Source organism: Euphorbia lathyris, chromosome 1 (assembly GCF_963576675.1).
Source record: "Euphorbia lathyris chromosome 1, ddEupLath1.1, whole genome shotgun sequence".
NCBI lineage: Eukaryota > Viridiplantae > Streptophyta > Magnoliopsida > Malpighiales > Euphorbiaceae > Euphorbia > Euphorbia lathyris.
In genome coordinates, this window is record NC_088910.1 from 48,985,692 (window position 1) to 49,057,780 (window position 72,089).

General features: G+C 34.7%; 2 protein-coding genes across 3 annotated transcripts; one reads left to right on the forward strand and one right to left on the reverse strand.

Moving 5' to 3' along the window:
* The first annotated feature begins 25,483 nt into the window (after positions 1-25,483).
* Positions 25,484-27,604, forward strand: LOC136231918 (uncharacterized). The gene is made up of 2 exons (XM_066020946.1): positions 25,484-25,619; positions 26,028-27,604. The coding sequence occupies exon 2, from the start codon at positions 26,057-26,059 to the stop codon at positions 27,248-27,250; it is 1,194 nt and encodes a 397-aa protein (XP_065877018.1). The 5' UTR covers positions 25,484-25,619; positions 26,028-26,056; the 3' UTR covers positions 27,251-27,604.
* Positions 27,605-29,540: 1,936 nt separating this feature from the next.
* On the reverse strand, positions 29,541-34,204 carry LOC136231926 (tRNase Z TRZ1). 2 transcript variants are annotated; one of them, XR_010690191.1, is made up of 11 exons: positions 34,186-34,204; positions 33,936-34,055; positions 33,099-33,375; positions 32,464-32,626; positions 32,309-32,379; positions 32,099-32,194; positions 31,640-31,753; positions 30,705-30,773; positions 30,426-30,500; positions 29,913-30,074; positions 29,541-29,822 (listed from the first exon to the last, which is right to left on the reverse strand). XR_010690191.1 is itself a non-coding variant. In XM_066020958.1 (10 exons), exons 3-10 carry the CDS (start codon positions 33,309-33,311, stop codon positions 30,000-30,002), a joined length of 876 nt encoding a protein of 291 aa, XP_065877030.1. In that variant the 5' UTR covers positions 33,312-33,375; positions 33,936-34,055; positions 34,186-34,198; the 3' UTR covers positions 29,541-29,999. The 2 variants fall into 2 exon arrangements, 1 of the variants encoding a protein (XP_065877030.1); XM_066020958.1 differs by having other exon boundaries at positions 29,541-30,074; positions 34,186-34,198.
* Between the last annotated feature and the right edge of the window lie 37,885 nt (positions 34,205-72,089).

Genomic DNA, 72,089 nt, shown 5'->3' on the forward strand with positions numbered 1-72,089 from the left:
TCATTTAACGTTAAACACTCAGCATGCATTTATACTCAGTAAACAATAGATCATTCAGCATGTTAATTCACTCAGCATGAGTCTATATTAAGAGCTGGAATTTACTGAAGAGGATTAAACATACCAATGGCTTCTCTCAGTATGCTGAACTGTTCACGAGCCAGTGGCTTTGTGAAGATATCCGCAAGCTGCTCATCCGTTGGGACGTAGGTCAGCTTTATCTCACCCTTGAGTACATGGTCTCTAATGAAGTGATGTCTTATGCTGACATGCTTCATTCTGCTGTGTTGAATTCGGTTCTTTGATAGATCAATTGCACTTTTGTTGTCGCATTTGACCTGAATTGTCTTTGTTTGAACACCATAGTCTTCAAGCTATTGCTTAATCCATAGGACTTGAGCAACACAGTGACCAGCAGCAATGTACTCAGCTTCAATGGTAGACAAGGCTACTGACGCCTGCTTCTTGCTGAACCAGGATACAAGATAGCTTCTTAAGAAATGACATCCTCCAGAGGTGCTTTTCCGTTCTAGCTTGTCTCGACCATAGTCAGCGTCAGTGTATCCAACGAGTGTAAAGCCATGAGTGTTGGGATACCATAAACCTGCGTTCACTGAGCTTTGCAAATATCTAAGGATTCTTTTTACAGCTATGTAATGAGATTCCTTAGGGTTAGATTGATATCTAGCACAGTAGCATACTGAGAACTGAATGTCCGGTCTACTTGCTGTTAAGTAAAGTAGAGAGCCTATCATACCTCGATACAATTTGCTGACTACTGACTTACCATTCTCGTCAGCGCAGAGGACAGTGTTAGTGCCCATAGGAGTGGATATTGGCTTGCAATTTTCAAGATCATATTTCTTCAATATCTCCTTGGCATATTTAGCTTGACTGATGAAGATGCCATTTTTCCCTTGTTTGATTTGAAGTCCAAGGAAGAAGTTGAGTTCTCCCATCATCGACATTTCAAACTCAGTCTGCATTTGCTTGCTAAATTCCTTGCACATTGACTCATTAGTAGCACCGAAAATAATATCATCAACGTATATTTGAGCCAGCAGGGTATCTTTACCCTTTCTCTTAATGAATAAGGTTGTATCAGCTTTGCCCTTGACATAGTTTCTAGTCAGCAGGAAACTGGTCAGCCTCTTATACCAAGCATGTGGTGCTTGCTTGAGGTCGTACAAAGCCTTTTTGAGTTTATAAACGTGGTTTGGGAATTTAGGATCCTCAAACCCTAGAGGTTGATTAACATAAACTTCCTCATTTATAACTCCATTAAGGAATGCACTCTTAACATCCATTTGAAACAGTTTAAAGTTCATATAGCTTGCATAAGCGCATAAAATCCTAATAGCCTCTAGCCTTGCCACTGGGGCAAATTTCTCACCGTAGTCAATACCTTCTTGCTGACTGTAGCCCTGAGCTACAAGCCTTGCTTTGTTCCTGACTACATTTCCTTGCTCATCCAGCTTGTTGCGGAAGACCCATCTGTTGGTCCCTGGTAATTAGGAGCAGAGAAGTTGTGGTCAATACCACTGGTTTGTTGAGGTGTTCTAGGAGCAGAGAAGTTGTGGTCAATACCACTGGTTTCACAGAATTCATCAAACTGTTGGTTTTTGAATTCTCCACCATTGTCACTTCTAATGTGAGCTACTCTTAGGTCTTTGTCATTTTCAAGCTTTTTAATCAATGTGGTAAACATCTCGAAAGTTTCATCTTTGCTGCTCAGCAAGATGATCCAAGTGTACCGAGAGAAATCATCTACAATAACCAAGGAAAATTTCTTACCTCCCAAGCTGAGTGGCTGGATAGGTCCGAAAAGATCCAAGTGTAGTAATTCCAATGGTCTTTTGGTTGAGACAATATTTTTGCTATGAAATGACTTTTTAGTTTGTTTGCCTTGCTGACAAGCTTTACACAGTTGATCTTTTTCAAACTTTAATTTGGGCAATCCCTCAACTAATTGCTTTCTAGCTAATTTGGCAAGAAGGTCCATGCTGACATGCCCAAGTCTTCTATGCCATAGCCAGAAGTTGTCCTCTTTAGACACTAAGCATATGTTTTTAGAAAACTGTTTTTCTAAGTTTAACATGTATACATTTTCTACACGAGGGGCAGTTAAAATTAATTCATTTGTATTTCCCTCGAGTATTTGACACTTAGTATCATCAAATACAACCTTTCTGCCGCTCTTGCAAAGCTGAGCTACACTCAGCAGATTGTATTTGAGGCCTTTAACTAAGGAGACAGACTCAATAGTTGGGTTACCTCCGATAGTACTTGAGACGACTATCTTACCCTTCTTGTTGTCTCCAAAGCTTACACTTCCACCTCGTTTAAGCTCTAGTGTGATGAACTGAGTTTCATCACCTATCATATGCCTTGAGCATGTGCTGTCTATATACCATAGTTTTGACTTCTCCACGCATGTCAAACTGACCTGCAGTTTAAACTATTCATTTTTAGGTACCCAATTCCTTTTGGGTCCTTTCTTGTTAGTATAAACAGGACTCAGATTGAACCTCCGTGACAAACTTATGTAAGATTTGCATGTTAGTATGCAAGTTAGAGTTGTCCTGGAGAAGATATCGGAGGTCACTCAGCTTGACCTCTTCAATCTCATCACAGCGCCTGCTGAGTGCCTTAATCTTTTTGTTACACTTTTTGGTTAGTGTATATAAGTCACTCAGGGCATTTACCATTTCGTTTCTAAGTAAGAGTAAGGATGTTACCTCATTGCTGTGATCCTCCTGGTCAGTTTCATCAGAAAGGTCAGCTTGCTCAGATTGGGATCGGTCAGCTCCATCATCTGCCATAAAGCATATGTTGGCTGTTTCATTTTGCTCAGCTTCAGATGATGTTGATTAGGGGTGCACACAAAAATCCGAAAAAACAGAAAAACCGGAAAACCAAACCGAAAATAAGGTTAACCGAAACCGATGGACTAGTGTACGGTTTTTAATTTTAAAAATAATGGTTAATGGTTACGGTTACGGTTTCTTGATTCCAAAAACCGCGGTTAACCGAAACCGACCGAATCTCAATTAAATATTAAAAAAATATAAAAATAAATTTATTTCTATGGTTAAACAATTATTTAGTCCCTGTAGTTTTTCATAACTCATTAATCAATCCACTATTTTATTATAAGGTCTCAATTTTTTTTCACTTTTTATGGTTTAGTCCTTCTATCAAATACTAACATCAAATGAGATGAAAATATGTAAATAATTCTCAGTTAATTTGTTACTGTCTCTCTAATTTCAGTTTATGCGTTTTTTTTTTCTTTTATGTTTCAGGATGTAGAAACAAGGATAAAATTTTATTACTTGTTTTCCAAAACCTTATAGCGATAAGTTTTATTAGGGGCATTTTTTCTTTTTTTTTATCCATTTAATTGTTCTTTAACACATTTTTAGACGGGGATTTGATATAAGGACTAAACAATTTAACGGAATCAAAACTAAGTGATCATAATGCACGTACATCTCCCTCTCCGCAGTTAATCTCTTCAACTCGCCATTGACCCGATGTCTCCCTCACAATAAAAATTAGAATTCTTTTATTATTTTTATTTTTATTTACTAATGGTTAGAAACCGAAATAAAAGGTTAACCGACCGAAATAATTGGTTAACCAAATAGTGGTTAACCGAATTTAATGGACTAGTGTATGGTTAGTGTCTTTAAAAAACCGATTAAATGGTTAACCGACCGAATCAACCTTAATGGACTGGTTAACTGACCACGTGCACTCCTTATGTTGATTCGTCACTGTCACTCCATATGGCTACCATAGCCTTTTTGCTTCCCTTCTTCTCTTTCTTGAGATTGGGACAGCTTGACTTGATGTGCCCAGTTTGATGACACTCAAAACATGTGACAGACTTCGAGCTGTCCTTCTTGTACTTGTCACTTGACTCAGCTTTATACTTATCATTTCTTCTAAATGACCTTTTGCTGTTTCTATCATTTCTCCTGAACAGATTTTTCATCTTTCTGGTGAACATGGCCAATTCCTCATCATCACTTGACTCCGCTTCAGTTGAGTCAACTTTCATGACAAGTGACTTTTGTTTCTTGTCTTCTGATTTTTCTTTCTCTTTGGCTTCAAAGTTTTTCATAGAGATTTCATGGGTCAGCAGGGATCCGATCAACTCATCATATTTGTAGGTAGTCAAGTCTTGGGCTTCTTCTACAGCTGTTTTCTTTGCTTGCCAGCTCTTGGGCAGACTTCTCAGAATTTTCTTCAGCTGTTCTTCTTCAGTGAAGTTCTTTCCAAGCCTTTTTAGCTCATTTATAATGTTTGTGAACCTTGCGTTCATTTCTGAGATGTCTTCATTCTCCTTCATTTCAAACAGCTCGTAGAGTCTCATATGTTGATTGACTTTAGACTCCTTAACTTTGCTTGTGCCTTCATAGGTTACTTCAAGCTTCTTCCAAATCTCCTGTGCTGACTCGCAACCTGAAATCTTATTGTATTCTGCAGCATCTAACGCACAGTGAAGCATGTTTATAGCCGAAGCATTATTTTGTAATTTTTTGAGGTCATCCTCTGTCCACTCAGCCTCACTTTTAACAATTTTCTCATCGTTAACAGTTTTGTATGGCACATGTGGACCTTGAACAATTGCAAGCCATGCACTCATGTTTGTGGCTTGAATAAAGTTTTTCATCCTATTCTTCCAGAATGTATAATTTGACCCAAAGAATAGGGGAGGTCTAGTGATTGATAGTCCCTCAGGGAGTATCTGTGTTGTTTGGTTTCCTGGAAGGAACCAAGTGCTATTTTCACCCATTTTTAGGGATCAGCTCAAGATTGTTAAATCTTTGAGTAGTGAGCTTAGTCTCTGATACCACTTGTTGGTCCCTGGTAATTAGTTCCAAGGGGGGGTTAGGAACTAATATAACTTTTTCGCGTTTTAATTAAGCTGACTGGAAGTTATTTTGAGAGTTTATTAACTCAACTTTTTGGTCAGCTTGGTGAGATATGTTTGAAGACAGCTTTAGTCAGATGTTGACTAAAGTTGTTTTCTTGTGAGTTGAGAATTGACACTCTTGGAGGTCAGCTTCTTAGCTCAGCACTACTTATTTACTCAAGGTCAGCTTAGGCAATTTATATGTTGAGTAAATATAGCAAACAACACATACAATATAAAAGAGAGTTCAGAGATTACTCAGTATCACTTATCCTGGTTCGGCCTCTCTGCCTACGTCCAGTCCCCAGAGTCCTCCGGGCTTTTTGAATCCAATACTGAGCTCTTTAACGGTAGAGCACAAACCAATTACAAGGCATTTGAATATGCAAGAGTACCTTCATCTATTCGTCTACTCAACTCCTACTAAGTGCTACAACCCAGCACCTAGATTTCTCTACCACTGAATACTTACAACCAAGCACTCAGCTTAACACTCTCAATATTCCTATTAATCACAGACTTGTTCTTTTTATGCTAAAGAACACTTTAGATGATTATACAATAATCAATCTAGCATTTACACAGAGAATAGAAAAGTGGGTGTAAGATCTTTTTGTATCTGAGTGCTTTCAGAATTTTCTCTCTTTGTATTTTCTTTTTATGCTTCAGTGATGATCCAAGGTTCTTCATTGTCCTTTTATAGAAGGAAATTGCAGATTTGGATCCTTTGAATTGTTGTTACCGTTAACACCAAAACGGCTCTTTTGGGGAACAATTTCTGGTTAGTCTTCAAACTGCTCCGCCATTCCCTTTCACTATTTTCTTCAGGCGTCAGGTTTGTCTTCTTGCGTCTGGCTTGTCTTTTTGTGCCAGTTGTCTTTTACCAATAATCCAGCGTCCCATGACTCTTGGAATTAGTCTTTTAGGTGTCTTCGAGGTTCCAATTATTGGTGCAGAAGATTGGCAAACTTTGTCCTTTAGTGAACGGATCCTTCATGCTGTCCTGACTGATATTCAGCTTTCTTCGTAATCTTCGGATGTTCGACTTCTAAGCTGAGTGCATACTTGGTCAGCTCCGTTCTGTGTAACCGCTTCTGAAGAAATCTTCAACTTTAGTCAGCTTCGTTTTGCTTCTGAGTTTTACTCCACTCAGCTTCCATTCTGTCATGCTGAGTTGCTTTCCACTCAGCTTTGCTTATGCTGATTTTTGTCCTGTCTTTTACTTTGTATATATTTTTGCACTCAATATTGAACAAATTCATTAGTACAATTAAATCAAAGCATTTAAATTTAATTGCCTCTTAATCATGGATGATTTTGTCAAATCAAAATCTTGTGGAAAGGTGTTTCAACACCATCTTGTTCCAATGGTCTTCTGACTCCTTGGATGTGGCACTAGCTCCCATACATCGTTTCTTCTGAATTGGTCAAGTTCCTCTTGCATTGCGCTCATCCAGAATTCATCTTCCTCAGCATCAGCGAAGTTCTTAGGTTCTTGAACTGAGACGAAGGCCACGTTGCTGAGGTATCTCCTGAGTTGATTTCTTGTCATCAGGGTATTCTCAGCGGCATCAAGGATTGCACTCTTTGAGTGCCCTCTTGGAATCCTTATCTCCTTGGGTAGATTGATGTCTTGTGCTGTCTGTGTTTCAACAATCTCTGCAGGTGAAGACTGGTCAGTGAAAACAATATTTGGTTCACTTTTACCTTTGGTCAGCCCATGAAGGAATGACTCAGCGACTGTATCTTGATCAGCGGGTACTGAGTGTGGATCATCCTTAGTCAGCGGCAGATATCTTCCTGCAGGGTTAGTTTCGTCGAACTCAACATGTACTGACTCTTCTAAAACTTGAGTAGCCTAAAAAGATAGCTTCATCAGCTTTTGAGTCAAATTTAGCTAGGCTATCTTTGGTGTTTAAAATAAAACATTTACAGCCAAAGGCACGAAAGTATCCAATGTTGGGCTTTCGTCCTTTCCAAAGCTCGTAGGGGGTTTTCTTTAGTATAGGTCTAACAAGAGCCCTATTAAGAATATAACACGCTGTGTTAACAGCTTCTCCCCAAAAGTACTTTGGAAGCCTATGCTCACTCAGCATTGTCCTGGCTATTTCAACCAAGGTTCTGTTCTTCCTTTCAACAACCCCATTTTGTTGAGGCGTCCTAGGAGCAGAAAAATTATGGTCAATGCTGTTGGGGTTTTGTGTCCTATAGTCAATTGTTGCAGGATACAAACTTATTGTAAATGAATTGTTCTTTATATCGTTTGTTTTAATGAGATATATATTTTATAACTATATAAAGGCAATCCCTTTTAAGCACTAAATAAAGTCTAATAAAAGGAAATCCGTAAGTTTGTTTAAAGTGATTATAAAGTTACAAGCATGAAGTGAGACAAAACTTTATAATAAACTAATAAACTTAAAACCACCCCAAGTCAAGTGATATGTTTAGGATTGATATATCACTGTTGAGACTTGTATGTAACAATGTCTTCTGTCCGACAGAAAGCTGATCTCACAAGCTTTATATATACAGATATCTGGACAGTTACATAGATCCGATGAAATGTTGTTCATTAGGATTGGGGATCCGATTTGAGATAACAGGATGGGTAGATTCATCCTTGTCAACTGTTCATCTCATTGGTATTAATAGGTATAACTAATCCTCAGACTCAAAGGAATGTTAATTGGTCATCCTGAATTACTGAATGTGAGACTTTGATCCTGTGGTCCCACGATCCTTAACAGAGATGACTCTGGGGTGTGAACTTCAAAGGTTGGGTGTCACAGGAAGTAATTTCAGGGTAGTTATACATTGGATTGAGCATTTATCACTCCCGATTAATGGGAGATACATCCAAGAATCGCTTGTGGAAGACTTGACTCTAAACCCTTGCAAGGTGATAGCTTAAGAGTAGAAATACAGATTTCACTTAACCTATCTTTTTGAGCTGACTCGGCCAATAATAAGTAAAACGAACGTCTCGCTATATGTGACTTGACATTACCCATAGTCATAAGATTCAGTTCAAGGATGTAGTTGATAAAGGATCGTATTATACCGTAACTAATACGGAAGGGTTAACGACAGAATCAACCTGTCTTCTTAACGGACTCTGGGGGAATGATTACAGACTTGCCAATAACATACTCTGTACATCATTCCGTTATGCAAGGGATTAAATATAATTCTTGAAGAAATTAATTTAATAGGTTGCATACGGCCAGAAGTAGTAAGGACCTAATGGATCACACATAAGACTTGGAACCAAAAGAGAGATGGATATGATTAATAGATGGAAGCCCAATTGAGCCCAGTAAGGCCCAAATACAAGGAGGGGGCCGAAATTTGTATGTATTAGTAAGGGATTGATTTTATTCCATTAATCCTAATTTGATTAGGATTATGAATTAAATTAATTAAGAGATAATTTAATTAGGAGTTTTAATTAGATTAATATTCTCCTATTATTATCCAATTAGGTTATTTATTATTATCCTAAATATATTAGATATATAGTGAGATAATAATTAGGAATCCTTTTCCGAATTGGATTCCTATTAAGTAACCTATTCCTATCTAACTAGGGTTTAGATACAAGCTAATATATATACCCCTCCCTATAGTGAATTTCGACCAAGCCCTAAGCCTCCCCACTTGTGATTTTCGAAATTGCTTAGAGAGAGAGAGAAAAGAATTCTATTCCCCAAGTTCGTGGACAAGAATTCATACGGCATTCCATCGATTGATTAATCTTATTCATCCCTCTTTCTCCTTGATCTTGTGTTGGTTAATTAGAGGCAATCTATTTTGGTTGCATCTCATAAGGGTTGATTTTATCTTAACCTCACCGTATTAAACTTTGTGGTTGGAATCTCGGAGAAGAATTGTGGGCGCTTCTTTAACAACGGTAGATTGTTCATCGAAAGGTATTTCTTCTTATCCCTCTTTATATGAAATAACGATTAACGGATTCTATGGTTAAAAGGAAATAGGCTAAAATTTTTATATTTCCGCTGCTTTACCTTAGCCCTAATTTCCCACAAATGCCACTGGCTTCACAGAATTCAACAAACTGTTGGTTTTTGAATTCTCCACCATTATCACTTCGGATGTGAGCCAATTTTAGGTCTTTGTCATTTTCAAGTTTTCTAACCAAATTTGAAAATGTCTCAAAGGTCTCATCCTTGCTACTCAGCAAGATGACCCAAGTGTACCGAGAGAAGTCATCTACAATGACCAAGGAAAATCTTCTTCCACCCAGACTCAGCGGCTGGACTAGACCGAAGAGATCCAAGTGTAGTAATTGTAATGGACGCTTAGTTGAGACAATGTTTTTGCTATGAAAAGATTGTTTGGTTTGTTTTCCAGCTTGGCAAGCGTGGCATAATTGATCTTTTTCAAATCTAAGTTCAGGAAGTCCCTCAACCAATTGCTTTCTTGCTAATTTGGTCAGGAGGTCCATGCTTACATGACCAAGTCTCCTGTGCCATAGCCAGGAATTTTCTTCCTTTGAAACTAAGCATACAGTTTTTGAAAACTTTTTCTCTAAGTCTAGCATAAAGACATTATCAATCCGAGGGGCAGTTAAAATTAACTCATTTGTTTTTCCCTCGTATATTTTACATCCAGTAGCATCAAATATAACTTTTCTCCCATTGTCACATAGCTGAGCTACGCTGAGTAAGTTATATTTGAGTCCGCTGACTAGGGAGACTAACTCAATAGTAGGATTACATCCGATGGTTCCTGACCCTACTATCTTACCCTTTTTGTTGTCTCCAAAACTTACGCTTCCTCCTCGTTTACGCTCAAACGTGATGAACTGAGTTTCATCACCAGTCATGTGCCTCGAGCATGCGCTGTCAATATACCACATCTTTGACTTCTCAGCACACCTCAAGCTTACCTACATTGTAACTAGTTACTTTTAGGTACCCAATTTTTTTTGGGTCCTTGCTTGTTAGGTTCAACAGGTAAAGCATCATATTTTATTTTATGGCGACATACTTGGATAGTATGGCCATTCTTTCCACAGAAGTCACAGCTGACTTTCCGTTTAGGATTTTTTACTGACTGGTCAGCACCCCAGTGCTGAGCGTGCCAGCACACCTTTGTGGTGTGTCCTTTCTTCCCACAGAAGTCACACTGGACATTCCGCTGGGGATTCCATCTCTGCTGACCAGTACTTCGGTACTGAGCATTCAGAGGAATATTTCTTTTTGTTTTGAACCTTTAGTTGGTTCTGGATATTTGTGACGTCCTTTCTCAGTTTCTTTGAATCTGATTGGACTTCAGAGACAGACTTATGTATGATCTCCATGTTATCATGCAAAGTTGAGTTGTCCTGAAGAAGGAATCTGAGGTCACTTAGCTTGACCTCTTCAACCTCGTCACAACGCCTGCTGAGTGCTCTAATTTTCTTATTACACTTTTTGACAAGTGTATAGAGGTCACTCAGGGCATTATCCATTTCGTTTTTGAGCTGGGGAAGTGATATTACCTCATTTGATTGCTCCTCATCATCAGATGTAATGGAGGGGTCAGCATGCTCAGAGATGCACGGCTCAACAAGTTCATCAGCCATGAAGCATATCTTTGCTGACTCGTTGGCCTCAGCTTCTGTTGATGAAGACTCATCACTGTCGCTCCATGTTGCCACCATTGCCTTTTTGCCGTTCTCCTTTTCTTTCCTCAGCGTGGGGCAGCTTGACTTGATATGGCCAGTTTGATGACATTCAAAGCATGTAATGGGCTTTGAGTTGTCCTTCTTGTATTTGCTGTCGCTGGACTCAGCTTTATACTTATCAAACTTTCTGTAAGGCTTCTTAGAATATTTGTCATTCTTTCTGAACAACCTTTTCATCTTCCTTGTGAATATAGCCATCTCTTCATCATCTGTTGAGCTCCCATCAGTGGAGTCAGCTTTCATGACAAGAGACTTCTGCTTCTTGTCTTCAGACTTTTCCTTCACCTCGAAGTTTTTCATTGATATCTCATGGGTCAGCAGCGAGCCGATGAGCTCATCATATTTGTAGGTGGTTAAGTCCTGAGCTTCCTCAACATCGGTCTTCTTTGCTTCCAGTCTTTAGGAAGACTCCTGAGAATCTTCTTGACTTGTTCTTCCTCAGTGAAGATCTTCCCAAGTCTCTTGAGCTCATTTATGATGTTTGTAAACCTTGCATTCATGTCAGATATTCCCTCATCATTGTTCATTTCGAACAGCTCGTACAGTCTCATCTGCTGGTTCACCTTGGACTCCTTTACTTTATTGGTTCCTTCGTAGGTGACCTCCAACTTCTTCCAGATCTCTTGCGCCGACTCATAACCTGAAATTTTATTATATTCTGCAGCATCGAGCGCACAGTGAAGCATGTTTATAGCCGAAGCATGATTTTGTAGCTTCTTGAGATCATCCTCTGTCCATTTGGCCTCAGCTTTAACAACTGTTTGGCCAGCCACAACTTCGACAGGTACAAATGGACCTTGGACTATGGATAGCCAGGCACTCATATTTGTAGCCTGAATGAAATTTTTCATCCTATTCTTCCAGAAGGTATAGTTAGACCCGAAGAATAGGGGAGGCCGAGTAATGGACAGCCCCTCAGGTAAGATCTGAGTTGTTTGGTTTCCTGGGAGAAACCGAGTGCTGTTTTCGCCCATAGTGGGGATCAACTCAAGGTGGTTAAACCTTTTACAGTGAGCTTTTAAGCTCTGATACCACTTGTTGGTCCCTTATAAAGTTACAAGTATAGTTCCAAGGGGGGGGGGTTAGGAACTATTTAAAAAATTTTCTTTAGGGTAGACTTCTTTTTCGTGAGAAAAAGATTTTAACAGCGGCGCTGAGTGAATAGCAAGATACTGGCTTAGTCAACTGGTGACTAGGTCAGTTTCTTTACTTGAGTCAGGAGATAGCACTTAGAGTCTATTCCTGAGCTCAGATATTCAATGCGCACAACTCAGCTTGACCTCTTTACTTGGTCAGTTTTTGTTTAAGCAAGCAATAAATATATAAAGGAGTTTAAGGTTAGAAATATGTTACTCAGCAGATTTATCCAGGTTCGGCCTCTAAGCCTACGTCCTGTCCCCGAAACACGTTCCGAGCTTTCGAATTCTCTACTGAGCTCTTTAACGGTAGAGCATCAAACCTTTTACAATCTTAGAAACTGAGTATAACAAGAGTACCTTCCTCTATACCTCTACTCAATCCTAATCTCTCGCTGAGTACTATAACCGAGTACTTAGCCTCTCCTTTCTAATCTCTAGAAATGATAAGTGTTTGTCCTAAACAACGATTGCTAAGACACCTTAGATGATTGAATAATCACTCTAGAGTTTTACACAAAAGATATGAAATTTAGTGTAAGATTGCTTTGCTTTTTCTTGCAGAACTTTTCGTAGAATTTTGGTCAGCGTAATGGCTTGATCAAGTTCTGTTTTTAATGAAGCAACTGAAGGGCTCTATTTATAGAGACGTCTGAGGCATCGGTCATTTCGAATTTCGAAATAACCGTTGGAGGGAAACGGCTTCCTGTCGTTGTCACCCTGTCTTGCTCAGAGCTCTCGGCCAATCAGATTTGAGTATCTTCTGTCCTCGGTCAGCTTTTGGTCAGCTCAGCATAATGTCTCTCCATTTATGGTAAGGTCAACTAGACAGCATTCTGTGTCTTCTGAACTTTACCCAAAGTGGAAACACTTTGTCTGGAAGTTGTTCTTGCTCAGCTGCTGTCTTGTACTCTTTGTCGAATCAACTCAGCAGCTTTTGTCCCGAAGTTGTTCCACAAAGGTCTTCTAGATCCTTCTTCCGCTGAGCTGCGTTTTGTACATAACGACAGCGTTTTGACATACGCGGGCCGAGTTGCCTTAAACTGTTTGACTTGGGCTTTTGACTTCCGTATTGGGCTTTGGGCCTTTTAATCTTTGTGTCTTATAAACAATTTAACTCAACATTGAACAAACACATTAGTAGAATAAATCAAAGCATTTAAACTTAGTGTGTTTAGAATATTTTTTAATTACACTTAAACAATTTTGTCAAATCAAAATTATGTGGAAAGGTGTTTCAACACTAACCTTTCCATCCACGCCTGTCTTCTTTTTGAAGATCCATCTGCACCCAATGGGTATTATCCCTTCGGGTGGATTAACCAAAGTCCACACTTGGTTAGTATACATGGAATCCATTCAGAATCCATGGCCTCAAGCCATGCTTTAGAATCTGGACTAGTAAGAGCCTCTTCGTAGTTTTCGGGTTCGTCGGCTAACACGGGAACCTCATTATCATCTCCCACTAGAAAACCATATCTAACTGGGAGTTCACGAACTCTTTGTGATCTACGAATAGGTGGCATTAGAGTCTCATCTAATGGGACTCCTTCGGGTACCTCAACCGCCTCTGTTGTTTCAGTCGGTGTTTCTTCTCCTTGAACTTCGTCAAGTTCAATCATGCTTCCCTTTTGCGTTTCTTCGAGAAACTCTTTCTCTAAGAAGGTTGCGTGTTTGGATACTATCACTTTCTGATCATCTGGATGATAGAAGTAATATCCCACAGTTTCCTTAGGGTATCCAATGAAGAAACATTTATCAGATTTCGAATCTAGTTTGTCGGACGCAATGCGTTTGACAAATGCTGAACAACCCCATACTCTCATGAATGAGAACACGGGTTTCCTACCAACGAACAATTCATAAGGTGTGGAACTAGCGGATTTAGTTGGTACTCGATTTAGGATGAAGAGGGCAGTTTTTAAGGCATAGCCCCAGAACGTCTTTGGAAGTAAGGCCATGCTCATCATGGATCGTACCATATCTAGTAGGGTACGGTTTCTCCTCTCGGATACACCATTGTGTTGTGGTGTATAGGGAGGTGTCCATTGTGAGCATATCCCACATTCAGTTAGATAATTCAGAAAATCATCTGAAAGATATTCGCCACCTCGATCAGATCGAAGCGTCTTTATTTTCTTTCCTAATTGATTTTATACTTCATTCTTGAAGCATTTGAATTTCTCAAAAGCTTCTAATTTGTGCTTCATCAAGTAGATGTAACCATATCGGGTATGGTCATCTATGAAGCTTATGAAGAATCTGAATCATCCTCTTGCTTGGACTGACATAGGACCGCATACATCTGAATGAATGAGTCCTAGAGTGTCTGATACACGCTCACCTTTATTGCTAAAGGGTGTCTTTGTCATTTTATCTTTTAAACATGATTCGCATGTTTCCAATGATTCGGGATCGATTGGATCTATAAGCCCATCTGAATGTAGCTTTAGCATGCGTCTCTTGTTTATATGGCCTAAACGACAATGCCACAAGTAAGTTGAATTATCTAGCTTATGTCTTTTGGTATCAATTGCGAAAACAGAAATTTTGTCATCTAACACATAAATCCCATTTTGTGATATTCCTGAAAAATAGAAGATCGAATCTCTATAAAAAATCGCAACGTTTGTCTTTTATTGAAATATGAAAACCGTCGTCAACGAGACGGCTAATAGAAATAATATTTCTAGATATTCCTGGAATATCCTTAGGCTGCATCCGGTATCAAATACCAAAAGATTCAGACTGTGAAATTTCAATATAAAACATACCAGATGTTGAAGTCCCAACTTCTCCCCCTTTTGAGGAAGGCTAGGTACACCAACAGTTTCTTTTCCAATGCCCGTCTTTACCACAGAAGTGGCACTCTCCTTTGGGCTTCTTCATTTCCTTTCCCTTAGCTTTGTTGGGCACGGCTTTCTTACCTTTCTTGGGATATTTAGGATTGAGATAATTCCCTTTCCTCTTCTTTGATCCCTCAATGACAAGAGCCGGTATGGCTTTGTCTTTCCTCATATTGGGCTCAACTGACTTGAGCATGTTTGCAAGCTCTTCAAGAGAGGTTTGCAAGTCATTCATCTGATAGTTCATAATGAACTGTGAATAACTCTTTGGGAGGGATTGAAGAATTAAGTCTATGCTTAATTCGTTATCCATCGCAAATCCAATACTAGAAAGTTTGGTAATGTAACCAATCATCTTGACACAATGTGTCATGATAGATTTTCCCTCTTGCATCCTGCAACAATATAGCAACTTGGATATCTCGTAGCGTTCGCACCTGGTTTGTTTCCCAAACAATTCCTTTAGGTGCATGATGATGGAATAGGCATCCATTTCCTCATGTTGCCTTTGTAATTCCGGTGTCATCGATGCAAGTATGATGCATCCGGCATGATCATCATCATCCTTGTGCTTCTGGTAAGCACCAATTTCCTCAATGGGAGCATCATCAGCAGGGATAGGGGGTATCGTTGTATCAAGTACATACCCTATCTTATCGAACTTCAAAACAATTTTGAGGTTATGAAACCAGTCGGTGAAGTTTGAACCATTCAATTTGTTATCGGTAAGAATGTTTTGCAGATTGGTTTTAGTCATGATTTTAAGAGTGTGTTTAATTAAACCTGAGAGTGAGAAAGAGTAAACGTATGTCATTCATTTGCTTAAAGTATATCAATCTAAAATTATAGGCCTTTTAGTTTATTTTAGATTGCTCCCACTATTTTGCCAAATTAATAGCCCTCCATATTAATTCGAAGAATTTCACAAATCCTTTAGTGAGCTAGGATCCTAACTCCTGAGATTTCGCCTTGAATTTGCTCAACAAGCTAGTCTCATTCGTTAGGTAGATTCATGTAATCAATCACATCTTTAATGTGATTCCTAGGTTATTGGGTTACTAACCACATTAGTAACTAATATGCTATTCACATTAATCCCAACCATCTTGCCCATTAGTTTATGACAACATGAGTTTGCTCATCCAATTATCATAATCTAATTTAAGTATTACCCCATATTCATGAAAAGTAATTTTCGATAATTCAGGTGTCACCGAAAGGACCCCGAGCTTGAGTTTGCTCAACAACCCAAAGGCCCTCAGCACTGCCGGCTGAATTATAATATTAGGGAGGGGCAACCGATTTTAATAACTTGTTTATTTACTTAACTTTTTAATGAGGGATTTTATTTTAGGTCTCATAATCTAACTTAGTCTTGATTTGCTTTAGCATACATCAGACACATACATTCACATACATTGACGTTATGGACATATCATCTAAATTATTCCGTCGAGCCAGAGACGGAATAAAAGGGCAAACCTAAGGAAATACTAACTATTACATATTTCTCTTTAGGTCCTCCGTCTTCTCCATGGCGCCTTGAAATTACATATTAATTTCTATACTACTAAAGAAAACTTCAATTGAATTGAAGGGAATCAAATGAGAGGAGAAATTACAATAGATAATAGAAAGGCAGGACTCGCAGGCCCTATTTCAAAAATACCAAAAGACTAAAAGAGGATCCAAATATGTCCATAACTCCAAACATGCATAGACTCAATTAAATAAATTTAATTGGTTGATTACATAATTATCTTATGTAATATTTATGTTAATCACATTAACTTATCAAATTAACTTTCATCCAATTTTACTTCTAATAGTTTCGTATCTTTTATATTAATTTTTAGATTAATATAACTATACAAAACTTTAATTATGCACGTTCCAATTATTTTGATTTTAATTCATTTAACATTTTGATTTACAAATTGGTAAAACAAACTTTTAAACAAATTTTCATTCGATAATCAAAACAGAAAACTATCAATTTCTGAAACATATATATATTTAAATATAAAAACGATTTTAAACAATTTAAAATCAAGTGGGTCTCGGACCGGGCCCGAGAGTGGGCTGCTGCCGATTGGCAGCAGCCCTAGCGTGGCTGAACCGCCGCTGCCTTGCGGCAGCGGCGGCCAGGCGCCGCGAGGAGCGACTCCGGGCTGGTGTCGCATTTTTTTATATATATTAATAATTTTAAATATATATATATATATATATATATATATATATATATATCAGTTCTAAAACGGTTTTAAAACGATTTTCAGAAAATAGGAAAAACTACTATAGATTTCCGTTTTATCTTTAGAATTAATAAAACTGATTTTATCAATCTAACTATAAAACTAATAGATTTCTTTATAATGATTATCAAACAAAATAATCAGGAACATACGCATAATCTATTTTAATTAACAATTAATTAAAACTTATTTATCTTTAGAATTAACTAATCAAAATAATTTGTTAATTAATCCTAACTATAAATATTTATTCAATCCTATTGAAAAACTTCTAAATTTTCATATATGAAATAACGGATTTAACGATGGCTCTGATACCACTGTTGGGAATTAGGCTAAGGTATAGCAGCGTAAATATACCTTAGCCTAATTCCCAACACTTGACACTGTTGTTCCATTGGTTTGTTAACGTATTTGAGAAATTGCAATATTTTTGGAGAAATTCCATCATATATATTGAAAAAAAATGAAAGACATGTGGACTCTTTAAATATACAATAGTGATGTTCGTATTCTTTTCATTTTTCAGGTCTAAGTTTTTGCTTTATAGTAAAAAAGGTTCTATTTTTTCTCAAATGATTTTTTATTACCTTTTTGTTTTGTTTGGTAACAACAATGCAGCTGATTGTTTGGTTTGTATTATTTCACAAATGAAAATTTTTAAAACCTTTTGGGTTGGTAGCAGCAATAATTTGTTAAAAATTTATGCTGTCAAACCAACAATTAAAAATGAAATTTGGCAATTTGAGCTTTAGTAATATTGTACAGGAAGTTCTGAATTTTATTTGCTGATAGTGGTTTAAGTTGGTGTTTTAAGTTTAAAATTATATTTAGAAATAGCTATATTGTAAATGAAGTTCTGAAATTTGTTTACTAATGTTTGAGCTGGAGATTTAAAAGAATAAAAATATTAGGAGTAGTTATATAGCTGAAGTATTTAGGATTAGTTATGTTATATGTGGAGTTATATTTAGGATTATGTTAAATTGTTGCTTCATTTCAGGACATATTTCCTTGTGCTTTTCTATCACACATTACTTTTGTTGTTTATTTTGAAGCATGGTTTTAACTTGCAACACTGGAATTGAGTTTTAATGCGTTATAATTTTTTTTTTAAAAAGATTATACTAAATTTTAATATTTTTTTAAGCAAATACTTTGTATATTATATAACTTTGTAGATATTTATACAATAGTAAAAAAAACTAAATTAAAAATCCGTGCAAAGCACGGGTCTTAAACTAGTTATTTATATATGCCTTACAAATCCATATATTCAATTTTCAACAATGTAAATGTCAGAGACATGAAGACAATAATAAAACAAATGAGTGTTATTGATTTCAAAAATGGCATCAGCAACCTATTCATATAATAACATACCAAGCAATTTGTTCATGTAATGACCTTTTATAATAAAAGTAGCATGTCAAAAACCAAAAGGAAGTAGTTACTTTAGTTTGCTACACACTTATCAAGTGCTCTCACGTTTGTGCGACCTTTTTCTACGAAGCCTAATCTTCTTGGCCATTTTCATCCTCATTTTCTTCTCCATTCTCTCCTGAAGCTTCGACTCTAATGGTAATTTGTCTACATGCACAACCTCCTCCTTGCTTTCAGCAAGGGCTCACTTTTCTCTACTTGAAAAGTCCCATCAATGTCTGAAGAGGCATTCACAATAACTGTTTTGCTGCAGAGAGTTACATTCTGAAATCGAACTCCATTGAATTGAAGATCAATGGGTTTTAATTCCAACCTAGAAACTAAAAAAAAGATAACATAAATTCAAATAAGGACTCAATACAGAATTCGGAAAATAAGATAAGGAAATAAAGAAAGATATACAAAAGAATAAGGGTTCTAACTTTTAAGTTCTGAGAACAAAAACAAAAAAAGGCCATAGAAACAGTACGAAAAGGTAGAAACTATAGCCGTAGCAAGTTATTTGTATAGGGTTGATAGACTTTTTGAGCCACAAAAACTTCCATTTTAATTTTTTAGTTTTTATTTATGTTTCCATAAAATGATTGATCAAGAAACTCCAGAAGGAAAATGAAAAAACATATTGAACAAAATAACAATTACAAGCAAATATTCACATTCCCACCAAATCGAATAACACTTCATTAAAAGAAAGCAATATCTCGAAATGAAACAGAATTAAAGAAGAAAAGTAAAGGAAAGAGCAATGGCTTACTAGACTAAGTCAGCAAACCTGCCCTCATAAGAATGTGCCGCATAGGATCTGAAGGCTGAGCACCCACATGTAGCCCATGCCTGCAGGCCATGGAAGAAAGGAAAGATTACCAAACGAAGTTGATTTCTTGCTTTTCTAGTTCTTAATCTTAGCAACACCAAGCAAACAATAACAACAATTCAAATTCCATTTTAGCTGCTGCTCAATAATCTAGAAAAAATCAAATGAAAAGTTGCTAACTTGCTACTCAAAAATAAAGGAAGAAAAATCCCACTTCTGGTATCAGTTTATGTATCTTTGATTGATTGATTGGTTCCAGGCCCGTCTTAGACATTTTGGGGGCCCTGTGCAAAACGTAATAATTTACTCTATAACCGTTTTTTAACGTTAATAAATTAATAAAAGAATCCTTAGAAAATAAAACTCTTCATCTTCTTCTCTAAATTTAACTCTTTAAGTAAAAAAGGTATATATGGTTACTAACTTGGGCAATTGGACTGGGCTACTAACTTATATATAATAAGTAAAAAAAAAAAAATTGGGCCCTCTCTAAATTAGGGGGCCCTGTGCTGTAGACCTGCTTGCACAGACCCATCTACGGGCCTGATTGGTTCCAAGCTGGGAAGCCTTAAAACTCAAGTACTAGTTACTAATGAAAGAAATTGATAAAACGACTAGAAAGTCTTCAAAAAATAGCAATCTTATTATCGAAAAAGCTGCTTGAAACCGTTGTTGAGCTTTATTAGTTTTCCCAGTCTCATTCTAAATATTGAAGAATAGGCCACAAAGTAGGGGAACTTCAGCAAAATTGGAAAAGCTCCCATTAACAAGAAACGCATATTATGCATGTAATGGAATATAAGGTTTAATTTTTCCCCTAAGACTTGGAGAAGAGTATGTTAATCTCTATGGTTTAAAATGGGTCAATTTTTCCCTCCTAGTAGAAACACTAGCTCAACTTTCCTATTTTTGAAACAAAACAAAATTTGTCTGTAATTAATAAAAAGAATTCCAACGAAATCCCTAAAAAATGAGCAAAATTATGCTAGTATTTTTAGCTTGGAGTCAACATTGATTAAATGGCTCTTCCCAAAATGTTTCAATTTTTCACATCATCCCTGTATGTAACAAATCTACTAGAATCAATTTCACACTATGTTACCAAATAATTTATGGTTAATTCCCAGATAATTTCATCATCTGTGATGAATTTCAAACTCATCGCCATAGTCTCTATGATAATATTAAATCAAAAATATTACTAATTATATATACTATAATCTAAAACAGGAATTAGACAAACAGAGGGTAATAATTTAAGAAGTTAAAGTAGCACGTCCTGTATAGTCAGTCTCATGAGAAACATCTAAACCCTAAATCCAGATTATTGGGGAAAATATCAAATTGAGGAAAACCTCTAAACCCACCATTAAAAAATTAAACAAAAACACATTCAAATTTGAGAAATTAACTCACCTGAAGTGAAGAGCAATCTGACGCTTTGTTGGCGTAGGCAGCTTCTTCCGTCCAACAAACAACTCGTCGAAGCAAAAAAGGGAACCGATAGGGGTGAGGGAAAGAGAGAGGGTGAGAAAACGAGAGAGGGTGAAGTAAAAAGAGATGGGTATATCGATAGAAAGAGAGTGGGCATTTACGATGGTTGTAGAGAAGAAGACAGTAAAGAGAGAAGAAGAAGAGGGTCTACGTTTGAGGAAAGGGGGGAGAATAGAAATAATTTCAAAAAAAATGGGGGGAGAATTCCCGCTAATCAATTAATTCCCGGTTATATTACATGTAAAATAAAATACTAATTTCACCAATTTTTTTTTTAAAAATCACCAACAGAATTTCGTTGGTGTCTAAAAACTTCCGCTGGTCATCAACATCGAATTTAATTCTGCTGGTAAATTCCGTTAGCATTAAACGTTTTTCTAATAGTGTTATGTCTCATGTTTTTAAATGTTTTAATGTTTTAGGCGAGAAAGAGCAAGATATAGGAGAAATTACTGGTCTATAAACGAGGTTTGAAGTATCAAGTTGTTGGGTTCGTGTTTAGTCAGGATCGTTGTTTAATTGTGGATCTTACTTTTTGTTAGGTAAAATGTTAACATTTAAATGTAATAGAAATATGTAATTAGTTATAGATGTATTTTTAGAAGAATATGCTTGGAAATTATAATATTTATAAAATTTGGATAATTTGGAGACTCTTAAGTGCCGATTGTGATCTTTCTATTTCACGCTCGATGCCGACTGAGGTCGTTTTGGATCGGGTGTGACATGTTTCAAGCAAGTTGGAGATTGTTGGATTAAAATCCACAATGTGGGTTTACGTATATAAAATTATAAATTATAACCTATTATAATATTAGTCTGTTAAGTGATCTAATTTAATTTATGAAGACCGATGTGTATATAAAGGTATGGACTTAATTATGTTTAGATACTTGGTTGTAATTATCTAATTATATGATGGACACAATAGTAATTACACCCATTATATTTTAGTACAAATATAGGGATTATGGTGTAACCCCTCACTATAATCATATGATATCGCACACTACATCAGTTACATACATGCTTTCAAGTCTCAATCATATAAACTTCAATCTCATATAAACTTTACATATTATACATAAGAGAGAGCGTTTACAATTTACAATATATGTTTAAGTCACTATCCTACATAGAGGATTTACAAACCAAAAGTACATCAAAATACTCCAAAATGCCAAAGGGAGAATGGACTGACACTGCCGGTGCGACCTTAAACAAGAAGAACTTCATCTAACCTGTAGAAATCTATTGGCAAGGGGTGAGCTGCCTAGTCAATAAACATATTACGCATATATGTATACAAAAGTAATGTAAAGAACACAGATTAAAATATATCATCAGTACCAAGTTAGAATTTTCAATAGAAAGATATTCACTTGTTTTACTTATTATAGTAATACTTATTTTAGTAAGTAAGGGCCCTGATATACTTAGATAACATATATAAAATGGTCCTTGGGCCCAATCTGTATCCCAGCTCACTAAATTTGGAATACAATCATTTGTGCTACGGAGGAGTTAAACTCAACTCACGTACTCATGTGTCTCAACACATGTGCTTCCGTCTCACAATATTAGGATAACACTCTTGACTAGGACCATTTCACATATCCATCTAAGCAAGCTCATATTCATTTCTTATCCAACCATTATTCAGTTCAAGTACGTGCATAAGGCTCAACATGCCACATTTGCACTCATAACACTGCAACGTACTCAATCATCTCAGTTTCATATCTATCACAATGTATCACAAACACTCAAACATTATTCACATCAGATTTAACCACATCTCACACTCAACAAGTCACAAGCCACAATACATTCATACACATATATAAGCAATATGCTTACCATCGCACTCAGATCAATCTATTCTACACGATTGGGTGTGCGTTCAATTGCACCTTGTCCTCCTAATGTCACATAATATTTATACAATTAGCCTTAAAATAAACTTAATGAAAATGTAAACTAATGCATGCTACATGATGTACAAGACACTAACTCCACAAAGTTCATGCAATCTAATCCTTTTTGTCTTAGATCATCACATGACTTACTTGCACACATTCTGCAATAACTCTCTCTATATGCATCCAAATGCCCTGTTTCTTGAACCTACTAAAACTATACATATATGGGTATACCATATCCAAAATTCACATTAATATCACTTCTACACAATATATGGCATGCAAAATGATTCTGTCATATTTCCAGCCAAGAAACAGACTACCCGGTTGCATCTACCATAATTCACTCAACCTAGCTCACACTAAACACAATGGATTTCCAAATCAGAGAGTTTCTTAACATATATATGAACATAGTTTATTCTTTATGTATTTCCAAATTCGAACAATATCAAAATGAAAAACATGTTCCAAGATGACTGAAAGTAGTACCCTATATTTCTGTTTAGGGCACTTGATACATATCTTTCATTTGGACAGCCTATAACCACTTTAAACAACACCAAAACTCAACAAACTCAATCATAACTCATCTACAACAAATCCTATCATCATACCTAGGTATTTCAGAATCTCAAACTCATAGAAAAGACGTTAAAACAACATACTAACCTTCAATTTGTGTCTATCTAGTATGCTTCCTAAGTTGACTTGTTTGACTTGAAAATGGAAGAAATTGGAAGAGTTTTCTTTGGAGGATGTTATGGTATGAAAAAGGAAGGGTTGCTGAAGATATGGTCGAAAGTTTTGGCTGAAATGATAAGAATGGTGTCTTGTACATCCTTTTAAATATGAAGAGGTGTAATTTGTCTTACAATGGGTGACATCTTATGCTTAGTGAGATGCATGCTCACAAACTTCATTTCCAGCCCCCCCATAAGTCTAATTTAATCAATTAAGGATATGTTTGTTTATCCATTTAAGTTCTAACTCAATTAACCAATCGTTACATCTTAACGACACACTAATCGCCTACTAATCGCACGGTAATCGCATTATGCATATGAAACTTTCAATAACAATGAGATGAATCTAAAATGTATATATTCAATCATGAAACATATATGAATGTGGGAAGACTCATATGTTAGGGTTTTAGGGATGTTACATATGGTCCCTAGAATTGACACATTTTCCATTTTCTACATTCTCCTCCATTGAGTTGAGCGTAGAGATTCAAGTAATTTCTTGTTCTAGAAGGTCAATAAACCTGAGATGTTCTTGTCGTTGTTCAATCCGTTGCGTTACGAATTCAGGTATGCTTCCACTTTTGATTTTGATGAATTGATATGAGTTCCAATCTGCAATTATAGTACGAATGAATTAATTCCATCATAATACTCCTCTCATTTCCACTATTGAAACCCTTAACCTCAGTTTTGAGACTTTTTCTATTATTATTCCACTCTTATCTTCTTTCAGATCGTTTTGATATATTATTTCCTCTTTGATGAATTCATTTGATTATTTTCTAGAATATTCGAACTGGGTTTTTTAATTTTTTGGTTGGTGGAAGCTTAATATTGAGAGAATTATTATTATTCTATTCTTAATATCTCTTTCATTCATTTGTTTCATGTAGATTAAAATTTTTCAATTACCTCCAGTGGCTTGTTGTTTTGGTTTAGTGAAACATGTTTAGTAAAGGAGTCGGGTAATCTCTAAAGTGATCTCTCCAAATATGACACAATTGAATCAATGGTTTCATTTTCAGTATTACTTGAATGTGCAACATATAATGATGTTAAGGGGTTCAAACGCTTGGTATGTGATGTATCTGAGATCAGAGCGATTTCACTCTAATATAGTTACCAAAGGTGTTGAAAAAAGGGTTCTTATCGAGATTGATATAAATTTCTCTTGTTGATCCTTCAGTTGTAGCAATTTGTGGACTTTACTTATTCCAAGATTCGAAAATTTCAAAGCTCTCATATTATGGATTTCTGCCACGTCAGAAGAGAGGAAGAAAAATAAAAGGAGCGGACAAAGTGCTGAAAAGAGAAAGAGGAGTGATGTAATTAAGGTGAGAGAAAAGACGAGGTGTCACTTAAAGATTGAAAATATTGTAAAAGAAAAAAAAGTTAAATTATGAAAATAAAGTAAATAAGAAGACAAACATATCTTTTTGAATTTTTGACCACACTTGATACATCAATATTTTTTAATGGCGTTAATGATTTGGACTATATTTACTAAATGTTGCAAATATACGACACATATTTATTACGTTTTGAAACACGAAGCTGTTCTGAAAATTATTGAAACTAGAAGGTTTTGTACTTTTTTTCTTTTAAAACCTTTTTCTTAATTAAAATCAATAGACTTGTTTGAACACTTAGAAATATTGGTTTTTAACCTTATTTTTTTCTCCTATTAAAAGGATTAAACACATATTCGACCTCCAATTTATTCAAAATTTTATTATTGACCATTGATTTATTATTTAGTCAGATTTAGTCCTAGCCTATTTCAATTGGTAAAATGTCAACTAATTTAGATGGAAATTTACTAAAACTGTTATTCTATTGTCACATGACGATATTTTGACACTTAAACCTTATAAATTTTATTTTAGAAATTTGTTTTTATTTTTTAATCTAATTAATCATTTTCAACTAAAAAATTCTATGTGACAAATAAACTTAAAGACGAGCCGCATATTAAGTTTAAGTATCAAAATATCACTACATATTAGAAGGATAAGAGTTTATCAAATTCCATCTAAATTGGATTAAATTTCACCAATTGAAATAATTCAAGTCCAAATATAATCAAATAATAGATGAAGGACCAAGTGGTAAATGTTTTAAATAGCTCAGGGACTAAATAACATTTTATGCCCTTATTAAAACGTAGTTGGAAACCCTAAATCCTTTTATTTTCCTTACTTCCAAATCCCGGCTGCACCGTTTTCCCTCTCTTTTGCTTCTATCGCTTGTATTCTCTTCTCCTTCCTCAGCCAGTTTGTCATCACGGACTTGCTGAGCGACATTTCGGTGAGTACCCCTGTGACGTGCCGCCGCGACCGGAAAGGTAAACCCCATATCGCCTGGACTTGCCTATCAGATAGTATTTATCTTCCAAATACTTGAGAAATTCTTATGTTAATTAGGTTGCCTAGATGAATGCAATGTAGTTTTTCTTTTTCTGTTAATGGTTGGATGATCTTGCTCAAACTTCAGTTGTTTGGTTTTTGTTTATTTTTAAATTTTTAGTGTGAAACGATGTCTATTGACTGCTTGCTAATTTGACATCTTTTTCTGTTAGTTCCGTTTGAGTTTTGTAGCTCTCCACGTAAGGAGAAGCATCACTTTTGATTCGAAATAAGTGTGCGGTTTGCTAATGACCTCCGTCCAGCAGCTCGCCTCTGCTGGTTCACTTGTAGAATCAACTGGATTTTAGTGTGTTTTATAATAGAATTTTATGTTTCTTCATCTACAGACTTGTAGCTCCAGATTGCTGTCATCTTCATGTCTTTGCTTGAAGTGATCACAAAGGCTTCGGCCAGTTCTGAACAACTTGCACCCCAGTCAGAATATCCCATAGTTCTAAATGCAGATGAAATTTTCTGCAATTTGAAGCCAGAACTTGATGTTGCAAATCCTTCGTCACTTGCAATTACTGTGTCTGGGTGGCAAATCACAGAAACTGATTCTCAACTCATTGAATCAAGCAAAAAGTTTTGTTCCAAGTTGAAGAGGAAACTCAAAGACATCAATCATTTCAACAAGGATGAATTTATTGGAATTTTGAATTCTTTTATTGAGAAAATTGGTAAAAACGTTGGAATTTCAGTTGAGGTTGATCCCTCAACAAATGGCTACACTCAGGTATTGATTGAGAAGATGGGATTTTTGATGGGTCAACATGTGGCTAGTTTAGTTTTGGATGCCTGTATTAGTTTAGAGATTTGGGATTTGGTGCAGACATTGATCATCAAAGGGATTCCTGATCATTCATGTTATCCCAATTTAGTCACAAGTCTTGTGGCAAAGAAGAGGTCTGATTTGCTCTGCTTGAGTATGAAACATGCTTCAGCTTTGGGATTATTAGAGTTGGTTTGCATTTTGAAGTATTTTCTTTCTCCCCCAAAAGATGCATATAATACAATGATGACTGTGAAGAAAGAATGGGAGAGGGAGGCATTGTCAGCTATTGAGAAGGTGAAAGACAAGAATCTCTCTGATAAGAAATCACGCATAGCTAAAGAGGCTTCAGTTCTGCTTATGCTTGCCTATGATGGGTTCTCAATGTCTGAGCTCTGTTTGCATTATTTGCTGGCTTCAGCATGTGTTGATGAAGTTGTATTATCATCTTCATTTGCTAAACTGAATGGGAAAGAGATGATGGGTTTGATAAAGTATTTGGGGAAATGGTTGAAGAAGTATGAAATGTTTCCTCAGGCAGGTCCATGCCCTAAGGCTTCATCTACCTTGGGATTAAAAGCTTGTGATTGGGTTCCAAAACTTGAAGATGTTGTCAAGTTTCTTGGTATGGTGTTAGATGAGAACTTCTCTTCCCTGGTCTTACACCCGGAGTTTCATGAAGAGTTGAAATCAATTGAAGAATTGGTTGTTTCTCTAGCTTTCGACTCCAAATTTTGTTGCTCTATCACAAATGTACTAGAAAATTTGAAAACGGAAGTCAAAGGTGATCAAAATTAGGGCTTCTACACCAGTGGTTTTCTGAAACATACTCCATGTTGCATCAGCATAGTTAAAAAATGCCTAAACAATGTAATGTTTTGCCTGATGTGGCATCCAATTTTGATTAAAGCGAGATTAATATCTATTCCTCTTCAATAATCTTTATTCTTGATTGATGGTTGCAGTCGTAATATTATAGTGCCATTGGTTCTCTTGGTAGTTAATTTAATTAAGAAACACTGCTTATATCAAAACTCAACTCCATGTCCACATTGACAGGAGGATTAGATCTTTATACTTTTGAATATGTACTATGTAGGTGACCTCAAAGCTTGAAGTTTCTGTTAGTGTATTATTTTCATTCACTATATTTATTCAGTTATATTCTCAGTATTAAACAGGAAACTTGAATATACAATTTGGCATTGGATCAACTCAAATGCCCTGTCACCATAGGGATTGCAACGGCTACTCTATCCGCGCCCGATTCTAATGGGACTACCTATACCTTGTATAAAAGGATATGAGATCAAAACATTACCCGTGATGGGTATGAGGATACCCCTAAGGTAGTCGGTACCTGTTATAATTCTTTTATATATCAAAAAAATATTATTGTTTTTTTAGATGTGAGATTTAAGTCCAACTTTTTATTCTTCAACCATTGAGTGATATCACTAAACTACTTTACTTTTATTGATTAAGATTCTAACATGTTCAATTTTTAGATGGATGATTTATTAAATTTATATTTTGTTAAATTTGTAATATTTTTTGTTTTATGTATTGATTCTTAATAGATAAGTGTACCCACAGGTACATGTGAATTAAATGGGACGGTTATAGGATAAAGAGACATGTGCGGATAATTAAAAAATAAACGGGTAAGGATTTGAGATTGGTACTACCTGCGATTACCTACCCGTTGCTATTCCTTTGCAAGGACCAGAACTAGCTCATTATGATGCTCTATAAACATTCATAGTAAGTTGCTATTCCTTTGCAAGGACCAGAATTAGCTCATTATGATGCTCTATAAACATTCGTAGTAAGTTGCATTAAAACATCTCTAATGGGAGGTTGTAACTTAGGGTTGCCACCATAATTGTGAAAGGCGACCTAGGCGATCAAGCTATCGCCTTCTGTAATGGAAGGCGGGCGAAATTTGAAAGGCGACCACCTTTCAATCGCAGGCGAGAGGCGGTCGCCTTTGGGTCTAAGGTGATATTTAGGTCGCCTTTGGGTCTAAGGTACATAATTCAACAACTTTACTTTTCTCTCTTCTCTAATCTGTTCTAACTTCTATTTCTTACTTCCATCTTCTTAGTTTCTTTTCTTCTTCACATACTTTTCTTGGTTCTAAGTGTTATGTTGCGCAAATTTTTATGACTTGTTCTAATTGTTATGCTGCTCAAATTTTTATGAAATTTTGTGAAGTTTTTACAAGTTTATTATTAGTTGTTGTTGTGTTGTGCAAGTTTATTATTTGTTTTGTTAAGTTTATTATTAGTTATTAATTCTTAAGTGTTATGCTGCCTGAATTTTGCAGGCTTTTCATGAATATTAGTAATTCTAATACATCGAAAGCTACACAAAGAACGAATCCTTGTTGGAAGTATGTGCAAGAGGTCAAGGCAAGGAACTCAAATGATCTAAGATACGCATGAATGATTTAGTTTTTTGTTTTTTACAACTTTAGAAGTTAAACTAGTCAATTTGAATTATGATTTTATTTTTTTGTGTTTTTCTAATTCTTTTGTCGCCTCACGTGCGAGAGGCGGTCACCTCGCCTCAAAGCTATATTATGCCCTTATCGCCTCGGCTCGCCTTTCGCAACTATGGTTGCCACATAGGATAATTTACGACCAAAAGTTACAACTATTAGAGAGCATTTGTTACTTTAGAATTTTATGGAGTAAGAAAAAAATGTTAATTAATACAATGGACTTATGCATTATTTTTCCATCAAAAAGAAAAAGCAATGTGTACTTTCGGAGAATAAAAGCAAGATCTAAAAAAACATTTTTATAGATAAATTGGTTGTTATAAAAAAACAAAAGTAACAAGCCTAGTGGTTGGTTGTTACCAATTAAATTACACTCACTTTTAATAGCTAAGGTGACAGAGAAAACATCTATAATAAGCTGCATTAGTAGTAGGCTAAGGTACAGACCAATGATTACAGTTAATCACATTATTAATAAGATTTTTGTTTTCCCCTTCTTCCCTTGCGGAAACAAGGACAACTAAAAACATGACCGATAAAAAAAAATGCTCAAATATCAAACAACTCGAAAAGTTGCCACTATAGTCACATAAAATGTATAATTTATTTTAATCATAAATATTGTTATAAAATTACACAATAGTAAGCAACTAAATTTTTTTTATATTAAAAAAAAGAAAAAATAAAGATGCCAAAAATAGACAATATCGCCTTAAAAAGTTAAGCAACCCTTTTACATCAATGCAAAACACCCTTCCAAACATCCTCCTCCACCTCATCAAACATTTTTCCAAGCACAACCATTGGAGATGCTCTAAAAGCTTCCCCTTGAGGCTGGAGCAAAATAAAAATGTTGGAAACGACCTACTCCATTTCATATCCTCAGTTTAGCAAGCAATCATTATAAAAGCACAAACAAGTACTGAAGCACACTAGTCTGTCTACGAATTTTACCCGCTAAACTGCTATCGAATGAAAGAAACCTTGCTGTCCGAAAGTTTCGACAACAAAATACTTTAAACTTTCGTTGCAATATCTTCATCAAAATCCATCTGTTAGTGCAAAAACTCGGTCTGCCAAAGAGGGTGGCAATCCGGAAACAGCCTTTTGAATTTCCTGATAAAACACAAGTGCAATCAATGTTTAGAAAGAAAGATAGTGCCAGGTAGCATTATGACAGTAAGAATATTTACATCATTAACCACATTCTCTAACATGCTTAAAGGATCAGAATCTCATCACACGCGAATGTTTCAATGGGAGGAATTTCAGAAGATGCATGGGGCTAATCATGAATGGCAAAACCGGAAAAGAAGAAGAAATGCCTACATCCACAAGAATATTGCCTCCCTTTGTCATTTCTCTCAAAGTGAAAATTTATGCTTTATATGCTCAATTGTTGGATATCGCAGATGAAGGTATCATGAAACGCGACCAAGCAGGATTAAGGAACTGTTAGAAATATACCTCTACTGTATAACGAGCTGAAAAATGAATCAGGAGTATTGCTTTGTTCTCAAATCTGTCTGCATAACTAACTATCTGAGAGATGTCATCCATATAGAAACAAAGAAACAGTTATGATCTTTAAATAGCACAATGCAGGCATGAAACAGAAAACAGCATTCCTTGTGCATACCATCATATGGGTGTGTGTCCCATACATGTGTTTTACAGTTCATTCTCTTTAGATGAAACATGCCAGTCCAATCTAATAATTTCCTAGAAAGGCCGAAGGTTCTTTACCTCAGATAGATGAGTGTGTCCATAATCTCGTGCATGCTCCACTTCCACAGCATCATCAAGAAATGTGCTCTGCATCAAATTTGGGGATGTGAGCAAAATATCGAACGTAATTAATGTCTTCAATCATATTTCAATATCCCCACTTTAAACATGGTAACTGAAACAGGTTCTCCAATACTTTCCAAATCAGCATCACGTTTCCACTTCCTTAGAGCGGAGGCCATATGTGAAACACTTCTCTAAAGTAATTTTTAACATCACAGATTCAAATTCTTCAAAAGAACCAGGAGAAGATATATATGAGCTTTGCCAACTTATCTTTAACAAGTCCTACTCTCCTCACTTTTCTTGACCTAGCTATTTAAACAAAATTGTATTGTTATTTGGTGCATAAAATCCTAAAACTGAAGCTTCTCAGAACCTAGGAGTTCAAACCCTTTCCTAGTTTTTTTTGTATTTGATCTGGCTATTACAATCTCCAATGTCCCATGATTTTCACAATGCTTCTGCATTGACAATGTTATCTGTGCCTCTAGCAGCACAGAATAACCACAGATGCACATTCCTTTGCCTAACCTACCAAACTAGAAAGAGACTGCACAAATTGCTGTTTATCACTTTAATTAGATCAATGCTTCTATGATCCAAAAGGAGCAGGTTGTAAATGAAGCCAAATTACCTCTTTTTGACAAGGTTATGTTATTGGTGCCCTGAGGTTGAGAAACACTAGGTAACCATATCTAATATATAAAGAGGAACCTTCCCCCCTCCCTCTCTTTTTCTTAAAGGTTAGTAAAAAAATTGGATTGAAAATCTGTACATGGTTAATGTTATAAGGAACCAAGCATACAGTGTAACCTTGTAAACTAATTTGCAAAATAATCAACTTTATTGTTCCCTTTATTCACTAACAAGCCAGATAAGCAAAGGACTACCTCCATAACAAGAATCCGGGCCATCAGAGCATCAACATTGTTTTCATCAGTTATGAAGTCAGACATGGTATCTCCAGTAAAAGCAACTTCAGGTGTAGTTACAGTGTTAGTTATCTGTCAATAAACAAACTGAACCTTACTAATTAGGAACAGAACACAAAAACTATGCAATGGATACATCATAAAAAAACTTCAGAAAGTAAACATTCACTAGAGAGACATTTTTAAACAATTGATTTAATGCAACTATGGCAATAATTACCCCATCCCACGGGGCTTAGACATCAAAAAATGTTGCATTAGTACAAAACTAAGATGTTTTTCTCATAAGGGAAAGAAATTGGCCACAAGGAAATGTGTGTATCCCAAAGAACAGCAGTTTTGAGGTTACAAACAACAGAAAAGAAATGAGGAAACCACCATTTAGAAAGATGCATGCTTATAGCTGTCAAGACAGACCTCAACACCTGATGCCTTTAAGTTTTTAATCTCATTTGGAGGAAGGCCCAAGAACTCTCGCTTAAGTTTCTGTTTTACAGAGTAAACTACATATCCCTGCAAATCAAATAGAATGCATATAAAACACTCAATGCTGCGGACATTAAATGTAAATTCATAAGAAAATTGAACAACAGTAAAAGGGAAAATCTATAATCATCAAAGCTCTACCTGGCTTTGTATTGCATGGTAAGTTCTAAATGCTTTTACTTTTAGGTCTTTTCTCATATAAAACTCTTCTCCTGAAATGACAAGTTGATTCAAACTTGGGAGTAAATATAACCAAAGGGGCCTAAAATTTACAATCTAAGGACATGTGAAATTACCCACATCCAGACCAACCAGATTATGGTTAAGTTCTGATCCATCCAGCTTCCTGTGCACCTCAAAGAGCTGTTCCACAGTTTCTTTGATGGAAGTGGGCAGAACAATTGTTGGAGGCTTCATTCGGTATAACCCGCGTGTTGCAACATACATGGGCAATCCTCCCTGGAAATTGGGCATATAAAGTTGATCATATAAGAGGTAGTCTAGCAAATTCACATCTCTAGGTCATCAAGACTATAATTAAGTGCAACATGTTGCTTCCCTCTCCATTTTGTCTTTTCACCGGGAAATGCAATAGTACTCAATACATAAATTGCTTGTCCAAACACAAAGGAAATTGCAATCAAAAGCTATACGATTATATTCAGTAGAGTGAACTTGATATCCTCTTTTTACTAAAAACAAACTAATTTCCTTTTCGATAGTTAATCAGCTGAAATTAGAATCCAACCAAAACTCGTCATCAAAAGTCAAAATTTGATAGCTGCAAACATTCAAGTAACAAAGATCCATCACAGAGAAATTCACATTCTTAAAGTACGTGATAATAAAGAAAGAGCACACAAATAGTATGTAGTACTGTAAAAAGAAAGGAAACAGATAGACAAAAACCATGAGCAGAAAAGAGACTGACAATGTGATCCATGTGAGCATGGGAGATGAAGAGGAAGTCCTGAGAGATAGCGCGCTGTGGACACCGGCCAATATCAAAAGCCAGATTGAGAGAAGGAAAAATAATGCAAGTTTCATGGCCTCCAATGGATAACCCCTCAACTGGATACCCTTCAATTGTCAACATTCTCTTCTCTTCTCTTTTGCCATGTGCATTTTGTTGTTTCGAATTCATTGAATTTTGATCAATTTCAGGGACAGGTGATGTTTTCTTCCAGCAATGACGGATCCGGGATTCACTGAAAGGTGGTGGTCCATACAGTTTACATTATATTATATTGTGAGTGAATTTTGATGAAAAATTCAAATAGAAATAACGTTTCTGTGTCCGTGTCCTTGCAACATAGACGATCTATCATCTCAAGTACACATATTGATATATATTAAGTATTAATCCTCTAATTGCGAAATAGGAGCTTCATAAAAGTTTATTAACATGGTAAAGTAAAATAATTAAGCACACCACAAACTCGAATTGCAATTCCGATTTCCAATTTTGATAGCTAAAATATTGACAGATTATCTATCATATCACCTCAATTCTCAAGTACAGATATTGACAGCTAAATTATACTGCAGCTTGCAAAGTCATATTGAAAGTGCAATTTCAATTTTCACCCTTAAATTTGTTCAATCTCCAATTTACTCCAAAATGCAATTTGGCCCAAATCACTCCTGTACTATTATTTTCGACTGTTTCAGCTAACTTCTGAAAACTATTTTTGCAGAATTGCAACCACAAATTCAAGCAAAGCAATAAGAATTTCACGAAAAAAAATCGAGCCTAGGGCGAGCTTACCTGCAAAGTTGAAAGAGAGCGGAGTGACGGATTGACGTTAATGGCGAACCACGAACTTCTTTGTCTGGTGCGTTATCAGCGTTTGGAAGAAAAGGCCTTTGAAGCTTCAATTCGCTGGGACTAGGAAGAAATTAGGGGAATTTAGCAAGGTTAGAATAAGTTAATCGAAATAACAATAGTAATTTCCTCAAAAAAAAAGAAATAACAATAGTAATTTTTTTGAAAGTAAATTAAGGTTAACTTGAATTACATTTTACTTTTATTATCTCTCAATCTCAGATTTCAAATTGAATTAGGGTTAATGCGAGTAATGTATACATTTTTCTAAGAGAGATAATATTTCCACTTTTATTTATATGCTATAAAATCTCAAACAAATTTTACTTTTAAATTTTAATTTTATCTTTTTTTATTCTCTTCCATTACCTCGATTTACTTTTTCAACCCAACTCCAATAACCTTCCAACTCCCAAATAAAAGCAATGTGGTGTATTTTAAATCTTCAACTCCTTGTATCTTTCTTTCAAATTCCGTCAACAAAACCACATGTTTTTATAAGAGCATTTTGAATAATAATAGTAATAATAATAATTATTCACACCACAACACGATTTAACTTTTCTTCTTTCCAACTCCAAGTTAGATTTTGCAACCCTAAACGCCATATCAACTCTAATCATATATATGAAACCTTAAAATTTAACGAGTTTAGTGTTCTTCATCCATAAAAAAGGAATTTAACGAAATAGTGTTATCTTTGATGATATGGTATATTGATTTCGATGACATTACACGTTAAGTTGTTAACTTTGGTGATGTATCATATTGAAACATTAATTTTTATCGACGTGATACGTTGACTTGACAACATGACAAACAACGTTAATTAAATTCTTTATTTTTACCAACTTCGTAAATTACATACCCACTTTATCTACTTAGATCATTGAGCAAATTACAAATCTAGCCAAACTAAAGGGTCTATTTATATATCTAACCCATTTTGCTTCCATCTATTTCACCAAATTAGACACTTTCATCCATTTTGGACAAAATTATCCTTAGTTCTATTCGATCAATCCATCTGCTCCTTCTTCTTCTTCTTATTCGGTTCTTTTTCTTTAATTTCTGATACCAATCGTTAGCGATTTTTGAGATTATTGAAGTATTATGTTCAATTTCCCGTAGAAATGGTATGTTTTTAGCTAATACGTCTGCGTTTCTCGCTTGTCTTGCCTCTTTCTTCATCTGTAACAGTATCGTTTCAATTTCTTTTATTTTTCTCCATTTTCCTTCACTATTTTCGCATTTGTGACGAAATTTGTCACATTTCGTCACAAATGCGAAAATAGTTGTCGCATCTCGTCACAAATGCGATAACAGTTGTCGCAGATGCGACAACTCTTGTTGTATTTGTGACGAATTCGTCACAAGTGCGACATCACAGCAGCTCAATTGTTAGATTTTTTTTCTTTCTCATTTTTTGACATTTCCATCCTAATCATCTTCCGCAGACACTAATACTTCAAATGTTGAACGAAACATAATATCTTCTCTTTATAAACCACTGTCTTTTCGTCGGCCTGGGATGGCGAAGAAGACATTGAGAGTCAGAGAAAGAAGGTGAATTGAAATAAGTGTATTCTTGTCCAAAGTGGATGAAAGTGTCTAATTTGGTGGGATGGAAGCAAAGTGGGTCAAATATGTTAATGGACCCTTTCAAATTGGCTAGATTAGTAATTAGCTAAAAATCATTTTTAAGAGACTTTTAGTTATCTCTCTAAAAATAATATAATAAATTTATTCTTAGCCACTTAAAACATTAAAATAATAGCATCCCAAACAATACTTCTCATACTCATGAGACTATTGAGTTGGATTTTACCACAAACTCCTCAAGATTTAATTTAAGAGTCTAACAAAAGAATTTCTTAGAAATGCTCTTACAAATTGATAAAACCACATTTTTTTATACGTTTTCCTTATCAATATTGTAATAAGTTATATTATATCGGGATATTTTTTAAATTTACCCTTATCATTTTTTAAAGTATTGTAGATTTATCCTTAATATACGAAATGATAATGTTCCCAAACAAAATCAAATTTATCCCAACTTAATAACAAATTTGAACATATTGTTTTTTTATTTGACTTTTACATTAAATTTTTCAAATAAATTTATTAATAAACCGAAGTAGTTTCGTACATTTTGAAATAGTTTCGTACATTTTGAAAGGTTAGTAAATGTGTTAATAATATAGTAAATATTTTTAGGCAAATTTTTTATTATTATTATAACTTATATGTGTCACACTTGGTTGTAGACATTTTGTTAGGTTATTTTTAAATGTATATTTTAGTAGATTGTTTGTTATTGTATTACTAACACAGTAAATGTTTCCTGGGCTTTTTAGCCTTCCATTCTTCTCAAAAAAAACTAACACAGTAAATATTTTAAATATAATTAATATTTGAAATGTCTGATATAATAATAATTAAATAATGAGTTAAATAACGTTGAAATATTTTATTAGATAAGAATGAAATAGATATTACTTAGAAATATTGGAGATAAAATTTTACCTACACTAAACTAAAGATAAATTTATACTTAGCAAAAATGATAGGATATTTTATCCCTGTTATGTTTTTAATTATTTAATCAAAAGTATTATCATTAAAAAAACCTTTACTTGAAAACTTGGAAAATTTTAAAATTACAAAAGTTAAGAACTACAATATGATAAGAAAATATATAAACAATGCATCCTAAAAGAATATTTGAACATTAAAATATATAGCAATTATAAATAATTTCTAAAAATTCAAAATATACATTACACATAAGCAAGTTAATAAAAATTTGGCTTACTGTGAACTTGAATAAAATATTTGATTGGTAATTGAATTTTTTAAGTATCCTCTCAACTTACTTACTTAAAATGTTTCAATAGCCCCTTTTTTTGTAAAGTACATGGGGTAACAAAAACTAAGATGAAACAACTCTACTTAAGCTGACACCATTGATGTCGTTACGCAAAATATTCTGGATGCCTGCAGGAGGCACATCACACTCATGATATTCTAGGGGTAGAGACCCTAGATTAATTCGCTAACCAGTCTACTGCTTTGTTGCCTTCCTTGGAGACGTGAACAAATTGGATCCTCCAATCCTTCTCCTTAAATGTTCTACACATATTGATCAACCATGAGAAAGAGTGGGTAGAGTGCGTACCAGACTTCATAAATTCGATAACAACAGAGGAGTCTGATTCTACTATGAGCTGCCAAACACCTTTACGCCACCCAAATCTAACCCAAAAAATAAACCCCATGATTCTGATAGGAGTGCAAAACAAATTCCCAGGTTTACCGTGAATCCACTCTTCCAAGCACCATTGTAGTCCCGCAATAAACCACCTGCATAAGCATAGCCAGTTGCTGTACGACACAATCCATCTGGATTAAGTTTAATCCAAGGCGAGTTCGACAGTGTGTAGGAGATCCAGATGCGAGAATCCGATCGGCCTAGTGAGGGACTGCTCTCATTAAATGCCTGCAAAAATTCTCGAGCTTGAGTAAGGATCAATTGCCTGTCGTGCCTAACCTGAACAATACCTTCAAAAATAAATTGATTCCTTCCTTTCCAAAAAGTCTAAAGGAGGGAAGCAAAAATTATCGGTCAGTCCACCTCATCAACCTTATCATTTGCATGCAAATTTTCGGTCAGCCAGGTCTCTAGCCCAGATGCAAAAAAAAAAAAAAATCATGCTAACCCGCCTAGGAAGAAAACAGTTTCAGGCGTCTTTAGCCCACCTGCAATCCCGCAAAAGGTGAAGCTCAGATTCACTATTATCACAGAAACAACAGGCCTTCGAAACTCCTAGGTGTCTCATTTTACGATTCGTGTCACATATTAGACTGCCGTTACCCAGCAACCAAATAAATGTTCTTATACATTCCGGCACGTGTAGCTTCTAGATCAAACGCTAGAGTCCTGACTGAGGTACGGGGATGATTAACAGAGCAAACGATAGCCTTAATGTACGTACCCGATTTTGAAGCCGTCCAGAACCAAGTGTCCTCTAATTCTTCATCTGCAAAAACAACATAAGCTGCAATTCTTAAAATCCAGTGAGAAGATAATTTACCAGTGAGTTCATCCCAACGCCACCCCCCAATGTCTCTATAATAGGACCGCACAGATCTATTAATCTTCCCATCAGTGACTTCAGATATTGCAAATTGAATAAGTGGAGTATCACCACACCATTTATCTAACCAAAACAAAGTTCATCGGCCATTCTGGATGATTCGACCAATTCCCACCTGGATCACACTGACAGTATTGGCTAAGCCTTTCTAGAAATATGAATACGTAGCCTTATACCTCAGGTCCTTTAGTCTGGTGCCAGCCAACCGATATTTTTCAGTAACCAGAGCCATCCAAAGAGCGGGGGGGGGGGGGGGGGGGGGGATCAGAGATAAGTTTCCAGACAAGTTTGGCTGGCATAGCTAGGTTAAATGAGCGAGTTCTCTTAATGCCCAGGCCTCCTTCAAGCCCAGGCTTACAAATAGTCTCCCATTTTACCAGGTGGATCCTTCACTTATTTTCTGTAGATCCCCAGATGAATCTACGATTACAAGCATCCAGTTTGTCACAGAGTGAAATAGGTAGAGTGGTAGTCTGCATAACATAAGAGGGGATAGTAGCCATAACTGATTTAACCAAAGTAATGCGGCCTGCAAGGGATAACTGTTTCGCTTTCCAACCAGATAAGCGGGTCGTGACCTTATCCAAGATGAAATTATAGGTTATCTTGGACACCCTCTTATGAAGTATGGGCATACCAAGGTAAGGCCCAAGGTCAAGCGTAAATGAGTAGCCCAGCATGTCCTATATACTATTTCTGGAAGCTATACTGACATTAGGAGAGAAGAAAATGCGAGATTTCGATAGCCCATTTAATTTGCTTAAAATGTCAATTAATTACCCAATTTCAAAAAGGTAAGCTGCAGACAAAAAGAGTGTTGCACGTAGGGCTATAATCGAGCCGAGCCGAACTGAGTTTTGACCTGCTCAAGCTCAGCTCGTCATAATGTTAATGAGCTCGGTTTGAGCTCAAATTTGTGTTTGAGCTCGGCTCGTTTGTTCACGAACTACTCATGAGCCAGTCCGTTTATCTTGTTCACGAGCTTAGCTTGCAAGTTACTCGTTTATTTTATTCACGAGCTTTGCACGAACAACTTGTTAAACATGTTTATGTACAAACTCGTTTATTGTGTTCGCAGACGAAATAATATCAAATAAAATAATAGCATGTTTAGTAAATGAAATAGTATAATTTTACATACATAAACATTAAAACCCTCATTTTAGTCGTTAAATAAAAAATAGTACGAGGAGAGAGAGGCAAAAATGAAAAGATGAATGGAAGGAGGAGAAGGAAATGCGACAAAAATATGAAATGATAGAATGATAATTTAGGAAAAAATTCCTATATCCCTTCTCTATCTTCCTAATCTAATTTATATTTTATTATATTATCAAAATATTTTTTTTTGAAATTGGGCATATATCAAATTATAATTATTAAATATAAATACTATTCGATATTATTAACGAGTTTATTCACAAGCTTCTATCGAGCTTGTTCACGAGCCTATATTTGACCCTGATCGCGAGCATTCGAGCCGAGTTTTGTCATACTCAAGCCCAGTTCGTATACGAATCAAGTCTCTAAATTGTGTTCACGAGCGCCTCATTTATAAATTGAGTTGAGCAGAGCCGAACTTTTATCAAGCTGACCACCGGGCCGCTCATGAGCAGCCCAGCTCATTTACAGCCCTAATTGCACGCGCCTTGGAAAAGTAAAACGACTAAGGTCGAGTATGTGATTCTAATATTAGAGATGACAATGTTTACAACCAAGCAATTAATAACTTCTTTTTTAACATGCTTTAATCTATTTTGTGAATTATGTAATAACATTTCAAGTCGCGTGCAACACATTCCACATACAATTTTTTTTTTTTTTTTTACAATTGAATGATTAATTGATTATGTTTTAAGCAAATCGAAAGGACATCAACACATTCTAAACAAGTTGAAAGGACCATCAAGACATTCTAAAGAAGTTGAAAGGTCTATCAAAACGATCTGAATAGCCAATCACTCTTTTTTAACAAGTTAAGAGGCAAGTGACAAATGATGTATTAAGCTTAAACGGTTTAAGCAACATACAATTATTAAAATTTTAGTCCATCATGCCTCCATTCTTCATATATATATCTATAATTTATGCTTTTCCACTCCACTGCTCTTCAGAGGGAAATGGCCCGGCCCATCCCGTACAGTTTTGGGCTTATTCTTCAACCCATGCGTCGAATTAATTATTTGGAAATTTACATCAAAATACTGTTTTTAAAAATTATTTACGTCAAATTATTATTTAAATTATGTTAAATCAAGAAAATCTAGACTTAACATTTATAACATAATATCAATTTAGATTTAACGTTTACAATATAACATCAATTTAGGCCTTACGTACAAAATAATACCAATATAGACTTAACGTTTACAAAATAATACGGATTTAAACTTAACGTTTACAAAATATATCCAATTTAAGCTAAACGTCACAATTAAATTACCATATTATATTCTTTTCCTATTAACTTTATATGTTATCTTTTTATTTAGTTCTATTTTCTTATTTATTATAATACAATTAATTAGTATTTTTGTCCATTAAGATCTTATATTTGTTTTTCATCATTCCATAACTCCTAAATTCCATAGCTCATGTAATATATGTAAACTAAAAGTAATCGAATATCACACCATTTCAAACACTAGTTAAAATATTATAGATATTCAATTACTTTTAGTTTGCATATATTACATGAGCAATGAAATTTAGTAGTTATGGAATCATTAATGAAAAACAAATATAAGATCTTAATGGACAAAAATACTAATTAATTGTATTATAATAAAAGGTAATTAATTTATTAGTCCCTATATTTTGATAAAACACACTGTTTAGTCCCTATATTTTCAAAAACACACGGTAAAGTCTCTAACCTTTTTCTCGATGAACTGTTTTGTAACGTCCGTGTCTAAAATTCTAATCTTCGATATATTATAATATAATTTTTATAGTGTTAATTAATTACGAATTTACATATACTATCGAGTTTAATTTATCGGATTTAATTTAATGTTTTTAGATGTACATTAAAAGTTTGGAGTAAACTTGAAAAGAAATTATAAATTAATACCTTAATTGATATTTTTTTTATTAGTATAAAACAAATACACCATTTTACGAAAATATTTAATGAAAGAAAAAGATAATAATAAAGATAATAATAAAGATAATAATTAAATGGTTTTGTGTAATACATATTCAACCAAAATGTGCCATTTTAAAATTATAAACAAATAATAAGTGTCATACATGTAGTTAGTTAATGAAAACGTGTCAAATACCTATATATGTTAAGATTAGGTGTCATATATATAAGTTAAGCCTTGGTGATGTGTCAAGTGTTGATTAAAAAAAATAATAATAAAAATCTCAATATAAAAGGAGGTTAATTTTTATCAAAGGAAAGGATGGATATTGTTTTTTTGGGGGTTAGTATGTAGACGAGAGAGTTTTTTTTAGAACAAAAAAGAAGTTTGATTTTAAAAAATAACAAACGAGTCCGAGTAAAAGCAACGGTTTCAATGTGCACCGACGGCATGAACCAGGAGCTGTCAACGAATCATATCGGTTGATTTTCGGTGACCGACGATGATATTTCGGTAACAGAATTTTATACTCAAATTATTTTTAAAATATTATAGGTATGATTTTAAGTAAGTTTGGTTTTGATAAGTTTCGTTAAATTTTAATAGATTTACGATTAATGATTTAGCGTCTATCAATTATTAATAAAAATATAAATTTTAGACTAGTTATCCTTTAATAACGTGAAATTCAGTATTAATAGATTTCTAGCAGTGTCACGAGTCTAACTGAACCTTCAGTCATGATTAACGATACCAGTTTAGTGTTTTAAAATTTAATTAAGTGACGTTAATTTATCGAATTATAAATTAGAAGGACTAATACCGATATTTACCAATTAAAGTCGGTGTAAAGTTCGAATATAAAAATTAGTAGAATAATTTGAATATAAAATTAGTGCGAATAGGACATCTAGTAAATTAACGAGTTTAACGGTATATTTGATCTAAACGAATTAATACCAGTTTATTATTACATGTTACTATTCCGGTGTCAGATAAAAATAACTCTACTCATAAAAGTATTTAGTTTACAATTTACTTTTAAAATTATTTATATAATATTGAGTGACTTTAATTGTTGAAGTTTGGTGAAATTATTAAGCTATGAACATTATATACTATTTAAAATATTTGAATGTTTTGCAAAATAAATAGTTGAAAGATTTATGATTTCGATACTTTCGAATTGAGGTTGAGGAAAATGAATTTGAGAATATTATGCGAATTGTTTTTGGATTGAGAAAGCTGATTTGGTTGTTGTTAATATTTATCTGATTTGGATCGAAATCCAAATGTGATTTTCATGTTTTGATATTTATTTTGAACGATTGATAAAAAAAAAGGTTTTGTCCATCTAGGATTACCCGGGGTAGGAGTTGTATCTTGTAAGACCATACCTAAGGACGGTATGGCCAGAGTGCACGGCTGGTAGTCCTAACCTTAGGCAATGCGAGATATGAATGAGATATCTCGATTATTGATATGATTGATGTTATGATAAGCTACACGGGTGGAATTCGAGGATGGATACACACGCAAATTTAGTATTATGTTTTGAAAATGCTTGATGATTTGAATTGTAATGTTTTACGTTTGATTGATTATAAATTTGGTTTGTTGAAACGTTGTTCGATTTGATTCGTTTTGATAAACCGTTGTTCGATTTGATTCGTTTTGAAAAGACATTCGATTTGATTCGTTTTGATAAAACGTTATTCGATTTGATTCGTTTTGATAAAATGATTTATATATATAAAAACTATAACAAAGTGAAATATATAATTAAAGTATTAGCGTGTTATTCAAAGTGTCAATAAGTTAAAACGTCTCAACAAGTTAAGCGAACTATCGAAGTTGACAGAACTACCTAAGTTAAGAGAACTACCTAAAATAGGTAGAACTACGTGGCTTTGATTTCCGGTTTAAAGACTAAAAGATGTTCGGGATACGTAGGAAGCTTGATAGAATTATCAAGTCCAAACCAAATAATTAATAAAACTTTAGGTAGTCTAAATGAATTTTTATCTCTTAGAAAATACGTTCGACTTTTAAACTGTTAGAAGTTCGTTATCCCGTTTTCCCTTCATACCCGATACCGTTTTGGGCCGGGTGTGACATGTTTAGTCCCTAACGTTTTTCTCGATGAACTGTTTAGTCCCTGCCGTTAGACTCTCATGAAGATTCTGTTAGTCAATTTGATTTGCGTTCTTCTTTTCCTTTATTTTTCTTGTCTTTAAACTCTACTGCATCTGAAATCAACTTTGAGTGTTCTTCTTCTTGATTTTCTTCTTAATCGTTCAAATTCGTAAGCATTGGGTATGTTCTTTTTCTTATTCTCCATACAAATAACTTCTTCTTCTAAATTGAATTTCCTCTTCTGAAATTTGAAAGTAAATAGTAAAGGGTAATTTAGTCATTGCCGAATTCATAAACGGTAAAAAATCTAACAAACAGACGGAAGGACTAAACAGTTCACTGGGAAAAATGTTAGGGATCTTACCATGTGTCCTTGAAAATACAAGGACTAAACAGTGTGTTTTGTCAAAATATAGGGACTAATAAATTAATTATCCTATAATAAATAAGAATATAAAACTAAATAAAAAATAACATGGAAAGAATATAATATAATTAATTTAATTATGGCGTTTCGTTTAAATTGTATATATTTTGTAAACGTTAAGCTTAAATTCGTATTATTTTGTAAACGTTAAGCCCATATTGGTGTTATTTTGTACGTGAGGTCTAAATTGATGCTATATTATAAACGTTAAGCCTAAATTGATATTATATTGTAAACGTTAAGCCTATATTAGTGCTATTTTGAACGTTCGCCTAAATTTGTACTTTCTCAAAAACCTTAGGCCTATTTTGGTATCTTATCCCTAATTTTTAATATATTTTAAGGATTAAAATTTATAAATTAGAAAGCTAGAATATATTTTTTAGGGATAGAATTTATGAACTGGGATTTTTATAAATTTTTTAAATTAGAATATAAAAACATACTTATTTTATGCTATATATAAAATAATGACATAGTTAGAATTAGGTTTTGTGATATGATGTAAGAGCCATTTGGTTTGAACTTCAGAATTGGAATCCAAAAGTGCCGGAATCAGAATGACTACTTATTTATTATGTTTTGTTCAATTTGGAATTGAAATGATATTCTCGCTGTTTTTTTTAATAATGAAGTTTAAAATAATTTAGTAAATTATTATTATTATATTATTAATTAAAAAATAAATATAAAAAAGAGTAAATCATCCTAAAAATATGTAGATATTCCGGTATAAAGAAAAATTAGTGTAAAAAAACTAGTATATTAAAATAAAATTAATGGTTTTATTATTGTAAATAAAACAATGGTATTAAGAATTGAAAGAAAAACAAAAATGGTTTATAATATAGATATATTAGTATATAAATAAAATAGGCTTAAAGTACTATTTGGCTCTTGTTCTATTCAAAATTTTATTATTTGGCCCCTGACCTATTATTTTGTCATATTTGGCTCTTGATCTATCCAAAATTGGTGAATTTTCACCCAATTTGGATTCAAACTTAACCGAATCATTATCTCATTGATAAGTAACGATATTTTGACACTTGAACTTAATAGATTTTAGTTTAGGATTTGTTTTTTGTTTTTTTTAATCTAATTAATTATTTCCACATAATGTGGAAAAAAAACTTTAAGAAATATCACGTTTCAAGTTTAAGTGTCAAAATATCATTACTTATCAATGAGATAACGATTCTGTTAAGTATTCATACAAATTGAGTGAAATTTCACCAAATGGGATAGGTCAATGGCCAAATATGACCAAATAATAGGTTAGGGGCCAAATGACACAATTTTAGATAGATCAATGGTCAAATAATGCTTTAATAGAATAATGTAACCATCATCTAACTTACCAACAAATAAATAACCATTTCAAAAAATAAAAAATAACCATGGTTTCAATTGTGGAAAATTGTGGGGTTTTTTTCATGGACATATTATTTTTCTTTTCTTTTTAATATATCAATGAGAATGAAATGTGATTGATGTGCATAGAAAAGGAATCAATGACTCCAAACTGACTCTTATATTTGGAAAATGCGATTATTAAGTAAATTTTATTTAACCAAACAAACTAATCCAAGGGACTAGCTTTGCTATTCATATGTTGCGTTCAAGATTTCTCTCAAAATCGGATTTACCTAAACTCATCATTGCTCCTTCGTCAATCTGGTCCTCTTGTCGAGAGACTTATGATTTGATCAGGGATAACCCGCATTGGTGGGTTGGCAGATCGTCATCTTTGAACTTTTAGTCAGACAACTAGATCAAGCCGACGGTGGCCGACATCCTTGGTATTCCTGCGCGAAATCAACGCCAATTGTTTAACTGTGTTGATGATTTCTGGAATGGGATCGAGTGGTATAATTTAGACCGGCTTCCTCTGCATATCCAGAACCGTATTCGGTCGATTGACAAAGGGTTGGATCAGTCGGACCTTTGCATTTGGAAGCCTGATATGAAAGGAGAATTTTCGGTAAAGACGTTCTATTCTAATCTGATTCCTGGTATTTCTAGAGCTGATTGGCAATCATTCATCTGGGGTCATCATATTCCCCCGTCTAGATCAATGCTAATCTGGCGAGTAATTCATGGCAGAGTGGCAACTCAATCAATTCTTCAGATGACGGGCTTGCAACTTGCGAGTCGCTGTGTGCTTTGTTATATGGATATTGAGAATATTGATCATCTTTTTCTTCATTGCAATTTTGCAGAGGCGATTTGGCATGAAATTGGGAGGATTTTCAATAGTCCAATTGCCGCATTTCCTTCTTTTGTCTCCTTTTTTGATAATCTCTGTGGCATGTCATTTGGGACGCAGGTTGCTGCTCATTGGAGCTCAGCGGTCGTCTCTTGTGTCTGGCTCATTTGGAAGATCAGAAATGAAGCTTTGTTCAACGATTTATTTCCATCTACTTCAGTTGTAATTCGTTCGATTCGGCTGCTAATTCGTGAGGCTCGGTCTGGTAGTTCGGGCTGTTGTCTCTCCCAGCGTGACGCGGTGATCCTGGCTCGTCTTCAGGTCCCGATCAGACCCCCTCGGGCACCTAACGTCATCTCAGTAAAATGGATTCCCCCACCACCTTATTGGCTGAAGGTTAATGTTGACGGATCTGCACTGGGCTCCCTAGGGGCTGCTGGCGCCGGTGGAGCATTCCGCTCGTCTAGAGGGTTTTCCAAAGGGTGTTTTGCATTCCCAATTGCTTCCTCTTATGCTTATATTGCTGAGCTGAAGGTGGTAGTTTTTGCAGTTGACCTAGTTTGGGAGAAGAACTGGCACATGCTTTGGATTGAATCAGACTCCTTGTTAGTGGTCAATAAATTGAAATCACATTCTACCAACGTTTCTTGGTCCGTCCATCAAGACTGGTTGAAATGTCTACAACAGTGCTCGCAGATGTCCGTCGTGATTACCCACATATACGGAGAAGGTAATCGGGTTGCTGATGCTTTAGCCCGCTTCGGCGTCTCCTCCTCCGACATTACGTGGTGGCAATCGGCTCCGTAATTCTTCCATTCACTGCTTTTTGATGATATCTGTAATGTTGGTCACTTTAGATTTTGCTGCTTTATTTGTTTGTTTGTTTTTTTTATATTTTTTTACTTTGTTTTTCCGTTTCCCTCCCTGTGTTATTTTTTTCTTTTTGTAATAATATCGGGTTTTCAGTGCGTGCTCTTGGGGTGTTAACCTAGTTAGGATTCCAGGATCATTGCTACTGTATCGTCCCAACTTCTAAAAAAAAAAAAAAAAAAAAAAATTAACCAAACAAATTTGTTAACAAATGAAATAATTCATTTCTATTCTCATTTTATAGTTTAAATGTAGCTAACCAAAACATCCCATAATTGTAATTATTATAAATAATGTGATTTTTTTTATGTAAAAAGCCTTAATTATTATTACATGCATCCATTTCTCTATTGAAAATCTGAAGTGCTTTGTACATAAATATCATGTGTTTAGCTATAAAATTACAACTTATCAATGATGACATTGGTAGTATTTCTCACTTGCGTTTTTCTTGACTTTTCTAAACTTTTTCTCCTCCAATTATTTGTTTGTTCTCCTTCCTCTTCTCTTGTTCAAACACTCATTTTTCGTTTATTAATATATTGCGGGTTTGTCAGTTCTTGGGCCACGGGTGCTCACCCCGTCCAAGTTCTGTCTCGTCCCAATTTCTATAAAAAAAGCTATAAAATTACAACTAAATTATATTATCAAAATTAATTTTAAATATATATCATAAATAAAATATATTATATTTTAAAAGACCTCAATTCATAAATTTTAAACCTTACAAAATAATTTTAAATCCCTAAGTTATAAACCCTTTTTTTGAACCATTTTTATAAACCTTAGTATTTAAAATATATTAAAAATAATAATTTATTTAATTTGATGGTAGATACTATAGTTATTTTGTTTTTAATAAAGTAATAATTACCATTGAATTAATTTTCTATCTCATAAGCAAACGGTGAAAACAACATTTGGTTATTTTGTCAAAAACAAAATAATAGTTATTTGATATAATTGAAATTATTATTTTTTTGATAAATTTTCAAAAATGAATTTTTATGTAAATTTTCCAAAATGTAATTTAGAGTTGAAATTGATTAAAGTCAAGTAATTAACACGTTGCTCTTCATATCCATTGTTTTTTTGTTGTGATATGATACAATAACATTGACTGGTAGGCTGTAAAGTCTATAGTTGTAGGCAATTTTTTTTTTTATAAGTAATTGTTTAAAGATGTTAATTATATAATATATAGTCTTCTAATACAAACAAAAACAATATCTAGTGGGAGGAATAAGTTGTTTTGACTTTATTATTTATTATATGACATATCATATGTAATGTTGATGTTCTTGCTACGATCCAACTCATTGACTTTGAACTTTAATTCTGTTTTGAACAAAACTATTAGAATATATCAGTTATGGCATCATGGATGATTTTTCTATACATTTTTTTCAATAATGATGATTGTCGGGTGTGGGATCAGAATTTGTTAACCTTTTGTATGGAAACATTTACACTTTTGCTGGATTTTAATTGGGACTTCAATTCTATTTCTCATCAAATCCATTGTTTGGAAATTCTAATTAATTTTATTTCTAGTAAGAATTTGTTTCGAATCAATTCAAAATATTGCAAGGATGCAAACGTTAGCAACATGTGAACTTGATTGCTTACTAACCTGGAAAACTTATAGAGGATCTCTTGAAATTGGATTTGAGATTAAAAATACTCAGTGATAAGAGAGAATAGTAGGATTAAAAGATGAACCGAGATCCGACGACTTTACTCTTATGTATAAGTTAGTAGAGTTTATGAGGATGAAGATAAGAAAACAGTAGAATTTTAGAGTTTCGGAATGTTGTACCTTGATAGCACAATTTCATTTTTTATTTATAAAGTTCTAGACACATTTTTGAAAAGTACTGATTTCTATGCCTTAGTTGACGCTCATGACATGTGTAGAGATGATGTTAGGAGCATATCGCCTGATGGTATCATCTTGATTTGGCGTGTGTTAACTGTAACCCGCACAAATCGGGATGACAAACTTTTGGGGATTAACGTGCTTACCCTATTAGTCCACATATCCGATGCAGTTATCATTTGATTATTTTTCTTAGTTTGGGACATGTAATTGGTCCATATGGCATATCTGATTATTTACTTATTATTAGATGTCGCCTATTCGGTTCACTAAACTTTTTTTAGGTTTCAAGTGTGCCTTCTTCCTACGATGATTTGGAGAATCGAAGTCCCATTCCAGATGCTTTTATTTTCTAGAGGACGAGAGGATCGATCCTGTGTTGTAGAGGGGACTTAAATGGTAAGGAGTTGCAGTAAAACACTTTATTCATTAGCATGCGTGAATATTATTACCTTGACACACGCACTTGGGTAAAAAAAGAAGACATGTGAAGGTAGAGAGATCTGGGTGGCACGTGCTTTCTTGACAAACGCTGTCAAATCAACAAACTTTTTTTTTTATGAATGAACGTCACTTGGCTTTAGGCCTCCTATCATTTCAGAGAAAATGGTCAATTCTTGAATTTAAAGGGCTTTTGATTGGGGTTCTTTAAGCGTTGTGCTGGTGTAATAATGTTTTTAGCCGCTATTTCATATTTCTAGATCCACCGATCTATAAAAGAAGGTTCAAAATTATACTTCATATAAAAGCGAGATGGATGATGCAGAAAAATCCTCAAATCAACCTTCACCAAGAGGCAGAAGGCCACTAGTTCCCAAAACGGGAGTAAGAAGGTCAATAAGTCTGTTCCGCTGAAGCCCCTTACTATCGAGGAGGCAAAAATGCACAAAAATTACAACATCATAGCTCCCATTCTATTTCTTTATTCACTTTATAGTGTTCCTATGATAAACCTAATCTTTCTTTGGTGTACCCTTTCCAGTTGTGTGAATGCTTATGGGGATCAGAGGTTTCGCTGGCTCATGTATGGGTCATGCTGGACATGGGTCATCTGAAGAAGGATAGTTGACATTCTGGCTACATCTGATGTCACACCCGACCCTAGACGACCTCAATCGGCATCGGGCGTGAAATAGAAAGATTATAATCAATACTTAGGAGTCTCCAATTTACTATATAGACAATTCTCTATATCTCTAGCTCAATGTTATGACTTACTCATAACCCATATCACCAAATATCAAATAATTTACTATTTTTCATACACCTAAATATTGCTAACCATCAAATCTCATTTTTACACCTCATTAGCTAGTTACTCAATCCTCGAAAAATTTCAAATTATTTCTTAGCTATCACCAAATATCCATATTCCTCAATTCCTATCGATTATTTCTTAGCTATCATCAAATATCAATATTCCTCCATTACTATCAACCTTAGGTCCGAAGAATTTAACCTAGATGCTCTGATACCAAACTGTCACACCCGACCCTAGACGACCTCAATCGGCATCGGGCGTGAAATAGAAAGATTATAATCAATACTTAGGAGTCTCCAATTTATCCAAATATCATTATATGACAATTGCAATACCAAAGTTTTAACCATAATTCGAACAATAAGCAACCAACTTCCAAATCTCGCCTACTCGGTCGGTAACCTTCTCTATATCCTGTACTTTCTCACCTAAAAGCATTAAAACATTTAAAAACGTGAGATAAAAATCTCAGTAAGGAAACTATCAGCTATAAAAACCAACTTTACTTAACATAGCTACATATATATCTTTAGAAAGAGATTTAATCAAAACCTTATAAAATATACTCAAAACCAAAGTTTATATAATTTTATCAAACCAATTCATAATCAAATAAATGTTTTATCAAACCAAATCGTATTCCATCAAATGTAAAACCTTATATCAAAATCAGTCATAACCGAAAACGTAATCCAAATGAACTTAAGTATCAATCCATAACCACATATATAGTCGAGACGTCTCTTAATATTGCCTATCCCATATGGTCTTACCCAACACTTCACTACCATACCCAATAGGTCTTCAGACTGTGTACACAGGCCATGTCCCTCACTGAACATGGTCTTCAAATATAAAACCACCGATTCAGATAACTCTCGATGGATATAAAATCATAAAATCATAACGTGCTCAAATTTCCTTTCACAATCAAATTCCAAAGTATTTCATAACCATAAATCATTTGGCTTCAATTAGCCCTTTTGTATCATAAAAATCATATTTGGACTTCAATCCAAAATAATAACAATAACCGCAACAAATTTCTCAATCCAAAAACAATTCGTAAGAAATCATCAAATTCATTTTGTTCAATATAAATATATATTGAAACCAAAAACATATATGTATATATGTAAATCAACCAAATCAAGCCTTAAATCAACATAATCAAGTAAAATCTGAAATTCACATAGAAGCATAGTCAATAGCTTCATTTGAACCATAATTTCACAATAAAAAGCAAAATTGTGTAAAATCCAAATTTTACAAAATTCCTGCATAACCTTAAAATATCAATTTCTGAAACTTCTTTGATTATATATATATCTATATCCAAAAACTCAAAATATAGTTGATAGTTACTTACCTTGGCTATTAATTGAATAAAACACACCCGTTCAATTCGTCTCTAAATCCTGTCTAAGACGTTGCCCTCCAAACACTGCCGAAACTCAAAAACTCTTCGGTTAGGACTTAGATCTATACATAAGGATGCTATGGTTCCAATTTCGAGTGATTCGGACGGTCAAATCTCCGTAAATCAAAGAAACGGTGAAGAAACAGTTCGGAAAAATTGATGAAGAAGATGAAGAGGCGAAGGAGCAAGAAAAGGAAAAGAGAAAGAAAACAAAAGTGATCATCATCATCGTATATCCATTTGGATATATATCTCAAATTGGTAAATATCACGTTTGATCCTCCATCTTTGTATAATCTTTTAAAAATTATCCTAACTTTTAATTTATACATAAAACCATCGAATTAACTCCAAACTTTCCCTATAACACCAAATAAAAATCACATACCCAATAATTATCATATATGCTAATATCAAAATATGAATTCTAGAAATTTAGTCACGGACGTGACATCTGAAGGCTCATGGATGCACTAGTCAAAGGAGCAACTTGCCTTAGTCTCCCTATCATACGAGCACGAGCACTCATATTAAAAGTCATTATTGCAGCCAAATAATAAAAAAAGCAAAGTTAAAAAATGCATCACCTTCAAAAATTTCTTCGTAATGATCTTCTCTGGCCAAATGGAAGTATCCATCTTCATCTTTCATAGCATAAAGATGCCCTTCTTTGACCAACTCCAACATATTTGTCAAGTGACAGAGGCTTAGAAAGGCCAATATCTCCTTCAACGACTTCTCTTCAGTCAAAGTTAAGACTCATCGCTTCTTCTATGTCTTTTTTTCAATTAGATCAGAATGTCACGAGGTCTTAAAGGGAAAGCCCTTCGGGTAAGGGCTATCATGAGAACTTTCTTTGATCCCAACCAGAATCACTTTTGTTTGAAGTTTCTTATGTCATCTACCTTGCTAGATAAGAAGGTGAACCTCTGGTTTCCCATGGTCCAGAAGTAGGCATCAACCCCATTTCACCTGGTGGGTTTCTAAAATTGACGAAAAATCACCACATTCAACATTAAACCTAAATCTGCACATAACTTGTTTAAAGTTAGCAATTCTAGTCAAGCATTAGGCAACAATTGGTAGGGGCAAATGCGAAATTCATCCAAGACATCGACAGTAGGGCATGGGAGGGGGAATCTTATTCCATAAAGCAAAAAATTGAACATAAACTCCGAAAAATTCTTCATTGTTGTTATTGTATCCATCGTCAATATATTGGCCATGATCGGGCAAGTGCATCTCCATTTGGCCAAGTTCTAGATAATCTCATGCCAAATTCACCACCTAAGGCATCGTCAAGTTGGAGCATTGGCCCAAGCTTTAGTCTTTTGCTTCTTCTCTACCACTACTTTTTTGTCCTTACCATAGTTCTTCTGGGTCTGTCTTTTGGGAGCCATGAGACCGGAGTAGAAGAAGATGGATTAACGATAACGAGTGTCTTTGGGTTGCGAGAGTTATTCCTTATCAAAGCTTCCATGCAACAAAGGAGAAAAATGATGAAGCAGTAAAACTTACAGATTCTCTAGAGAAATGAAGAATTGAGAGCTAGGAAAAAGAAAATGTGTCACATTGAGCTCCCTTTTATAGATTTTGATGGAGCAATAGTGAAACGACATCTTCAATAAAAAAATCCCTAGTGATGATACTTATTGGGATTCACATATTTTTTTTTCCGTGTATTTACATCTAGGTTAAGCATCTAGGGGTACGTGTCCACATCCTATAGAGTTAAGTAGTGGTGGAAATGACGCATACAAGAAGGACTGCACGCCTCAAAAGGATGATGTCACTATGAGGCAACGCGACGAGACTTTTCACCTACTGAGAAGTGAAAAAAATCGAGTGCAATGCATTGAACACTATGTCATATCAATAGGCACATTGGACGATTAGCATCTATGGAATGTCGAACCATTCCAAAAAGTTGCAACAAGGCCTCACAAGTCATATAGTGACCGGAGCTTTAAATAGCTTTAAGAATTGAAGGGGGACCTCTGATATCATACAAATACTCTAAAGATACATGTGTCCTCATCTCGAGCTACTAAAGACGCGTAAACTAAGGAGGACCCTCAGATCAAACTATATTAGAATAATTAACCTTCAGGATAGGTGGACCAATGAAATACATTATGAATCCTCTCCATATTAGAACCCTCGATTCACGCCGAGGATTAAGGAATTACAATTCAAACATATTACTATCTGCCTAAAATCACGACCACCATTCAGGAGTCGACATCTGTCCTCCAAGGAAGCTAAAACGCACACCTCACACCATCTACCAGATTTGCCCATTGCCCCTTACCCCTTATAAATAGAACATGACACCACATTCAAGATATATATACATACATCTATTGTAATATGATCTCAATTGCGTGTGCTCTCGTTCTAAATTTTACTAACTTAACATTAAAATGGGACCGTTGTTCAACAGTCATACCTTAATTCTTTTTCTATCTTACCTCGAACATATAATGGATTCCAACAGTTACTAAAACTCTATCATTCAAATTCGATTGCATCAGAAGGACTAATTAAGATTGTTTGATCCTAATTCCTAACCATTGACCGAGTAGATGAATAGCATTGAATTCCTCACAAAAAAAAAAAAAAAAATCAATCCAGTGATTGATAATACTATATTTTATGGAGGTAGATGATCTATTTATGTTACAATTGTTTAACCTTAATTTAAAAAGTTCATTAGATCATCATATAAATACAATTAAAAGAGAAAGTACACTGGTAATGTTTATAAATTAACACAAGTAAATGTAAAGAGAATGAAGTACACATAAATTAAGCTTATATATCAAATTAAAGTTGTTGCCATTCTTAATTAATTACTTGTTAGTTGTTATTAGATTAATATATACATTATATCATCATCACAGATCATATATTTACTTTATAACCTATATATATATGAAACCAGTTGCAATTATATTAATTATGTCATCATAATTAGCTAGTATTAATTAAGAAATCATCAGTAAATTAATAGCTTAATGACTCAACTTTCTATTTCATAATGATAAAATTATGAGAATAAGTATTTAAAATTGACTTAATACATTAAGAGCAACTTGCTCTTGTTATTGGCCAAATAAACTTTGCATATATATTATCATTAGTTTTTTTTTTTTAATTTGTTTAAAGTTATATACTTATCTCTTAAAGTAACATATTGATCTTCTGAATTTATTTAAATTAATATATTAATTCTTTAAATTTGTTTAAAACGATATACGCTTCAACCTGTCCAAATTATCATTTTACTTTGCGGTTTAAAACTTAATGAGTTCATCATATATAAGTAAACTAAAGAGTCCTAATGAGGTTTTTTCTAAGTTCAATGAGCCAATAACATTAATTAGCAAAATAGAAAGAGGTCTAATGTATAAATTAGTCTTTAAAATTTCATAAATTTTTATTCATCATATACTTAAAAAAAAACACAAATAAAGCACTCACCATATATGACTATTTAAGCATATATCAAGGTTCCAATCAATTTAGACAAAATTGAGATTCTAAAGCTGCTAATTCAGCAGTGTAGCATTGAGAAAATTGTATTCTGTGGTCTAATCAAAATTTAAAAAAATAAAAAAATAAAAATGAAAAACATACGTAAAGAAAAAATATCTATAATCTAATAATAATAATAATAATTGAAAGAGTTACAAAGAAAGTGTGGCTCCCTCCCATTGAATTTGGACAAAAAGATGGTTGAAAATGGAAAACAGAAAACTCAACTCTACCTAATATAAAAATAGTAAGTCCACTTAGACTCTTTCTCCATTTTCATTTTCTAAATGTGTAAATTAAATTGGCTGCTACGTATCATGCCTTGGCTTGTTGGGTCCATCCTTTCAAACTTTACAAAAATATATCTTAAATTAAACAACAATTAGTTTTATTTAAGTGAACACACTGCACATCTAGGAAATTAATTATTTTGCGTGTGATTTTAAATCTTTTATCTTTAATATGGGTGTGTATTCTTGAAAATTTACATAATCTCCATGTGGAAAATGATATTGGTGTAGAAAGTGGATAAGGGTTACTATCCTATAATTTCACATTCAGGATCACAAAGTCTTTATTCTTTTATTGGGGAGTGACAAGTCTTAATTATATGATGAAAAATAAAATTACCCAATTAAGCTATGGTGTAATTATTGGAGATAATGATAATTGTTATTTTTAGGCAAAAAGCATTTAATAGGTTCATGATCTTTCATTGTTTGGTTCATTAAACCTTTGATCTTTTATTTGAATACATTAAATCCATGATCATTTATTTTTATTCTCATTAAGCCATTCATGACCAAATCAGTAAAGTGTGAGCATCTAATTATATTAAAAATATGTTATTAACTTTATCTATATTTGAAATTATTAAAAAAATATATTTTTTACAGTTTGAATTAATGTTTTTATAGTTTTCCTATAACCACGTTACACATCTAAAAATGCTTTCAAATAGTGAAAAAATATAAATTTCGAATGCATGTACAATGAATAACAGTCTGATAACCGAATTTTATGTTTAAAGTTAATTGTTTTGGCTATGAAGGGCTTATGAGACCAAAAATAAATGATCGGGGACTTAATGTATCCAAATAAAAGATCAAACGCTTAATGAACCAAAAAATGAAAGCAGAGATCTAATGATGTTTTTTGGGGTAAATTTCATCAGAGGTGTACAACCTTTACCTCATTTCACACTTTGGTGTACAACTTTCATTTTGTCACACTAAAATGTATGAACTTATAGGTGACCGGATACTATAGTGTACAGCAGGTAAAAATGACTGGTCAAACCAGTCAAACCTACTATATCACCATTTTTCAACACATTTTTTAATAAATATGGGACCTATCTTATATTCAATTACTATCATACCCTCTTCTCCATCATACTCTCTAAATTTCTCTATCTAACTCTAAAACTCTTCATTTCTCTCTCTATCTCTCTCCAATGTATAGCAGTAATGTTACTGGTATAAAATTATCTTCAATTGGTAATGTTTTGCAAAATCAATCTGTAAAAAATGAGAGAGAGAGGAGTTAGAGAGAGAAACTGTTACATTTTGTTTAAGATCTCAAATCTAAAAAATCCATCTATAATGTTTAAATCTTCATTTAGATAATAATCATGGATGGAATTGAAGAAATCAAGTGAATTCATGTTTTGAAATTTAATACAAACAAATTTAACAATTGAAAACCCGAAATTACATTAACTCAAAATTGCAACTCACCACCGTGAAAATATAGAACCCATTTGATGAAAATGTAGAACCATTAAGCACCAGAAAATTCTAATTGTTTTGCTGTAAATATATGGAAACAATTAATGAAAATGGATTTCTAGAGTCCCTTTTTCCATGAAAACCAATATCATCTTTGGTTTCTCATCGCAGTACCCATTAGGGAAACGAGAATCCGATGTCGAATTGGGATAAGATGATGATTTCAGTTTCGAATTCTGCAATTCCTTGGCCACGTCGTGGTTTGCTTCTTTTCACTGCAATTTTTACACCTTGCCGGAGAATTCCTTTGTAGACTTTTCTGAAACCGCCTTCACCAATCAACAATTTTGAATTGAAATTCTGGGTAGCTTGCTGGATTTCAGAACGTGGTATCTTTAATTCCAAATTTAACTCTGGAGGAAGAATCAATTTGGCAGAGCAGTGTGAGCTTTCTCTATAACAAAGCATGGAAAACGGTTTTCCTGCCTTTCGATAAAGCTTCGATTTCCTGGTCTTGAAGAACTATTTTCTCAAAAAGTTCAACTCTTTTGCTCTGTATGACAACCAGCTTCAGATTTGAAAAGAGAAAGAAAGAAATTTAAAGAGATAAAGAGACCAAATAGAAGAAGAGTAGATGAGGAGAGAGAAAGAAATTTGGAGTGTGAGAAAGAAAGAGAGGGAAGAAGATGAAAGGATTGAGGGATAGGGGTATGGAGGTAATTTTTTGTTAGGTGATTTTTTTTTTACTTTTTGACCGGTCAAAGCTGAGGTGGTGCGTTGACTGATCGTTGACCGGTTATTTTTACCTGCTGTATACCATAGTGTCTGGTCACCTATAAGTTCGTACATATTAGTGTGACAAATTGAAGGTTGTACACCAAAGTGTGAAATTGGGTAAAGGTTGTACACCATTGGTGAAATTTACCCTGTTTTTTGCCTTATTTTTAAGTTTTATCAATTTAAATTTTTAATTAAATGATTCCTTGACGTAATATTAGAATCTTTTATTGAGGATTTACATGTAAGGTGCTGAGGACCGGATGTCTTAATAAGGATATCCATTTGTACATCTTTTGGCTCTCAATTATAGAAATTTATTTTGCTAATTGTTACTTATTTATACCGATATATATATATATATATATATATTAAATGAAAGGCTTTCACCACTCAAAGTGTAGTGGGTTTCAAACATTCTGATGGTATCAAGACACATATGGGTTAATATCCACAATTCTTAATTACCTCTAATTCTTCTTTCGTCCCCTCCCCTTTAACACCATGATACACATTGTTACCACCAAACTCTCCTCCACTAACTACCTATTATTGAAAAGTCAACTTACACTATTTGAGAGAAAAATCTTTTAGGTCATATTGATGCCACCCTTGTGCCACCACCTCTTTTTGATCCAATTATCTCTTCTCTAAGGTGCCGTTTGGTAAGACGTAATGACCTTCGTAATGGAATGACCATTACATTGAAGGCTTATTACCATGTTTGGTTGCATATTACAATTTCATTGTAATGGAATGAGAAAACCTTGAGTTAGATTTTGTTGAAGAAATCTTATAATCCCCATTACATAGAAAAATGACTTGAATTCTCATTACATTGTCATCTAACCTCTCATTTCTCAAATCTCACGTCTAGGGGTTGATACAGATCGGGTAACGGGCGATAGTTTTCAATCGTAAACTACCAAAGATATTCTCAAGCTAAACTTGAAGGAGCCGTGAAACCCCCAGATTTACAAGCTAAACTTGAAGGAATTAGAAATCCCCATTGTTAAGAGGGATGAACCCTAAAAACACTCTCAAAGAGAAGATATAATTTGATTGATAAAAAGTTGTATATCCTTACAAAGATGGGGTTTAAATACCTCCCCTAAAAAAAACTAAAGACATAATTACCCCTACTAGGGTTACAACTAAAGAATGAAAATAAAGGGTAAATTAGGTAAGTGTATATTCTTCCTTGTGAAGGAAAGAAAACTTAAATAGGCAGAATGTATATCCTTCCTTGTTTAAGGAAGTAATCTCTAGGACCCGCCTCAGTTATTCATCCGGTATACGCCATTAGGTGCACATGTTGTTCGTATTGCCCACATCTGAATATGATCTGCCAGGATTCAATGTAGAGTGAGATCCGCCAATCTAGGTCGAAGTAGATACAATAGGTAGATCCGTCGAAGTAGATATACATCGACAGAAATACAATGAATAGATATGCCAAGGTAGATCCACTCAGGTAGATACTGGAAGTAGATACGTCGATGAGTAGATACGCCAATGTAGATATGTCGAAGTAGGTCCGCTCAACTAGATACCTGAAGGAGATACATCAACGTAGACACATCGAAGTAGATCCGCCCAAGTAGATACCTGAAGGAGATACATCAACGTAGACACATCGAGGTAGATCCGTCTAAGTAGATACCTGAAGGAGATACATCAACGTAGGCACATCGAAGTAGATCCACCCAAGTAGATACCTGAAGGAGATACATCAACGTAGACACTTCGAAGTAGATCCATCCAAGTAGATACCAGAAGGAGATACATCAACGTAGACACTTCGAAGTAGATCAGCCCAGGTAGATGCTTAAAGGAGATACGTCGAAGTAGATACGTTGAGTAGATCCATCAAAGAGATCCGTCGAGTTGATCCGTCGAAGAGATCCATCGAAGAGATCCTTCAAAGGAGATCCGCCGACGAGATCTATTAAAGGAGATCCGTCAAAAGAGATCCATCTGAGAGATCCATCAAAGGAGATCTGTCACAGAGATCCGTCGAAGAGATCCATCGAAGAGATCCTTCAAAGGAGATCCGTCGAAGAGATCCATCGAAGAGATCCGTGGATGAGATCCGTCGAGGAGATCCGTCAAAGGAGATCCATCGAAGAGTTCCATCAAAGGGATCCGTCGAAGGAGATCCGTCTAAGGAGATCAGTCTAAGAGATCCGCCCAGGTAGATACACTTAAAAGAAAAAGATATACTAGAACTTTAAGTGTGTCTTCCTCCTCTTCGGAATCACTTTCCCCACATACCTGACGAAATTTGTTACCTTGCTACTTCCCTAACCTAGACTTGGAATTTGTTGAAAAGATGTCCGCATCAGGGGTGTGCATCGGTACAAAACCGAACCGAATCAAAAAAACCGAATACCGAAATGATCAAAATAATTCAAACCGACACCGAACCGGATAATAGGTAAAATCGAATTAAAACTGAACCGAAATATGCAGTTCAGTTCGGTTTAAACCGAACAAACCGAATTAAGTTAAAAATAACAAATAACAAATAAAAATCACTATATTTTCTCATTAAATTTACCTTAACAACAACAAAAATTGAAATATTTTCAAAATATATCTATATTGGATTATTATCTCAACAATAATAAAAAAAACTAAACTTGTATTTTATATATATATATATATATATATAAATGTAAAATATGTGTAATTCGGTGCGGTTCGTTTTTTTTTTACATTTCTGTCAAAACGAACCGAATACCGAAATACACTTAAAATTAAAACCGATGCCGAACCGAATTGCTAAAAAAACCGAATCGAAAAACCGAATTCACTCGGTTCGGTATGCGGTTTAAACCGAACCGATGCACACCCCTACTCACGTCTCAAAAAGTAGAAAAACATGAAAATTGAAAACGAGAAAAATGAAAAAAATGCGAAAAACCAAAAAAATGTGAAAAATGAAAAGAAAAATGAAAAACCGGAAAAAAAAGAAAATAGAAAAACGGTGAAAATTGTTGAAAATGGAAATTAAAAGAAACGAGAAAAATGTAAAAAAAAAACAAGAAAAAGCGAAAACTATATACTAATTTATTGATTTCGGTTAATCTAATTTTGTATTTGATTTCGATTCGATTTTTCACATTTTTCGTGCTTTTCATGTTTTTCGTCGATTTTAATTATGTAAATAAAATTTTATGATTACATTTAATTAGGAAAATATAAATATTGTAATGGTTATTACATTACATCATAATTGTCAACCAAACATGGTAATAGAATTACCATTCCATTACAACTTTGATTACATTACGACATTGATTATATTACATTGCATTACGGCATACCAAACGGACGTGGCGTGGAAAGCCACTGATCAATGCATTCTCAGTCTTTTTCTCTCCTCTCTCATAAAGGAAGCCATTGCTAAAATAATTGGCCTCTCCATATCTTGTGAGGTATGGACTACCCTCGAAAACACCTTTAGTCGCCACCCTAAAGCTTATGAATAGGCCTTAAAGATGACCTTCAAATGGTGAAGCGCGACTATGCATGTGCTTTCAAGGCAGTGTGAGACCAGCTTCATGCCACGAGTCTCCTTGTTGATGAAATAGATAAAGTTCACCGTTTCTTCATGGGCTAAGACATGAATTCTCCAATTTTCCACTACTCAAATGGCACATATACCTCTCTCTTATTTTTCTGATCTCGTGTCCAAGGTTGAAAGCTTTGAACTCTTTCCAAAATCTCTTGCGATTTGGTAACTTCTTCTCCAATGTTCACCACTAGTTGTGGCTCTTCTCACCACGGAGGAACCTCTTATCACTTCAGATGTGGCCACTCAAATAACCCCGGCCATGGATTCTCTAGTCACGGTCAGACCATGCTCCACCTAATCGAGATCATTGTCCATCATGGTGCCATATTTATTGTTAGGAAGGCCACTACGTCGATCGATGAAAACAATGCTACCACCATGATCCTTCGACGCACCTTGCAGAAGCCTTTAATATTGGGAATTGCAAGCAAAAAAGAAATATAAAGAAGTAATATTCTGAGAAGCTTTTATGCCTTTATTGCTCAATACTGAAAGGAAAAAGAAGTGCCTATATATAGGCTTATAGAGTAAACTAAAAATCTAAAAAATCTCAACTGAACAGAGAGATAAATACAGCTAAAAAATCAAGGAACACATATTTAAAACTACAACTGTTAAAAGACTAATTCAAGTTTGAATTAATTCTCAACACCATCCCTTGATTTAACCTGCAAACACAAAATCGAGACCTGAGATAAACATGTTTTTCAAGAGGAAGTGAGTTAGTAAGGATGTCAGCAAATTGCTCCTTTATGATGCAATAAAACAAAAGCAATTTGCCCTTCAGCCATAAGGTCTCTAATGAAGTGAACATGGATTCTAATATGCTTAGTTTTGCTATAGAAGGTTGGATTTTTAGTCATGAAAATTGCAGATTTATTATCATAAAAATCTGAGTTGCTTTTCTTTGTTCGTGACCAAGTTCTTCAAGAATTCTTCTCATCCATATAACCTGACATGCTGCTGAAGTTGTAACTATATATTCAACTTCTAAAGATAACAAAGTTGTTGTTGCTTGTTTCTTTAAGCTCTAAGAGATGGAACCTGAACCAAGATTGAATATATAATCTATTGTACGATTTCCATCATCCAAGCACCCGTAAAGCCAATCAATTTGAAATTAACAATGTGGTTGTACCATATGCCAAATCAAGTGTTCCAGCAATGTAACACATTATTCTTGTTGTTGCTCCAAAATGATGCTTTGTTGGAGAATGCATGCATGAACCTAGAAATTAAAATCACCGAATAAGCAATATTTGGCATGGTGTTAGTTAAATATATCAAACCTCCTACCAAGCTCCTAAAATATCTTGCACTAGGTGGGCCAGTTCTATCTTCAAGCTGTAATTTCTCATTGAAATTCATTGGTGTATTTGTAACTTTACAATTGAGCATGTTAAACCTCTTAAGAAGACCAGTAGCATATTTCTTTTGATAGGCAAAGATCCCATCGGTAACTTGTTTTACTTCCAAATCGAGAAAAAAATGCAACTCACCTATATGTGAATCTCACATTTGTTGTTCATACAAGCTTTGAGTTTATTAATAATAATAAAAAAAAATTCATGCAAATAATATCATCTACATATACATATAGGAAAACAATTAGAATTTTTTTACCATCTTTCTTCAAATAAAGTATGGACTCATTCTAGCTCTTCTCAAAACCATTCTCTCGAAAATAAGAATCAATCTTGTTGTACCATGCACGTGGAGCTTGATTTAAGCCATTCAATTTGTACACCTTTTGTTCTTTAGCATGAACAATAAAGCCTTCTAGTTGGGTTACGAAAACTTCTCTTCCAACTCACCATTTAAAAATGCAGACTTAACATCAAATTGATAAACATTCAACCTAAATTAAGCATCCAAGGCTAAAAGAGTTCTCATTGTTTCAAAGTGTGCCACTAGAGAGAAAGTGTCTTTATAGTCAATACCTTACTTCCATAAGTATCCCTTGACCACAAGTCTCGCCTTGTATTTCTGAATTTCTCCATCAAAGTTATACTTAGTTCTGAATACCCACTTAACTCCAATGAAATTTTTTTCCTTCCGTACGCTCCATCAATTCCCAAGTTGCATTCTTCTTAATTGCCTTCATTTCTTCTTTCATTTCCTTCCACCATTCTTCTTTATTTACAACTTCTTCAAAGTTTGTAGAATCAACTATAGATAAGGCTTATGCAGCCTTATAAATCTTCTTTAATGATTTGACTTTTCTTGGTGGAGTTTCATCATCTGAAGAGTTGATACCGTTGGAATTAGAGGATATAGAGTTTGTGGAGGTTGAACGAACATAGTCATTTGATGAGTTGTTGCTATTGGAGCCAGAGGATATGGAAGTTGTTGAATTGAATTTCCAAGTCTACGCATGTTATATGGAGCTTCATTTTCAGATGTAACGACTTGAACACCATTCCTTAGTGGGGAGCAAGAACCCAGTTTTTGAAGCCACCGATTCCTTAGCGGAAAAAGAATTGATTTTCACAGGTTTTGAAGGAATATTAGCTACTACATCAGGAAAAAGATCAACCACAAGCATGGAAGACTAATCTTCTATGGACGACTGACCAGAAACAGGTCAAAATGTCACCGTCGAAGTCATGTGATACAAACCCTAGTAGAGCCTCTCAAGTGCATCATATTCCTTATTCTTTATAATAAGAGGATGAGTTTGAAATAGTAACCTTCCACCTCTGATTTCAAAACAAATATTACTCGATTTTGTTTGTTGCATATTATAGTTAATATTATACTCATTAAACAATTTTGCATTTGTTATTTTCAAACAATATTAAATTTTATATTTATTAGATGTAGATTTATATAAAAAAAATACAAGAATTATGACTTCTAAAATGTTGGGCCGCCTCTCCTTCCCATTTTCTACAAGATTTTCTTTATTTCTCATGCGATTTTCCTACTCTCCTTTCTTCTTCTTGATTAACTCTTATTTCCTAAACTTATTCATTTTAATTAAACAGTTCTATCAGAATTGCCATCAAATTAAGTTTGGGTGTGTCATCCACAATATTTGTCTCTCCTTTTGGAGTGTTCTTGTCCTCTCTACTGAGTGGTAACTGTTTTCTCACCCACTGCTTCACCCCTCTCTTTCCTCGATGATGCTATCGGATGCTAATTCTGTATAAGTTCTTTCCGCCAGTGGTTGTTGCTTCTCTTATGCAATTGGGTTTTGGGTGATTGTTGCGGTAATTGCAATGGTATTCTCGGTTTCAATTTTTGCTCTGCTTTTTCCAAATCTTGATTTCTACCATGATTGATTAGGGCTTTTGCTTATTCTTGTGATTTGGAGTTGTTATCTGCCCATTTTTTTCTGGTCTTGAAGTCTTCCTTCCGTCTCTGGTTGGGTCATTGTTCTTTCGTGAATTTTAGGGTTTGGGAGTTTCCTGTGTTTATTTGCTCTGGCTATTTTTCCATTCCCGTCTTCAGTAATTGACATCCTGACTATCTTGATGGAGAAGAATAAGGGTTTAGCTGATCAATATGCACAATTATGTCTTCAGAGTGAAGATGATGGCCTGGAACTTCTTGATGCAGATTTGCAAATTCAATCGCAGAGTAAGGAATTTTTTGTGGTAGGGCAATTTCTGATAATCAAGCCTATACACTTTGAGTCGATGAAGAGCACGTTAGCAGCAATTTGGCAACCGGTGAAAGGAGTGACTATTACTGAAACTGATATGGATGGAAGGTATCTTTTCCAGTTTTTTCACGAGATTGATATGCTTCGTGTGCTGAATGACGGTCCATGGACCTTTAATCAAAATGTTCTGGTTATTAAACATCTTGGTGTTTCGGAACAACCTTTGCTCCCTACTCTGGTGGATTTAATCATTTGGGTTCAACTATCTGATTTACCCATAGGTTTTCAGACTGAGGCAGTGTGCAGGGCAATTGGCAATCAGATTGGTCAATTTGTGAAGGTTGATCCCAAAATTTTTACTGGACTACGACGAAGCTACTTACGTATTAAAGTTACAATTGATGTTCGTAAACCTCTTAAGACGGGGCAGAAATTAAAGAGAAGTGGTAGTGTCGAATGGTTGTGGGTGAATATCAGATATGAAAGGCTTCCACCATTTTGTTTTTTCTGTGGAATTATTAGGCATGCTGATAAGTTTTGCCCTTCGTTGTTTGACTGTCCTACTGTTACTGCAGAAAGGAAATTTGGGAGTTGGTTACGGGCTACAATGCGTAAAACTGGAGTTCAAAGGGGACAAGAGTGGCTTCGGGATCCATCAGCAGAGGCAGATACAATTAAGTTTGAAAAGAGGTTTCTTATTACTTCTGATCGTAGTGAGACAGATCTTAGTGTCACTAGGAGTGGTTCTAGACTTACTCTCATGGGAAGCGATAGTCAGTCTACGGATTGTGGAGCATCAATGAGTAAGGGGTCTGAGGTTGAGGAAACTATTATAGTGGATCCGAAATGTCAGCGTACATCTGAATCAGATATGGAGTTTGAACCAAGCTTTACTGATAATCAAAAAGCTGGAGGAGGGGCGAGATCTGCTAGTCAGGTCCGCCTAGGATTATGAGTCTTATTAGTTGGAACTGTCGGGGATTGGGCAATCCCCGTACAGTTAATGTCCTACGGGACCTGGTTCGTGTCCACAAGCCTCTGATTATTTTTCTTATGGAAACTATGATAAAAGAGGAAAAGGTATTATCTGTAAGCAGGAAGTTGGGGTTTGAAAAGCAGTATATTGTTGATGGGTGTGGTCATGGAGGTGGTATTGCTCTTTTTTGGAGAAACTGTGTTGATTTGTCTATAATTGCGTCTTCTCCAAATTTTATTGATGCTCAAGTGTCTATGACTAGTTTGCAACCATGGAGACTAACGTGTTTCTATGGTTATCCGGAGAGAAGTCGTAGGAAGGATTCATGGCAGTTGCTACGGACTTTGTTTAGGGCGGATAGAGGGGCCTGGTGTTGTATCAGTGACTTTAATGACATTTTAAGTAATTTGGAAAAAAAGGGTGGTGCATTACGTGCTTATTGGCTATTAGAGGGCTTTCAATCAGCTCTTGACGATTGTGAATTGGTTAGCTTGCAAATGAGGGGTTATCCGTTTACTTGGGAAGTTGGAAGAGGCTCACCACGGTGGATGGAAGTGAGACTGGATCGGGCTGTTGTTAATGCTAAATGGAAAGAGTTCTTTGGTCAATCTGTTTTGTTGAATCAAGAGGCGGCGTGTTCTGATCATTCTATGTTAGTGTTACAGCTCAAAGCATGGATTCAGGCTCCGCGGGTAAAGAAATTCCGGTTTGAAAACTATTGGATTCGTGAAGCTAGCTGTTTATCTGTTATCAAATCTGTTTGGGGGACTAATAATGGAAAAACATTATCACAAAAGCTATCTGAATGCACTGCTGCCCTTTAGAATTGGAGTAAAAATTTAGACGGTAATTTACAACGTCGGATCTCTGAACTTCGTCGTCAAATGGAAGAATACAGGGCTCGTGTTGATAGATTCGGGGCTGCAATGTTGAAACAATCTAGGGCTGAGTATGTTAAAACCCTGCAGCAACAGGAGGATTTTTGGAAACAAAGGGCTAAACTACATTGGCTACAGGAAGGTGATTCTAATACTCGATATTTTCATGAGTATGCTACTTCACGTAAGAGGAATAATGCTATTCATGAGCTTCGGAACAGTAGTGGAATTATGTGTGGTTGGGGTAGTGGCTTAGAGAATGTATTGCTAGACTACTTCAACAGGATTTTTACTAGTAACGGGAGTGAAGCCGAGGAGATTCTCTCAGCTGTCAAGTCTAAAGTTAGTGCTGATCAGAATTTATTTCTTACCCAGATTTTTGTTGCCGAGGAAGTGAAGGCGGCTTGCTTTTCTATGCATCCTGATAAGAGTCCGGGTCCGAATGGTCTTAATCCTGCATTTTTTTAAAAATTTTGGGATATTATTGGAGCTGATATTGTGTCTTGTTGTTTAGCTATTCTCAATAGTTCACAACTGCCTTCGAATTTAAATGATACACTCATAATCCTTGTTCCTAAGAAGGCTAATGTTGAAAGGGTAACTGATATCTGTCCAATTGCGTTGTGCAACGTGCTCTTTAAAATTCTTTCAAAAATGCTGGCTTCTCGGCTAAAGTTGATTCTTCCTGCACTAATTTGGGTTAATCAAAGTGCGTTTTTGAAGGAAAGGCTGATTTCCGACAATGTCATTGTTGCTTTTGAAGTAATCCACCACTTGAAGAATAAGAGACAAGGTAAACAAGGTGTTGCTGCTCTTAAACTCGATATGAGTAAGGCGTACGATCGGGTGGAATGGCTGTTTCTTTGGGATATGCTTACTAAAATGGGTTTCTCTGTTCAGTGGATTATTTGGATGAAAATGTGTGTTGAGACTGTGGTTTATAAAATTAGTCAGGAGGGTCGGGAAATTGGACCTATTTTTCCTTCCAGAGGGCTCAGGCAGGGGGATCCGCTTAGTCCGTTCTTATTTCTAATTTGTGCTGAAGGACTTTCTTCCTTAATTCAGGAAAAGGAAAGGTTGGGTCTTATTCATGGGTGTCAAGTTGCGAGATCGGCTCCCCGGGTATCCCATCTCTTTTTCGCGGATGACAGTTACATATTTTTCAAGGTCAGCACTAGTGAATTATCCACCATTAGATAGATCCTTAAATCATATGAAATCGCCTCCGGGCAATGCATTAATTTCGAAAAATCTGCTCTACTATTCAGCTCTAATACTTGTGTTGGTGATAAGGAAAATGCCTGTTCATTACTCGGGGTTCAGGAGGTAAAAGATTTGGGTTTTTATTTGGGGGCTCCGGCATCTATTGGGCGTAATAAAATGCAAACTTTTGGTTTTCTCAAAGATAGGATTCGGGCAAGAATAAATAATTGGAAAGAAAAATTTCTTTCAAGAGCGGGTAAAGAAGTATTGATCAAATCTGTTTTACAGTCAATTCCTACTTATATCATGAGTATTTTTCTGTTGCCTGTACAATTTTGTGAGGAGGTGCAGCGGCTTTTAAATAAGTTTTGGTGGAATTCTGGTAATAGCTCTAATAATGGGATTCACTGGATGAGTTATGGGAGGATGTGTGTGCCAAAGTGTAAGGGTGGTTTGGGTTTTCGAAGTCTTCGTGAATTTAATATTGCACTCTTAGCAAAGCAGGCTTGGCGAATAATCCATCAACCAATGTCATTAGTTGCGAGAGTTCTCAAAGCCAGGTATTTTCCTGATTCTGATTTTTTGAATGCTGAGATTGGTCACAACCCTTCATTTGTTTGGAGAAGCATCAGATCTTGTCAATCTTTGATTCGTCAAGGTATGCATAGGAAAATTGTCAATGGGTTCTCTACTATGATATGGGGGGATTCGTGGCTTCCGGATGATCTGAATCCTTGTATCTCCAGTCCTTCGGTGTCTATTCTTCCTACTGGTACTGTAAATGACTTAATGTATATGGATGGACAGTGGAATAGACATCTGATTGGCATGATTTTCAACCTTAGAGATCAGAAATTAATTCTTTCTATTCCTAGAAGGGGTGTGAATGGCGAAGATAAGTGGTTTTGGGGTTTAGACAAATCGGGTTTGTATACTGTCAAATCGGGTTATCGTACTCTTTTGAACAATAATTCTTCATGGATTACAGAGAGTAATGATTGTAGGAAGTGGAAGGCGGTGTGGAGTTGGCAAATGTCCCCCAAAATTAAAAATATGTTTTGGAGATTATTGGCGGGCTGTCTTCCTGTTATGAATAATTTGGTGAATCGGCATAGTAGTTTGTCGCCTTTGTGTCCTGTTTGTGGTTTATTGGTTGAGGATGAAGATCACTTATTTGTGCGATGCTCTTTTGCTCTTCAAGTATGGCATGTATTTTTTGATGATAATAGAATGGAGTCGGTTGCTGATGTTTTTATTTGGTTTGAGGATTTCCTTGTTGAAACGAATCAGGATCTTAGACTTAACATCTCGTTTATCATGTGGTGGTTGTGGAAGGCAAGGAATAACGTGGTTTGGAATAGTACCAGGTTAAATCCGAATGAACTGTTACAGTTGGCTGGAAAAGAATGTTTGGAGTGGCGGATGGCAAGGGCTGTTCGTATTTCTGGAGTTAGCATTGGTGGCAAATCTGATCAGGTTTGGGTTTGCCCAGATGTTGGTACTTTGGTATGTAATGTTGATGCTGGTTTATTTCATGAGAATGGCTACTGTTCCTTTGGATTCCTGATTCGTGATCATTTCGGTTCTTGCATTTATGCTAGTCATGGTGCGTTGTGTGGTTATTTTGATCCGACTATGGCGGAAGCAATGGCCATTAAGGAGGCTTTATCTTGGCTTAAGATGGGTGCATTTAAGAATACGGTTTTGCGGTCGGATTGCTTATCTGTTGTTAAAGCAATTAAAGACCAATGTTTGAATGATTCTTACTTAGCTGATATTATAGGTGACTGTATCAAGTTTTTTCATGAGTTAGACAATGTGTCTATCTCGTTTGTAAAACGTTCAGCGAACTGTGCTGCTCATTGTTTAGCCAAAGCAGTCAGTTCCTCGTCTGTTCGTAAGGAGTGGTTTGGAACTCCTCCTTTTTTGTCTTCTATTCTTTTTGCTGATATCAGCCAATAATACTTTCGTTTATTAAAAAAAAACTCTTATTTCCTATCAATCTCCTCCAAACCTCCTTTCTAATTTGGAATCTCTTCGTTCTTCGATACAATCTTCTTCTCCTCACTTCTCCTCTCGTTCTCGTATTCTAAAGATCTGATATCGATTTTAGAGAACATGCAATAAATTAATAGTTGAGAATTATTAAAGAGTTGAGAGTTACGATTTGCATGAATGGAGGTTAGAGAATATTTAATAATGGAAGGGAAAACAAAGGAAAAGAAATGAAGGTGGAATAAAATACTTAACCTTCAAAAACTCATGCCAAATTTATCATTGAACTTAGCTACATGGGATTGTAGTATCAGGGTCGGTCCTGACATTGACCTTAGGCGAAATAAGAGATAAGAGACCTTTAATAATAATTAAAAAAATTGTGCTTAGAAGTTTAAAATAGAAATTTAGACTTATTTTAGACCTACAATATTATATTATTTGATATCTTTTAGGATTGAATGGGTATTATAACTATCTTTATAATTAAAAAAAATTAATATATATATATATATATATTAAAAAAAAATTAGACCCTTTTTGACATTGGACCCTAAGCGGCTGTACTCCTAACCTATGTCCAGAGCCGGCCCTGCATAACATTGTACTTTTCTTTATACATGAATTATATACTATTTATGTGGAGACAAAAGAATTTTTTTTTCAAATATTTGAATCCAACAAAATTTGACTTTATGTTCAGGTTGTTCTATTAGAATAATTTTATTAATAAAAATCATCCAATATCCTTCTTAAATAGTTGTCATTTTAGCTTTAATCTCAATAATTAGAAAAAAAATTAATCTCATTTGTTTATTTTGGTTTTGGGTGTCAAGTCTGATATATAATTACCAATTTAACTTTATTCTCATTTTTTAGTTTTAATTTCATTTTTCTAATTTTCAATTCATGTAAACATTGATTCAACTAATCTCAAAAGGTAGCTTAAATGTTGCCTCATATATAGCTCCTCAATTAAGTAATGTGAGATATTTAACATGTCTCCCTTACGCCCAATTCATTTGGTACGTGACGTGAATATCAGTGGAGTCCCAATATTAAATATATCACTTTAAAAGGCATATTAAACGGAGAGAATTGTCTCATATATACATGGAGGCATATAGCTCTCCAATTAAGCAATGTGGGATAAATAATTATAAGTCCCTATGTTTTTACATAATACATTAGTTAGTCTTTGTGTTTCTAGAAATGATTATATATTACTTCAGTTTTTATTTTGGTCAACTTTTTAGTCCTTATATTTGAGTGAATGATTAAATTAAGCTAAATAAAAATTTAAAATACCAAACTTATCTTTTACTATATGTTTTAATAATAAAATATCTATTTTTCCTATTGTGTGTTTTTTCCTTCGTAATAATATTCTCTCCAATATTATGTTTTATTAAGTTTCATATAATTATAAATTTTAATTTAGTAGTGCATAATTTATTTATTCAAAAATGAATGAAAAATATTATAAAAATTATCAAAATAGGAGTAGAAATATATAAAATTATAAAAGTGAATTTTTTTAAGAGAATAAGAAATATAATTTTTTTATAATTCATATATATAAGTATAAGAATTTCGGTGTATATATACTACATAGACTTCATTTAAACTATTTTAATTAAATTTGAAAGCTAAAACATAAGTTATTTTATTTGTATAATTAGAGGCAATTTTGTATAAATAAATAAAAGAACTAAAGGGTTGATTAAAGTAAAATCTAAGGACTTTATAATAACATGATGGACTAGTGAGTTAAGTAAAAATACGGAGATCTTATAATTATTTACCCTATAATATAATATATATTGATGAGGACATCTTTTTTTTTATATAGAAATTGGGACGAGTGTTAGACGAGGTGCCGCGGCCTAATCTCCCGGGCGGACCGGGGGGTGGACAACCTCATGGCGACGTAAGCGGTGATTGGCGCCGAAAGCAACCAATCGTGGAATCAAGCTGCTCGGCAGGACCGGAGCTCGGAGATATGGAAGAGTCGCCACCCACGAATGGGAAAATGAACACCGATCCCTTGCGGGAGACCGGTGTGGGTTCGGGAAACTTAGGTACGAGCCGAGAAGGCTAGCTCCTTTCCGGAGAAAGGCTACTAGGCACCCCGACATCGCCCGGTTATGAACCACCGGCCTCCTACTCAGCATGTTAGGCGATAACGGACTAATCGTATACTTCTTTAAGTTTAAAATTCATTTGAAACCTTTTCTTTCTTTTTTCAGAAACCGTTTTGAGCATATATTTTTGGAAAGCCATATTAGTAAAGAATCACCCATTTATATTATACATACACAGAGAAGGGGGAAGAAAGAAGTGATTTATTTACAACTTTATTT

Coding starts and splice junctions, on each gene's coding strand:
- LOC136231926 (XM_066020958.1), bottom strand. CDS start 33,311: ATGAATTCGAAACAACAAAATGCACATGGCAAAAGAGAAGAGAAGAGA. Junction 32,380..32,463: donor TCTGGTTGGTCTGGATGTGG/GTAATTTCACAT, acceptor TTGTCATTTCAG/GAGAAGAGTTTTATATGAGA. Junction 32,195..32,308: donor ACCATGCAATACAAAGCCAG/GTAGAGCTTTGA, acceptor TTTGATTTGCAG/GGATATGTAGTTTACTCTGT.
- LOC136231918 (XM_066020946.1), top strand. CDS start 26,057: ATGTCTTTGCTTGAAGTGATCACAAAGGCTTCGGCCAGTTCTGAACAA.